At 35.3% G+C, this 72,089-nt stretch overlaps 3 protein-coding genes across 8 annotated transcripts in view; 1 reads left to right on the plus strand and 2 right to left on the minus strand.

Annotated features, from left to right (window-relative positions):
• Window positions 1-903: 903 nt before the first annotated feature.
• Window positions 904-22,381, minus strand: LOC126727656 (helicase SEN1). Of its 5 annotated transcripts, none has more exons than XR_007656360.1 (23): window positions 22,014-22,381; window positions 18,941-19,325; window positions 17,609-17,725; window positions 17,431-17,510; window positions 16,433-16,579; window positions 16,191-16,339; window positions 15,979-16,109; window positions 15,735-15,857; window positions 14,898-14,971; window positions 12,878-13,453; window positions 12,595-12,706; window positions 12,321-12,458; window positions 11,745-12,074; window positions 11,041-11,314; window positions 9,586-10,871; window positions 8,766-9,168; window positions 7,760-8,688; window positions 7,603-7,668; window positions 7,395-7,520; window positions 5,427-5,671; window positions 4,072-5,318; window positions 2,088-2,302; window positions 904-1,698 (listed from the first exon to the last, which is right to left on the minus strand). XR_007656360.1 is itself a non-coding variant. In XM_050433578.1 (22 exons), exons 1-22 carry the CDS (start codon window positions 22,145-22,147, stop codon window positions 2,202-2,204), a joined length of 7,173 nt encoding a protein of 2,390 aa, XP_050289535.1. In that variant the 5' UTR covers window positions 22,148-22,381; the 3' UTR covers window positions 1,855-2,201. The 5 variants fall into 5 exon arrangements, 1 of the variants encoding a protein (XP_050289535.1); XR_007656362.1 differs by having other exon boundaries at window positions 4,081-5,318; window positions 22,014-22,380; XR_007656363.1 differs by lacking the exon at window positions 12,321-12,458.
• A 7,337-nt stretch (window positions 22,382-29,718) lies between these two features.
• Window positions 29,719-35,681, plus strand: LOC126727657 (probable mitochondrial adenine nucleotide transporter BTL1). The gene is made up of 6 exons (XM_050433579.1): window positions 29,719-29,998; window positions 30,268-30,414; window positions 31,861-31,955; window positions 33,484-33,817; window positions 34,084-34,321; window positions 35,014-35,681. The coding sequence occupies exons 1-6, from the start codon at window positions 29,969-29,971 to the stop codon at window positions 35,262-35,264; spliced, it is 1,095 nt and encodes a 364-aa protein (XP_050289536.1). The 5' UTR covers window positions 29,719-29,968; the 3' UTR covers window positions 35,265-35,681.
• A 30,600-nt stretch (window positions 35,682-66,281) lies between these two features.
• The window catches only part of LOC126727658 (receptor-like protein EIX2), a 10,724-nt gene continuing 4,916 nt past the window's right edge, over window positions 66,282-72,089 (minus strand). For both annotated transcript variants that reach the window (XM_050433581.1, XM_050433580.1), the window contains exon 2: window positions 66,282-72,089. This exon is cut by the window's right edge. In XM_050433581.1, coding sequence (XP_050289538.1) covers window positions 68,734-69,774 — 1,041 coding nt within the window. In that variant the 5' untranslated portion in view covers window positions 69,775-72,089 and the 3' untranslated portion in view covers window positions 66,282-68,733.

Genomic DNA, 72,089 nt, shown 5'->3' on the forward strand with positions numbered 1-72,089 from the left:
ATACTAATTAAGAAAGTAACAAAAATTATATATAATAGAATGGTGGAAAAAATATATATATATGTAGCTGACCATAACTAATCTGTTGAGAGTCCATACCCATTTCACAAAAGTTAGATCATGGTAAGAATGGCACATGTTTGTTTTTGTTAGTTGAGGCTTGTTTGCTAAACTTATTTTCATCCTAACAAAAGAATGTTAATAAATAGAAGAGAGTAAGTTCATCCCAACGCAGAACACCCTCCAATCAAGAGCCTTGTTCTCCTTTTATTCTCCTTTATGTCGAAAACTAAGATTTAAATCCATTTTCTCCCTTCACATTTACTGAATTATTAAAAAAAAAATGCAAACCTCCCCCATATATCTAATATTTTCAATTATAAGCTTGGCCATCCCACAATATCCAAATAAAGCATGAGAGAGAGAGAGAGAGAGAGAGATCTTTTTTTTTTTTTCCTAGATGTGCCTTGAGAAGCCAGATTGGACCGAATCATTGATACACAAAACACTATCACTGCCAAACTACTAGGGATATTGCCAGGGTAATATAGAATTACAGAAATAAGTCAGCTTTGCTTTATTTTCCTTTTTATTTTTCGATGAATAAGTGAATTTAATTAATCAGAAGAAACAAAGAGATGAAGTACAAAATTTAAAACTTGAAAAGAAACAACACAGCAAAAGTGCCGCTCTTAACTAACATAGTTCTTACCAACAAAAAAAACTAACATAGTAGAACATAAGCCAGATGAAATGAAACACATTTATATTTTCTTTTTCCTCTCTAAGTTATCATACACAGGTTTCTTCATGTTTCTTAGAAAGATCATAAGCACGTGTATGATCATGTCCTATGACAAAACTTTATTACGTGTGATAATCTTTTAGTGAACAATAATAACATGACATCAAGTCCTGATAGTCAAATATATAAATTCTTCAAAAATAAAATAAAAATATTAAGTTGTATTTCATACATATCTTCTCTATTTTTTTTTTTTTTTTTTTCTGTGAAAGCATCACAGAGAGAGAGAGAGAGGAGAACGAGTCAGAATACAAGTATAGCTACCTCTCATAACAATTACCGTAAGTTGTTACTAATAAAATGAATTTTCTTTGCACTCGAATGTCATTCAAAATATTTCCAGTGAACCTTTTACTTCTTCCTGCTATATGCTTGAGCATATCCTAGGTCCTGTAACGCACAACGCTTCTAAGCATTGGAATTAACCGGCAATTTTCTTCCTCTACTCTCTATTGACTATACAAACTTTGTGTTGTCTTTGCACAGTTTAATGGCCAACAAAAGGCTCAGGAGCGATGATGCTAACAGTAATGGAGATCATAGAATCCACTATGTGACTATCTTCACTTCAAGCATGAATCTGAATGACGTTAATACACTACAGTGAAAGCAGGCATCCGCAATGGACAATATGGTAACGATTATGGGCTCCACCCATTGACAGACTATGTCAAGGAATTTTATATGGACCTCCAGGAAATGGTCAAAAAGGATTCCTGAAATTGGCAGCAGGTTTAGAGGTCAATTATCTGGATAATGCAAGGCACTTCAGGACCCAATTGCAACTTGAGGGCCAAGAGTTCCAAAAATGTTTCTTCAGAATCTTTGCATGCAAAATGTCGAAAAGTAACCTGCTGCCCAGCCATCACTAGCAGAAGCATGCTGCTTTATCCCTGTAGTGAACCACAGTTTAATCAACAATTCCATTCAGCATGTGTGTGTGTGTGGTACCAAGTACACTTTTTCAGACAAATCAATCCTACTTTCAAGACCATCTGAAACTAATTTTTCAGAACAAAAATGATGCTACTGCATTATGCATGACACAATGAAAGAAAATAAGCTTTTGCACTATGAACCAATAATTACATCCTTGCATCAACTTTTTTTTTAACAGTTACATATTTACATCTACTAAAAACATATAACTTTTACAGTACCAGCTGTCAATAAACTGTTTTCAATTTTATGTATCAGAAACCTGATGAGAAATTCATCTGTAACAGTTGGTGGCCCTGATATATGTGATATGTGGATAATGCCAGAGGGTTCCACCAATTACCTTACTGTTGGTGCACCAAGCCAGCCTAAACTCTCCTTTCCAGTTCCTGGAAAGTCAGCAATGATAGCAAAGCTTCACTTTTTGAACCAGATATTTAAATGACTTCAAGCAGAATCAGGCTTCACCCCCGTCGTGGGAGCCCACAGATTTGTCCCTCTTACTGCGATGTTGATGGATCTGATCTCGTGATGCACTAGTTGAAGATGCTGATGGAACTGACAGAAGGGAAAAAAGGACTTGTTAGAGAGGTCAGAATAAAATTTTAACTGGCCAAGTCCAGCAATTTAAGACATCAAAAATTAAGGAATCAAAAGGATAAATGGAGGGCATTGATAGGCTCATGCTTCATTTTGGTTAGATTCTGTGTCCTTATTAAGCTAGTTCCACAAGATTCTTTAACAGCACTAGGGGCTTAATGCAAGGAGACCTCTTATCACCACTTCTTTTTTATATTTATCATGGAGTTCCAAAGTAATATGATAGATAGGGCAGCTGTAGGAGGTCGCCTATCAGGTTTTGTTGAGAGGAGAATCAAATGATGCAGGTAGCGAGAAATCAATTTCGATTTAAATTTATGTTATGACGTTGGACAAAAAAAGGAAACCAAATCAGATTTAGAATTCCTGGAAAGCTAGGATTTGAAGAATTAGGGTTATTGTTTGCTTAGAAAAAAGTTAGGAAAAAAAATAAGCAATATAGGATTTCTTACCCAAAAAAAAAAAAAAAAAAAGAGGAATAGTAGAATTTGGGAATGAAACGAAGGGGAAAATCTGAGGTTTGGGTTGGTCCTGGGCTGTGAATGGAATTAAGTATCCCATGAACAATACTTTGGATTTGTGGGTTATTTGGGGCTATTCGATTGATGGAAGGCTTTGAGTTCCTGAATTTTTGGATTTTACACAATTTTAAAAAAGGTTGTACCCAATACACAAAGCTTCCATTTTTACAGGGTTTGAGAGAAGTTATTGTTAGACAGTATTACTCTTTTTTTGAAGTTGATTCCCAAATTCGAACCCTCGACCTACCGCTTTTGGATTTTAGGGTTTTAAATGCGACAAACCATTGTGTGGTTTGCTAGTTTTCATGTTGCTAGGAATTTAAGGACCAAAAAAAACAATAAGAAAAAGAAGAAGAAGAAGAAACCTTTCTAAGTATCACACCTCAGGAAGGCTTTATCACATAAAGCTCAAACAAAGCTCCATAGCTTCTAAAAGTTTAGAACTTATTTTTCTCCTCTTGAATAGAAGGCATTACATCCATACAAATGGATTACCAGTTGTTATTCCTAATAAAAATTGGACTTATTAAAGTTTTAGATTTTAGGGTTTTAAATGTGAGAATCAATGTGTGGTTGCTAGGTTTCAAGTTGCTGGAATTTCAAAAATGAAAACAAAAAACTCTTATAGGCATCACACCTAGGGAAGGTTGTAACACAAACCTCAAACAAAATTTCATAACTTCTGAAAGTTAAATAAAGAGTAATGTGACACACACAACACCTTCTACTCATGTCAGCCACACAAAACCATGAGCATGCAGGAGAGCATATCACAGCCTCAGCTAGGTGGATGTGATAGGTGGGCAACAGCAGGCTATGTTGCCCCTTTGAAGTGGATGCCTATATGGAAAAGTTGAGTCGGTGGCTTGATGGTGGTCTTATGCTTGTATTGGACCCATGGTTATGGCCTGACACTGCCAGGTTGCAGGCTAATGTGTGTTGTAGACAGCATATGCAGTGTTGTGCAGTGCAACTTTGCATGGAGTTGGCCGAGGCTTATGCGCAATGGGTGTGTTGGGTGTGCGCAATAATTTCATAATAAAAAATTGGAAATGAAAACAACCCTACACTATGCAGAAACCAAAGCTATTGCTAGTGAAACATATACCAAGAGTGAACTTATGAATTCGCTGAAATTCTATTTTCCTATATTAGAATAGATGTATAAATGTATAATACCTAAAATAGAGCAATTCCGGGGAATACCTTCCATACCTTTTATTGTTTTGGATGGCTTTATGCCACCACTTACATTTGATGATGATGAGAAAGGTCTTTTGGCAGGCAAAGGTTTCATTGATGTTTCAGACTTCTTTGAAGATATCAGAGAAGAGTAAAGAATAGCATCAACAGCATCACGTTGTTTTTTCCTTTTTGCAATCAAATCCTCAGCAGTGCCAGTTTGACTGGGCACTTTATCTCCATCATTAGCATACCTCTCCTTAAGGCTGCTTTCAGGTAAGGGAATTGCAACTTCCTGATTTTTCTGGCTTCTATCACCATCAGAAGATTTCTTCAGTCTTTTTGACGCTTGTGATTTCAAAAGGTTCTGGCTATCACCCGATTCGCATTCAGAGGGATCCAAATTACTCCTATAATTTTCAAATTTATCTTTTCTTTTGCTTATATGTGTATTCCCCAAACTGACTTTCTTTTCACTACTCTCTTTGCCCTTTCTTCCACCATCTCTAACTTGTTTCCCTGAGATTGCACACTTGACATCCTCAGTGGTTCTGTTGCTACCATTTGTAACTGAAGAAGAAGAATCAGTCTTCACAGGGAATTTGCATTCATCTCTGGCACTTCTTCCAGTACTTGGGATATTTTCTCTAATAGCTAGAAAATCTTTTTCATCTCCTATACCCCTTTTTTGACTGTGATCAGCACAGCCTACATATTTCATTTTCCTTTCAATGGTTTGCTTTGCAATGCTCTCATTTTGTTTTGCATGCTGGCTAACATCTTTAGCCTTTTCAACATGCTTATGCTGTCTTGAATGCTTGTCCGGAATTCTTGGAGCAGCATTTTTACAAAAGGCTGTTTTAAACATGGACTTGTAAGGTGTTTTAACTGAAATAACCAAATTTCTCTCTTTAGCATTCTTTATAAGAGCAGCCCAGTTATGGTTTGTCTGCAAAGTTCTGGCATTACCCAAGATCCAGAGCGAGAGTTTGGCTCTTGTCAAAGCAACATTCATCCTTCGTACATCAGCAACAAACCCAATACTGCTTGAGTTGATCCCAAGTGCAGAAGTGCTAGGATCCCCTGCTCTAACAGTGGAAAGTATGAGTATATCAACCTCCCGACCTTGAAAACCATCGACAGTATTAAATTCCATGTCATCTATAACAGAAGATCCAAATGCACTTGAAAAACGAGATCGTAAAAGTGATAGTTGAGACTTGTATGGAGTTATGATACCAATTCTTCCACCTACAAATTCAGATGGGTACCTAAGCAATATATTGAAGTAGAAGATTAGTAGCAACAAAAAAAAAGGCTTGTAATGAAGTTTGTGAACCTCTTCTTGAAAAACAATGGATTTAAAACGGTTTCTGTACCTTTTCTTGAAAAACCTAAGTACTTCAACTGCAGCATCAGCCTCATGCTCATTGTAAAGGGACAATGCACCAGAATTCTTACCGCGATGCTCTTGTCCATCAACAATGTCATAGAAGACATATGGTCCAAGGCCCTCAATTTCATGAAATGGAGCTGACTTGCTAGACATTTTATCACCATTTAGCAACTTTCTGTCATAAAAATGCAGAGAAGGAAACCTACATATTTCTGGGTGCATCCTATACTGCAAAAAACAAAAAAAAACAAAAAAAACAAAAAAAAAAAAAAAAAATGGGAAAAACTGTCGGTAAAAGTTTTTAAATTTCCCAAAAGGATAAAAATGTATAAAAATATAAATGACTTCCCACCTCACCCCAAAAAGGGCCTTAAAATTAGTAAATAATATGAGATTAAAAGCATTTGAAAAAAATAAAATAAAATAATAAAAAAAACCTAGATAACATGTATCAGATAGCAATGATATGGGCAATCTTATAGTAAAATATATGAAAGGTAAGAATTAAGCAACAACAACTTAATGAGATAACAATCAATTGACGCAGCCATTTTGTCTGACAGACTCAACTTGGCTAGTCTCAAAAGGACACAAATATTGATTAAAGATTTTTCATGGGAAATTTAGGATCAGGAAATAGGAAAAGAGAAACATCATGAATACACTGTCAAGAAATATATGGATTAGTAAACAAAAGTCATAACATAGTTGGCTGCAAGTCAAAGTTGCAAGACTAGTAGGTGATAAGCTACCACTTCTCCCAAAAACTTAATTTGTTAGGAACGGGTGAATTTAATCATTGAACCATTATTCATACACTTTCTCTCATGTGTGGGCCCAAAGTCCCTCTTAATAAGTGGGCCCAATACATGGTATTTTTTAACTTTTTTAAATGGGAGGTAGAGTGGAGATAGTTTTCAAACTCAAGATCACATATTTTAATATCATGATATATTATCACTTGTCTTAAAACTTGAGCTGTTAGGAAATGATAAATTTAATCATTTAGTCATTATTTGAATGGTGGGGAGTCAGCTTACCACCTTCTGCTGCATTGTTAAATGGCTTGAGATATTTGGTCAATTGTGTTGGCCTTATTCAAACCTAAGACCTCCGGCTCTGATACCAAGATAAATTACCAATTGTCCCACTCCCAAAAGCTTAAAATATTAGGAAATGCTGGTTTGATCATTTAATCTGATAATAACTACGTATTATAACAACATTTTTAATTTTGGATAACTATGTATACAAATTTAAAGGATCTCATAGAAGCACACAGCAACAAGTGCCCTAGTAGTTATTCAAGTCAAGAGTCAAGACTAATAATGAAAAATTAAAATTGATTTACATCAAGAATGATAATGAAAACTAACAGCAATGAAAATAAAGAAACATACATATTCAACCAACAAACTCTATGCATAATTGACACTCGCTATTATTTATGTCCAAATGATCATGTATTTGAACAAGTATTAGAGCCAAAATGTAACTCCAATCAGCTCTCAAGATAAACAACTACAACCCAAAAAAGAAAAAAAGAAAAAAAAAAGAAGAGAGACTTAAGTTCCAAGGGATTCAGATATGTAAGAACATGGCATTCTATTATTCCTTTTTTTTATAAAATAAAGGACAAATTATATATCAGTATACAATAAGTAGTACCCTTGGAATACCTAACAAAAATAAAATAAAAATTAAGTACCCTTGGAATCATTATATGACAAAAGGGGGGAAAACTCTTTTTGATAAATCAATAGTATTTGATATAAACTTCAAAGATATCAAAACATATCCCCCGGTATAGATTGTTGCAAAAGCCAACTTTCATTACTAAAGCACTTTTTTGTGCCAAGGTCCAATTACAGTAACACTCCTAAATATGGCTTATACTCATTCGATCATGTATAAAATACGGATGAAGGTAACATTTTGCAATCTACTTCACCTGTTCGGTCAGCATAATGACAGGATGACCAGCCCTTTGTAATCGCTCAAACATGCTGCATTCATACAGGAATTTACTTGCAACACTAGAAAGAACTGTTGCAGGAAGTTGCTTTGGGTCGCCAACCTTAAACGATAGATTGTGAATTTCAGGACCATTCTTGTCATGACATAAAGGTTTATAAACTAACTAAGTTGATGGTCCTCACCATAATACATTTGGTCCCACTTGACTTTAAAAGCTGAAGAGGAATCAGAGTAGCAGGTTCCAAAGCCTGCAGCGGTAAGAAGCAATGCTTAAGACAGAAAAGAGAGCAGTACAAGTAATAAAAAGACAATAAATTCAGCAGAGCAAAGACATTTTACTTGTGCAGCTTCATCAATCACGATGGCATCAAAAAGTGTACGCTCAGATGGACTGCCAAATTTAATATTTGACATAGATTCAGAACACACTCCATAGAGGTCTCCACCACAACCACTTAATGTAGTGACCACAATTTCAGCTTCCCGTAATATAGACTTCCGAAGCTTATGTCTAAGAGCTCTGGTTTCTTCATTAGCTTTCTTCTCCTGTGACTGAACATTGCTAAGATCTTTATAAATTTGCTTCTTTTGTTCATAAAGTTTTCTTAGCTGTGACTCTATTTCTGCATCAGACATTTCTTTCCCATCATCACCCTTATGAGTACCATCTTCCAAAGAATTCTTAAGATCAACATTTCCATCCCTTAAATTAGCACGCTTAGCTTCATAGAACCTGATACGATCCACTAATTTCTCAAGATTAGAACGTAGTGCCATCGAAGATTCCACACTTAAATCATTCTTTTCATTGCAACCATTCATCCTCTCTTCCACCAAACGTTGGTCAACAAGTGTATCAATAAAGAATGGTAGTGAATTTGGATGGACTGTTTTCACATTCCCTACCCTTACAAGATATGGCTTGTACATCTTTCCATCGCTGCCATAAAGGCCTTGACTAGAAATTCTCGATACCAGCTCATCAACCGCGGCATTTGACTGAGCACAGATAAGTACCCTTCCTCTTGCAGAACTTTCCATGGAGTTAGAATTCCTTTGAACATCCTCATGCAGTTGTCTGGCCAAGGCTGCATCTTGCCATGCCCTTGCTATTGCAGCAGTCTCACTAATCTGTGGTCTTGACCAGAATGGCTTACTATGTGTTTTCAAACTACCACCAAGAGTATTTTTTGCATTACCTGTCCTCTGTAAAGGTGAAGCAAGCAAACCACTGACAATGGCCAAAATAGTACGCGTCTTGCCAGTACCTATAAACAAAGACAATATATAAATCACAAAGACAGAAAATTATGAAATCTGCAACAAACCAAGGTAAATCAGATACCTGGAGGACCCTGAATAAGAGATAATTCAAAATCTTTCTTCAACTTAGGTGATCCAACAGCAACACTGATAGCTTGAAGTTGACTGTCATTGAAGGATGATTTCAGTATTTGCTGCAAGGGTTGGGCCAGCTTACCCAGATTCACTTCCTTAGATACATGATTACCAAGAGAATCATTGACAGGATTTAAAATCACTGGAAATATAGGAATGCCATTAATTGATGATAGTGCCTGAAACTCTCTAAGTTGAGGTGTAATGCTCATTACGCGACATGCATGCCATTTACTACGATCAATGAGGTTCTTTCTAGCTTTATTTGAACGTGAAGAACCATTTTGAAGATAGAACCTGATAACTAATATGGTTAACCTTCTCTTATTGTCTCTTTCACGCCTTTCCACCTGAAAATATACAGGTGCTTTAGCAAAATGATGTAACAGATGGAAAAAAAAAAAGTATATATACAAAATATCATAGCATAAACATTCAAACATGGGCCATTCATGTGTAATAGTTAATTTCAAAATATGCATCTTGAATATGGAACTTAGATCTAACTTCTAACTAAAAAGCTGCTTTAGAAGTATGACCAGTCAGATAGCTTTTGGATCATAAACTGTAATTTCTAGAAACAATTAAATTGTCAATGTTAAGTGGGTTGCGCTCAGTAACCAATTAGGGAATAGAGTTATTGTGGTTGCTTAAAATTTAAGTGATTAACAAATAAATCGGTTAATCCTGGATTATCCCCTGCATTATTGTATGAAACTCTCGCCCAACTCTCCCCAACGATGTTATGAGAAAATGTGATGGCATACCTTTCCAATCATATGAATATCATGGGAAGATTTTTGCAAAGGCTCCTTCGTTAACAAAACAAGGTCATTTTCTGAAAAGGTTCTAGAAGCTGCAGAATCATTGTCATCATAAATAAATCGCACAAGATGAAAATCATCAACTCTCTCAACCGACATCACTGATAGACTGCCAACATACATCTCTTCCCACGAAGACATTTCCAGAAAGGAACTATTTAATTGTGCTTTAAACTCCTCCAAAACCAATGGCCGAAAAATCTCCATATACTGTTCAGGTGATTGAAAACACACAGGAACCTCCTTTAATTTGCTAACAGTTCGAGTCCCATCTTCACTTGCTGATGCTAATCCAACAGTTGCAAAGTAATCAAGTTCCAAAATGGGTCTATACCAGTCATCAAGTCTCGGTGGCTTGAACCTTTTCACTCCGGCCTCTAGTCTATGTAAACGGCCAAATCTACTTTCAAATGGTGATTTAAGTTGAATAACTTGCCGTTTAGGAAGAGAAGTGGACTTTGACAAAACTGACTGCTGAATTCTTGCAGATTTTAGTGCCAACTCAAATGGATCATCTTCACTATCACGTACAATCTCTTTCAAAACAGTATCACTTGTCTTAGAAATAATTCTGTTGCAATTTAGAACCATTTTATTGGAACTGACAGCTTCATCTGAGTTCTTCAAATTAATTCTATTCTGGGACAAAACAGAATTATTTTCATTGTGTTTGGGGTATTCTGTTTTCTTCTTATTGTCTACCCCTTTTGATTTTAGGAGAGAAGCAGGTGTTGGTTTGCCTTTTAATTCGTCAATGTCCTTATTCTTAGAAGCAACCAAACAATCAGTAGCATCTTTTTGCTGAAAAGATTCCAACAAATCCATAGAAGCGCCAGTCCCAGCAACCTTCTCCGTTTTAGGGTCAGAATGTGGTGCGCTCCCAGGAACCAGAGGCTTGCCATCCAAAATGCAGTGACCTGTCTCAGTATCAGATAGAATGGCCTCATTGGGTGATGTTGATTCCTCTGTTTCACTGTCAGAAAGAACAACCAAATTTTCTTTATCCTTTTTGTAAGATCCCGTTAGTGAGTCCAGGATCTCCACATCACTATCATCCACAGAAAGAGGCTGCACATCTGAAACTAAACTCTTTTTCTCAAAAGACAAGGTTTCAGGAAATAAAGATCTTGACCTAAAGGCGGTGTTTTCAATGTTACAAGATGCCTCCTTAGATAATGAAACAGAAAGGCGCGAAACTTGTTCTGTCAATTCATCCGTAGCAAAGTTATCTAAAATCAAGAAGGCATAAAAATATCATGAATAATTATCGATCAAAAATAAAAATAAAAATATCATGATACATTAATGATGACTTTTGATGCTCAACAAATAATAATAAAAAACTACATCATATATTATGCCTGTGTGCAAATGTTGATATATATACTAAAAGCTCACCACGTGATATTAGATTTTCAATGGCCTTGATTGTCATTGTAGCAGTGTCACTATGTGAACCTCTGAGGAAAGTCAGCAAAGTAGTAACTGTCCGTTTCCAATACACGATTATGACCTTAAGTGATGAGTTCCCCCAATCCATCAGGTAATTTAGCCATGAGAAGTCATATAAACTTTCCACCAACATTCTGGAATCCCCAAGCTTCTTACCAAATGATGGGCAAATTATTTCAAAAATAACAGGGAGGATCTCCAGTAAGCGGACACAAGTCATCTGAAAACACAGACCACGAAGTAAGACTGCCTTCCCAATGAAAACAAGCTCTCATGCATCAGACTGACTAATAGCGCAGAGTTGATGTACATTTTTATTAATTTATTAACTTCCAACCAGAAAATGAAACAGCATTTGAAGAAATTTTTAGGTGAAAATAAAAGGACAGCAGTAAGCTCTTTATGAACAAAGTAATATCCATTGTACATTAAACCACAGAAAAGAACTGATCACCGCATAAAAAGTAAGCCTACACACATACAAGTGCACGCATGCACACGGAAGAAACAGATGGCTAAAAATAAAATGCCATTAATGACAACACTGGCTCAATGCATATGCTTTAAAAAATAAATAAACCAGAGTTTGCAAGTATTAGAAACAGAACCTTCTAAGACAACCATTTACAAGTAGAAAGATTGCAGAATACCTGACAAAAACTGTGATCAATAAATGCTTTCCCTTCTAACAAGCACCTCTTAATAGGAGGCCATGCAATTTCTGATAGTAAGTAAATGAACTTTTCCTGTGATTTTGAGTCAACATTTGAAGAATGCTCATTGACACTCACAGGCAATGAATCAAAAACAGGCTGCCTCAAAAATCCACCTTGGGAAGAGAACCTTGCGATATTTGAACGATCAGATGAATTTTCTGGCATATCTAGGGCCGATAAATCCCCTTCTTTGAGCAATTTGCATAGAACGAAGAAAAAATGTTGTAAACTCTGAAACTTTACTAAAACACAATCCAGTAGAACCTAGAATAGTGCAAACAGCAATGTTAGGAACAACATGATAAGGATGATTATTTTGAAAAGTCAAGACTCATCACCCTTAAAAGGGCATTCCTATAACTGTAAAGAAAATATCATCACTTATCTATACATGGGTGTGTACTTAGTTTAACACGTGTGTGTGTGTGTGTGTGTATGACAGAGAGAAAGAGATCTAACTCACACCACCATAACATAATTTCCAAGAGCTTGCTGAAAAGAATTCTTTACCAGTTTACAAGAATGTCTCAAGCCCAAAAAAATGGCAGACAAAGAATAACCATTAGAACAAAGAAACTTCAAGCCGCAAGAAAGACCCCGTGTATTGGAAACTTGTTCCAAGATACACTTCCCAAGCTGCCTCACATTCTGCATCAAACCAAAATATATACATGTATACAACTCTTAACCAAATGCCAACTACAGGAGTTGCAAGGGAGCAAAATTTATCTCTTTAACCATGGATGTAAATGATGGGTGAGATATTAGGGATTAACTGACGTACATCATTAGGATCAATGAGTGAAAGGATCAAGCTTTCACCCATCCTTGGTTCCCAAGTCCACTGCTTCCGTAGTTCTCCTTGCCCCACTTGAACAACAAAGTGTGCAGTTAACCTGTAATACACCTCTCATGAAATTACTCGAGGGACTAGCTCCTTACCAACATATACATTGCTTCATAAGCAATAAACTTAAAATACACAGTTCTTTGATACACCAACTTATATAGAGGGGTCTCTACAACATAAAAAATATATAGAAAAAGAGTAACGAAATGCTAACAACCTATTGAATGTTCTTACTAAAGGAAGACACATTGATGATACTTTTACAGAGTTTTTTGACTCCTTTCCCTCTCCACCATCATCAGAACCAGTTGGAATTTTCCAACCAAATGAATTGGAGATCACTGTAGCAGAGGACGAAAGCCAAGTTCTCACTGGAAGTGCTATTTCTTCACTACTTTCGGGTTCAACCATTGGAAAACGAGATCGGGCCCAGAAAACAGCCTTGGAAAATGATACTGGAAAGACTGAAGGATCAATTTCAACTAGAACATCAATCCATAACATGGGTATGCACATCCACTCCCTAAATTCCCGAGAACTAATTTTACTCAGTGCACCAAATTCACTCCAAGAACTATTGTCCTCCTCTTCAACATCTGGAACAAATGGTTCGGCATCATTCAAATCATTAGACATGCTTCTATCAATACTCCAAGGGGTGCAGCTATTCAACACTGAGGTTATAAGGGCAGCAGCATCAGACACTATAATGGTTTGTATAAGATCAAAAGCAGGTTGCCTTAGAGAACTGTGGAGTGAAGAATCCTTCAGGGATGACACTAGAGAAGGGCCCCTGTCCAATAAAATTGCAGAGAAATGAATCATACAACTTCATCTCTATCCACAACCTCGTCCAATTCCAACAAAGTTATATATACGAATATCATCAAACTAACATATTATTTTAGAAATCATTAGCAGTTATTATCAAAACCTTCAACCTCCAATATAATACACGAGTTTCAGGACAATACCAAACATCATTGTGGAGAAGGGATTGCAACAAACGGGTTGGGAAGCTGACCTTTTATATAATAAATTTTTTAACAAAATTAGTTATCTCAGTAACACTTTAAAGTTAAGAGAAAATTTTAAGATACCTATTCACATTTGAGTTCTTAAGGAATTGTATTCTATAAGCCAAGAACCTTATAGCTCAACTAGCACCTCCTAGTGTTTCCAATGGAGACAGAGAGTTCAAATCCCCCCACCCCCATTGTAACTATCAAATTATCAAAAAAAAAGTTGTTTTCTATAATTAAGTTGCCTCATTTTCATTGTTTGTAATGTTGGTAAGACCAGAATATGCTAAAAAAATTAAGACAAAGAAAAGAACATAATAGACAAAGAAACATGTTAGCATGCCAATAGGAGCTTAGCATTCCAATTGATGGGTAAAATGTTGTTATGACCGCTAATTTGAGATTTTAATAAGCCTGTTCACACATGATGCTTATATCCTTCCTATTGGACCATCTCAGTTTTAAGCTGATTAAATAGGAAACCTGTTGGTTAAACCAGATTTGGCCCATTTTTGACAAGCTGACCATCAAGTCAATATATACTAGTTATTAGTAGTTACCATGTCTATCGATCATTTTTGTGCTTAAATGAATGCAACATTCAGGAAACAGGAAAAACAGTGAAATGATGGCTGCTTTACCCAATGCAAACTTTATTTTCTTCCAAAAACTCTCCACCTTTCTAGAGATATTCTTTTTTATATGAAAGTCTTTCATTTCTACCCTCCTAGTCTTAGCCACCAACATTTCCCCTTGATGCAAAAAAAGGAACGCACAAACTCTATTCCATTTCTTTTCTCTCCAAATCTGTTGTTCATTATTTAATGCTAAAATTGACCAAGCAAGTCTTTGGAAAAAAAAGTTCACATTCCAACAATAAACATTCTTCTGATGAGTAATTACAATTTATTGAAGAAAAAATAAAGGCAGGCACACCCTAGTACATTGAAGGTATACAAGATAAAACAAATTTATAAAATAAAAAAAAAATAAAAATAATTAATTAGTTTTAAATTTTAAATTTAAAAATATATATTAAAAAAACCCAACCAAAGAAACAAACAAAAAAGAATTAAGAACTAAAGTTACAAAGTTCTAAATGCTCCCAAGAGTGAGAGAAAAAAAAGATACTAGAATATGACACACTCATCCAATGACCTTAGAAACACCACAAATTAAAATCATATCAAGTACAAAACAATTAGGATTACATACCACATATGTGCACATTCAAAGGGTGGGCATGGCGGGTTCATCTTATAACCTCTGTGTATAATTAGAAGTGCTATCTGAAAATAGAATCTTGCATTAAATAGCAACATAGGTGAGCCGAAACAACACAAACCATCAATTGATATTGATATTGATATTGATTACACCTTCTTCAAAAGTTGAAAAAAAAAAAGTATAATCAATATATTATACAACAACAATATTGATACTACTTATCCAAAAAAAAAAAAACAACAACAACAACAACAACATAATACTAATAATGGCCACATATGGTAATTATTTGACAATCTAGAGGAAGAAATTTTTTTTTTTTGATAAGTAATAAAGATTTATTGATATCAAAAAAAGAGACACCTCAGTACACAAGGAGTATACAAGGGTGTACATATCAAATACAAAAATTACATAAATCAAGTAAATCCAAAATTGAAGAACAATGTTGGTTTCTCCACACTGAGAACTAGTCCAATAAGGTTCTGAAAAATAGAAGCTTGAGATCAGGCATAGAAAGCTCATTGTCTTCGAAAAACCTACTATTTCTTTCCTTCCAAATACACCACATCAAACAATGAGGAACAAAAATCCATATATCTCCATTACGATGGCGACCAAATCGACCTTGCCAGCAAGCAAGAAGCTCAACAATGGACATTGGCATAACCCAACAAACTCCAAATAAACCAAAAACCATATCCCACAACTCCAAAGCAACCGGACAATGAAGGAATAGATGGTCAACAGTTTCACTATTACACTTGCACATATAACACCAATCTAAAATGCATAACCCAACAATCTGGAGGAAGAAATAAGAACCTGGCAAGCCTTTTTTCTTGTTAGAACACTAAAGTTACCGCTGACTGGCACTTGATGGAGGAGAAAATATAGAAAATGCCTCCGTTGCTTTTCATGTTCCCCATCTTGCAAAGCTTCAAGAGACTGGACGCATACACGTCAGTAATGTCAGGAAACTATATCTAACATGTAAAATAACTCAGAAAACTTGGAAAAATATAATGAATGACTTGAGATGAAGCAACATAATGTTCCACCCACGTGCCTGCAGAAATGGCTGAAAAAGATCAAAAATGTCTTTATGGCTTTTCTCGTTTCGAGTATGAAAACACTGACCCAATAGAGTGTTGCACATCACACTTGCAGACAATGTAGACCTCAACCAAAGCTTACAACCTTAAAAGGAATTCCAAAACATCAAAGGACACATTACACACAATATTAATCTTTGTGATCAGAAAAAGAAGAGGTGCTTACCAAGCATTTCAAACAGCAGTCTCAAGCAGGTAACCGCATGAGAAAATTCAATTGAATCACTGCTGATATGATTGAGCACAAGGTCAAGAAAAATGGGATAGCGCTCCAATATCCCTTCCTCGAAAGCTGGAGGTTCTAAGAACCCAAGCCTTCATAACAACATGCAAAACTAACATTAGCAGGGAGGAGGGGGGGGGAAAAGGAATATTTGTTGAAGATGAAATTTGGCTAACAATTCCTACAATGATTTGATTCCAAGCCATATGGATACACGGTCCAGCTTCACTCTAGACCTTGAAGTCCCGAGAGTCGATGGCAAAACTTCGTTCTCCAAAAAGCATATAAATTTCTTTAGCAAAGGCTGCAAAGGTTCCAATTCTGTTACTCTCCTACGCACAAAGAGAATAACATGAAAAAACTTGATCCAGGATTTGAGGCCACAAAACAATGGAAAACATTTCATAACCCCCCCAGGGGACAGGGTTTTCAGAAAGATTAACTGATGATAGAAATTCCAAAGTACATCCTTCGGAACTAGGCTTAAATTTGTGCATCATTTTTAGCCAGAATTGCTAAGATATGAAACTTGGCTTAAATTTCAGATCTCTCACAAGGTAGGTTATTAATCTCAGTTATTTTTTCTTTTCTTTTTCCCTTTTTTCCCCCAAAAAGGAGGTTTGAGTTGGAAGGGGTGTTTTGAATGAAAACCAAATAACTCACAATTTCTTATGAAAAACACATAAGCATAAGCTGTGATCCCCTCATTACCAGAAACAGCAGTAAAAATTAAATTTACAGCATAAAAATTTTAAAAATTAATAAATTATTTTGGTTGTAAGCATTAAAATCAGTGCTGTTAAAAATAATAATCAGCTGAAGACGCACCTCATAAACAGAGGTCAGTAGCTCGAATCTCCCTTTCCCTCTCACCTTGAGATTATAACTTAAAATTTAGATTTATACATACATACATACATACATACATACATATATATATATATATATATATTAGATTAATTAATTAACTAACCAAAAAGAGAACATAGACCATCAAAACGTGCAATGCCAAAATCCCACCCAAACCAACCCCCAACCCCATTGGGGCCAGCGCCAGACAGAATACAATAGCAAATTTTATCAGCATAATTATAAAATAAAATAATAATAATAAATAAAAAAGATGACAAGAAAAAGGCAAGAGAACCTCAAGGTCCAAATTTTGAAATAAAAAAAACGGTACCTCAGTTTTCCCATAGATCCAGCAAGACGATGACCAACAGAGCGCACTCTTCTCTTGAAAAAAAATAATGCATAAACACCCTGAAAGGAAACAGGTTTACTCAATGAGGCAAAATAAAGTTTAAGAGATAAGTGAAAGCCGTTTGATGAAATATGCAAACACATAGCCCACTAAATACCGGAAACTGTTGCTGTCCATCCAGAGCCAGTTCATGCTTATTATCAATAGCTTCAATAAACGTTTCAAATTCAGTAAACAATGACTGATCATCCAACAGGGCAGGGAACATCAGAACCTGTGATCAGATAGACAACAAATTCAGTCTCCTTCCATCTCAGAATTAAAGGTCTGCAAACAAATCAAAAACATTTCTGAAAATTCAAATATGTAATGGGATAACTAATATATAGATACACATAAGTAGTTTTATGATATATTGGGTCAGAAAAGCCTAACATAACTTTTTAACTGGTGAGTTACACGCACCCAGTGAGTCATGAACTCATATCCTCATCCTCCACTTTGCTCGTACAAGGGAAAGTGGTGCCATTTGAGCTAGAGCTCATTGGCAAAAATCAAACATAATTAAAGCTGGATTTCCACATTACAAGCCTAAGAGATCCAGCACTATTAGTCTATTACAGATATATCAATATATTAGCTGAACATATGGCAGAGTCTTCAAAAAAATACAATCATTTAGGTAAAGTGCCAACAAAAACAGTTGGACATCTATAATCACCTAATATCTTGTGTGGCAACCAGGTAAAGAAATGAGTAGATAAGTACCTCATAATACATTAGGAGGATCAATCGATGAGGCTTGCATTAAAGATTTCAAGATTTAGGTTAAATTAAAAACTGAAACTCAAAGGAAGATTGATACTGAACCAAATTTTAAATCAATCACAGGAGGTAGAGCATCAGGGCAGGTGTGCAAGAGTGAGAGCACTTAGAGGAACAACAAAAATGGAGCTTAAAAAACCTCAAATAATCAAAGAAATAAATGAGAAGGGAAGAATTCCTCAACAACAAAAAAAATCCTTTCACTCAAGGCAAAAATTAGGAGAAGGCAAAGAGAGATGCAGATATTAGATTTTAGCACTATATGTTCTGATATGGAAGGTTTATAAATGGTCATAACTAGGTAGAATACAATTTTAGGAATGAACCTAGAGTTTTTATAAATTTAATTCAAACATTACAGGCATTGTTAGCTGCAAGCAGCAGATCAGATCTGGTTTCAGAGGCTTAAAAATGAGACAAAGACAAAGAAGAAGAATGATAATTTCCTGCCCATTATTAAGCCACTAACGAATACCATATACGGTAAATTTTCAATGTATGATTCCAAAGAGGACCTGGTCGAGTACTTCAACAACAAAAAAAGTACAAAAAATAACACAATTTAGTATCCATATTCAAGCCAAAACAAACAGTCAACATGATGTCAACTACTTTACAGAAACAAGTAAACAAATGGAAACATCAGAAAGAACAACATACATACCTCATACATGACACTAATAACTTCAGCATTATCACGAGCTGGATCATACTCTTCCCGTGCTATTCTTGCAGTGATCTCTCTCAAGTGCTGAGTCACCCTTTCCTCATTAAGACTCCGTAACACATCAAGAAGTGGACCTACTGAACTCAACTCATACTGCTCATTGTACATCTCTAGGGCTTGGTGTTGCTGAGAGACGCACTGGATGCACTGCCGCATTTCTTCGGAGATTCTCTTCCATAAAAGCTTGAGAGGAGAATTAGGACGCTCGTCTTTGAAGTAATTGTAGAATGTCTCCAAAAGTGGACCCATTAAATCCCCAGTGCCACACCAGATATGAGTTTCTTTCGGCAAACAAATTAAGAAATTAAACGCATCTGCAAACCTGACATAATAGAGAGAATAGCAACTTTACCAAGCGCTAAAAAGGCAACCAACCAGAAATAAATCGATATCATACATAAACTATAGCAAAATATGATAAACCAAGAGAGATTGACTTTTTTTTATAAGTAATTATGCTTTATTGACCTCTCCTAGACCCCGCAAAAGCGGGTGCTTTGAGCACTAGGTATAAGCTTTTTAATAAAGCTTTATTGAAGATTAAATGAAAACTACCCCCAGGTACATAGGCAGTGTACTAAGGATACAACAAATCTTCAACTAAAGTTACAAATCCCAAAACTCCGCTTAAGGTAGAAAAAGAGCAACACATGGATCACAAAGGATACAATTTTAGCTCCATAGATGAATGCTTGATCACATCAAAAGTCCAAAAGTTTCTCTCCCTCCAAATGGTCCACATAGCACAAGGCATGGGTCCCCAATATATCAACAGAATGATGGTTACCAAAGCCGGGGCCCATCTAGCACTCCAACAACTCCACCATTTTCTTCACTTCACCCATTGCCCTAAAATGGACAAAACACCGTAGACCACAGATCATGCACAATCGCAATGAAGTAACAAATGGCCTATGGTCTCCCCATGCATACACATGCAACACCAATCAATGAGGCATATACACCACTTTTGAAGATTCTCCATGGTAGACAGTCCACAAGCAGTTGTCCATGTGAAAAAAGCAACCTTAAAAGGAACTTTAACCTTCCAAATGTTTTTCCATGTAATATAAGGCAAAAACCCATAGTAAGAGCCCTAATATAGGACTTAACCTACCACTCCTAGTAGGGATCCAACATATCAGGTCATCCTCAACCTTACTAGTTTTAATGGGGTGAAGGAGACCCCTAAAAGAACAGCAAAATCCCTACCTCCCAATCATTAATAGATCTGGTAAACAAAATATCCCAATGAAGAACCCCATCATTCCAATTCATATTATCTGCTACAAAGCCTCTTTATCTCGAGCTATATGGTACAACATCATAAAAGCATCCTTCAAGATTGTATCCCCACAAAATCTAGCCAAAAACGAACTTGTATCCTCACAAACTGTCTTCCACTTTACTAACTGAATTTTAACAACATCCTTGAATCCCCCCTCAGAAAATCCCATTGTAACTTCTCAAGGCAATGAGCAACACTTACCGGAATGGGAAATTAAGAAAGGAAATAGGTAGCTAAGCTAGATAGGGTGCTCTTGATCAAGGTAACTCTGCCTCCTTTGGATAATTATAGCTTTTTCCAGCCTGCTAACCTTCTCTCCATCTTTCCCATAATTGGATCCCAAATAGCCTTTTTACTCTCTTTTTTATAGGTAGATAATGAGGGATGGGGGAGGGGGGGGGTTCGAACCATAGACATTGGGTACCACAAAGGATGTCATTACTGCTAGGCTATTACTTGAATCCCCCAAATAGCCTTTATGGTCCGTTTGGATTGAGGGGGAGGGTGGGGGATAGAGTAGAGTTGGTCCAAAATTAGCCTATTTTTAGCAAACTCTACTCTACTGCCCTTCACTCCCCCTCAATCCAAACAGACCTTAGAGTTATATGTAGACCCAAAGGTGATGCCAAATATTCCGTAGGAAAACTAGAAACTTTGCAATCCAGAATTTCAACCAAAACTGATATAGTTGCGACCTCTCCTATTGGAACCATCTCAAATTTGCTTAAATTGATTTTTAGGCCAGACACCACTTCAAAAAAGTTTTAGAGTATCAGCTGGTAACAAAAGATGCAAAATCATTTAAGGCTTCATTGCCCGACCTCCCACTGTAAACCCCTAAATATACTGTCCATCTACTGCCTTCGAAAACATTCTACTTAAAGCCTTCACCACCACCCTGTCTCAATCCTCTAGAGCTTTCAAAAAAAATTAACACTAGGAGTTCCCATTCACCAGGATAGAGAATAAACTAGAATAAAAAACCAATAAAACTCAAAAAAGAAGCAGAGAAACAATTAGCGGCCACAAGACAGGAATAAAGTGATGTGTAAAGAGTAATGCTAGGACCACCGAAATTGGCACAACTTTGTGCCACAACTCGCCACATAGCAAGTTGTGATTGGTTAAGGTGTGTCCCCACATGTGGTGAGCTGTGGCATAAAGTTGTGCCAATTTCGGTGGTCCTAGCATTATTCATGTGTAAAAATTGAAACTTCAACCTTTTTCTTTCGATAATCATTTGAAGTTTTATAAAAAAGAAGGTGGAGAAAGAGCAAGAGTGAAAGAAAGGCCTAAAGTCCCCTCTAAACACAACCAATAATTCTTACAAGAGATGGGTTTACAACAATTAAAAAAAAAAAAAAAAAAACTTGATCTAACTAAACTAAACTTACAAACAGTTATCCCAACAGTGAACAGAGTTAAAATAATGGCAATGTGGGAGTGGCTCATCCCACAGGAATAAGTGGAGGGCAATACCCATTTTGAGTTAAACTCTTTTCTTCTATTTTTTTGGTTAATCGGGTCACAAGAACAGAGCTCAAAATATGAAAAAGGTAAAGTTCAATGAACACATATTTGACACTAACAATTTTAACTCTATTCCGACCCAATGAACAAAAAATGATAATAATTGATACATGAAGAGAATTGATACATGAAGAGGCACACAATTGAATCATCAACCAAAAGAAGCAAGAGAGAGAGAGAGAAGTAACGAACCATTGCTCCTTAAGTTGGTGAAGACGGCGAATTTGGGAGGGGTCGTGATCATGATCACGATCGTCGTCTTCGTCTTCCTCAATGCCTCTCCAACGCTCCAACAGCTCCCTTCTCGTCGCCAACTTCTTCGACATTTTTTCTCTACGATTTTCTTTCTTTGTCTCCCCAAACCCAACGCAACGCAAGCACAGACTGAAACTGAAACAGAAACAGAAACACACACTCTGTGTGTCTTTCTAATCTGATATTTGATTACAGAAGCAGAGGGTCATGACTACATGAGACCGGAGGAGCAGCATATAGGGCTTCATTTCCGTCCTCTTCTTCTTTTTCTTTTTCTTTTTTTCACTTTTTCTTTTCTTTTCTTTTTTTACCTAATTTGCTAAATTCAAGTCCAAATTTTAATCTTTAATTATTGTACAAGCCAAGTCCAAACTTTTGTTCATGGACAAACTCCATAATAGAGTTCAGTACATGTTTATACGTGTATTTGTAAAAATTTTAGAAATAAAAAATAAAAAAATAATAATAATTACAACTTACTCTAGTTTGAGTGAAATTTAAGTTGCATACCGGTTAATTTGAAGTTGATATTAAATTATTTAAACTTGTAAATAAATTCTTTAAAAAAATTTATATTATAGTTGCCTTCAAAACAAATTACTATGCTTTATAATTTATTGATAAACATGTCACGTTTGGATGAACTTAATTGGTGGACGACGAGCTAAGGCTATTATTCATATCAACACTTATTGGAAAAGCCCTTTTTTTTTTAATATGGGATAGAAATCCTATTCTAACCTTATCTAGGTGTTTATATGTGTAAAACTCTCTTATAAAGACTTAAATTTCGACACTTGTCCCGCATCCCACAAAAATTTGTACTTGTGAAAAACCTATTTTTGAGTATGTTATATGTATTTCAATAGGTTGACTTAGGTGAGGAAATAAATATGACAATGTGACTATGTTGCTATAAAGGCAAAAGGGAACTTCCAAAATCTCCTTTAAGGGGTTAGTGTTGTATTTAATTGCTATGTTTTTTAGAGCATGGCAACCTTGAGCTATTGTGAAAGACCGCATCCCAAGCCCCTTTTTGGTGTTAGGCCAAATCCACTTGAATGGGTGAAATCATGTTATTACCTTTCAAAAATGAAAGTTTAACTAATTATATTTTCTCCTTTAAATTAAGGGTCCGTTTGATTGGAGGGGTGAAAATGTAAAAGAATAGAAAATGGTGGGAGGATGGAAAAGTGGAATGATAGAAAAGATTTTAATTTTCCTCCATTTTATTTGGTTAGGAGTTAAAAAGTGGAGAGATAGAAAAAATGAGTTTTTATAAATTTACTCATATACCCTTGTTAAAAATGATGCCCAATTAAAACCAAAAAAGTGACAAAAAACCAAAATTAAAATAAAATATGAGCAACATACACTAGATGAAGCCTACCCATTGAATCAAAAGAAAAAAAAAAAGAAGAAGAGGGGATGTCCAAAAAAAAAAAAACGTAAAGAAGAGCAACATACAGACAAAGCCCATGTGCAAGTGCACATGTACATTTTCATCAGTTAAGTAGCATCATTTTCTCTCTTCAGTTTTTTCTTCATTTTGGGGAGAAAACTTTTTGGTGGACTCGGTGAGAAAATACCTGAGCCCCACCATTTATTTTATTTCTTCCCCACCCAACCAAACACACTCCAAAAAAGTTTTCCTTCTCATTTTCTCTCCAAAATTTTTCATTCACTTTATTTCACCTCTAAACAAACACACCCAAAGTATTTTACAATGGAGGCGCCACTTATTTAATTATTGGAAAAATAAGAAAACCATAATTGAAAAATTCCTCATTTTATTAATTTGTAATTGAATGTACATTGATTATAGGAAATTACATAGCTTTGGTCCTAGATACAATCTAAGATAAAGTACATGGTTTTATTTCCTAGTTCCAATATGGAAATTGAAAATTGCATGGATAAATGTTTGATCTACTAACCCTATATCTAAACTTGGAGGCAACATTACAAGATGGTAAGGTATTTGGCACTCACCTTACCCGGTGAAATCGGTCTTTTAGACTATAGTGACTAACATTCATATCACATCATCCAACATGTTATTAATCAATTGCATGTTCATTATTTTTGCTTGAATTTAATGTGTTTGCATGTGATTAACCCTAATTCAATTTATTAGTCCTTGTATTTCGACTGAAAATTAAATTATAGTGAATGTGTGTGGATGGGGATATCCTAGATTCAAGGATTTGAGAGAATTATGAAACAATTATGTTTTTCACATTTTTACGTGGATTTAAGATCAAAGTTAGTGTTATGCATAAATATGTAACGAACAACCAAGAACATGTGAAGAATGCATATGAACATTTAAAACATTCAAACACATTCAAGGAATTTAAAATAAACACTAGCCTACTCTAATCTTAATCACATCAAAGTAATATAAAAAACAAATTAGGAAAGAGATTATACCCACATGCAAGATCCACACGGTGGAAGATGAGACTTTTGATGGAAGTCCTAAGGGTGGAGTAGAAAAAAAGAACTAGGAGAAGGAGAGTGAGTTTGACTCAATACCTTGAGTCTCAAGAAGAACAAGATATGACAAGACTACTCTACTTCACTAGAACTCAAGAGAGGAGAAGAAATGGTGTTTTGTGTGCTTTAGAACGGAGAAGATGGAGGATTTATATAGTAATGATGGAGAAAATATGAATGAACTGTCATTTAATGAAGGTTAACAAAGAATCAAAGAGAATAATGAACCTAAACCCTATTTCAGTATTTAGAGAAAGCGGATGCATTAAATGTGGAGGTTGGTGGGAGTGATGAGCAAACAAAATAACCTAAAATTTGGTTTTTTCCGTAGCTCTTGTAACAGCCCGTAAAGCCAAATTTAGGAAATCATATCTTACTCAATTCTGATCGAAATTGTCTTGCTCTTGTGCTCAAATTGAAGACCCGGATGTCTAGTCTTTGGCAAAATTAATCTCACTCATAGAATCAAAATATTTTGAGAGATATTAACAAAATAGTGAGCAGATGTCATTTGTTGGAAAATAATTTCAGCACAATTAACATTAATATGCCCTAAATTAGTTTTCAATTAATATTTATAGGCTCCAATCACTTCCATTTCAAACTTAATCAGTTTCAAATTTACCCAAATTAAAAAGATAATTACACAAATTACTTATTGAATAACTAATGTTTGATTATCTAATTAATCAAGTGTGTGCAACCTTACCATAAGATGTAGTCCTAGCTAATCAAAATATGACATGTCATTAATTTTATATTTATTATAATTATAACCAATTGAAATCATTTATTCATAATCACATTGTGATAGTACATCTAGGTCATTAAAACTTGATTTGATGATAACTTTCAATCTAATGATCTGATTAAGGCTTATGACTAGTCAATTTGATCGTTACAACATCAAGATCATTTTGATGAAATGAAATTAAGGATCTAGTAGCCACAATTAAGATGCCTATTTCTAAGGTGAAATTACATTTTTACCCTCCATGTGAGGTTAAATGCGGGTTGTAAAATGGGATGTCAATAGTTATGAGTTTCATAATCAAAATAATATAGTATAATGTCATTTTAATAAGGGAAATGTTAACGAATGCCCTAAGGGCATTTTTTAGTAAACCATTTTAAGAAATTTTTATGGATAAAGAAAAAAAAGTAATTAATGTATTGACAGTCTTTTCAATCTCCCATAAAAGTGGTATAAAAATTGTCCTAAAATAGTTTATTAACAATTACCCTAAAAGCACCTATTAACATAACCCTTTAAATAATTTGGACAATTTAACATGTATTCATGGTTTTTAAAACCGGAATGATCAAAGAATCAAAAAAAGGTTAGGTTCTTGATTTTTCCCAATTCTTAACTGGTTTTGACTGATTTTTCTAGTTTTAGGTTCGGTTCTTAGTTCAATCGGTTGAACCGGTTGGTCTGGTCTGGCTTTAAAACAGTGCCTATATTAGCTCACTTTCTTGGGAGGATTGACCTCTTTTAAAGTTGCTAACTTTTGGAATATGTCACTTGGCATTAAATGATAGATTTTATTAATTAAATTTTTAATGAGATTCATCGTGAATATGAGAAAATTAAGCATCACTTTATCATTCTCTAGAAGTATCAAGTACTTTTTCAATTTAAATAAGGTTTGGCTAAACGTGTTTGACTTGCAGCGGTGCGTTACTCATTAGGTGTATTTGTAAGTTGCCTAATTAAGCCAATTTTGTAGTCTTTCCATGAGTGAGCTAGAAAGGAAAACTAATTTTTTGCTCTTTCAAACCAGACTCCAAATTTGTGAATGGGCTTCCCACGTGGACTTGGACTACAACTACACACAGAAAAAAAGAGGAGAGCGGTTGGTATTATTTTGCGGTTGTATTGGGCGGGCCTTGATTTTAAGCGAACTGGTGTTGGTATTGTATCTATCTATAGAGATAGATATTGTTGATAAGTGCAACAAATATCCACAATCCAATATTGTTGATTTAACATCGAACTGATCAGACTTGAAGATGAATTGACATTGAAGTGTCCAAAACGTGCATGAAAATGGCTTGTATTGTATGTATATGCTACGACCAAAGTCAAACATATATACATTGATACAAGTGGCATTTGGAACTTTTGCTTGATGGTTACAGCACCTTCTCTTAGATAACAAGGTAAAAGGAAAAGGAATACTTCCAACTCTTTCAGCTCCTATCCTTTTTTGTGGTGCAAAGAATCTTTTTTAGTGCAGTGGTCCTATTTCTATGTCTCTTCTCTGGAACATATATATATGGTAGTGGAAAGATGGAAGTATCTATCTCATCAAAGGAGAAAAAGGGTGAATCAGTGATCGAGACCCAATGCAAACCCAATGCCCACATTTTTGTTCTGCTTTCCCAATAATTCTTTCACTTTCATCATCCAACTTTTTCGTGGGGGTAAAATAAAAGACACCAAAATAAAATGTTTTTCCTGAAAGCACAAGGCTTATTCTAACTGATTGCAGACTAGTTATATGAACAGTACCGTGTTTTCTTTGACTAGACTTTACCCATAAAACAACAACCAAACAAAAAAAAAGGAGCAAATTCTTTGTCCTTCCACTATATATATATATATATATATATATATATGCGTGCGTTTGGGTAGAAATTACTTCTACTCACGTTTGCATTTCTGGCATTACAGTGGTTTCACGCCCCCCCCCCCCTTTTTTTTTTCTTTTTTTTTTTCACGCGTTTTAGCTTTAGCTAGTGGCGGAGCTAGGAATTTTGGCTTGGGGGGCCAAATTATGATATTCATAAATCGGTTTAGATAAATTCAAAACATATTCATATACAATTAGATTAGCAAGAACTCGTTATTTACCTAATTTTTTCTTCTAATGAACATAATCTTTCTAAACTTTAATGAGTACACACAAATTGTCTACTTTACTCTAAACATGTATGGAAAATAATCCAAAGAGAAAAATAATTAAATTTTTAAATATAATGGTGTCAGGAGCCTTATAACTCAATTGATTGGAGGTATAAATGAAAAGATAAATAAAGGAAAAAAAAAAAAGGATGATCCTTGTGTAACTTTTTTTTTTTTATATAAATTTGTTTTGGAAAGATTAAGCTATTTATTTTTGTTTTTTTCTTGGGGGAAGCCAATTTTTTTTCTAATACTATTGGAGAGCAACTCAAATTTGGGAGGGCCAAATTTCATTTTTCTTTGACCCCACCTTAACCGATTTATAACATATATATATATATATATATAGGATATTAAAATATTTCAAAATTTTGGGTGGCCAACCTATAATGTGGTTCCTTGCTGGCTTTAGGGGACAACTAGTATTGTTCATGCATTGTTGAGCATTATTCATGCACTATTCACGAGACCTACAATCACTTTATTAAAAAAAAATATTAAAAATGAGTCTCACGATACTATTCACATATTTAAAAATTATTTTAGTACAATATTTTCAATTTTTAGCAAAACAAACTGTACCTAAACGGACCCAATATATATATATATATATATATATATATTTCTATTTATTTTCTTGGCTTGAAGAAAAAGAGACTTTGGCTGCTGACTTCGTCAAACTTCATTAATGCCCATCCTTATTAAATTCTGTCAATTTCAAATTATTTTTTTCTTTTTCTGTAAGGTCTTTTATCATTTGAGAAGATGCCTTTATTTAATTTGATGGAAAGCCGCCTATATTTTGAAATTTAAATGAAGGACTTGTTGATGAATGATGATTCTAGCTTCTTCTTTTCTCTTTCTTTTTTTTCTTTTTAATTGATTCCATGGTTGTCTGTCTATTTCAAAATTGACTTTAAAGACTACCTATAACCTATTAAAAGTATTAACCCTTTTGTATCTCACAAGTGATAATTAACCCTTCTCTCATCCAAACATCCTCTTTTTCTTTTTCTTTTTCTTTTTCTTTTTTTAAATGAAGTCCAAACATCCCTTTAATCATTATAAATATCCAACTTTAGATCAAAATAAAAATGAAAAGGCATAACTCTTCCCCCCTGTTGATCTAAATCCCATAGGAGAATTAGATCTAAAAAGGATCATATTCCTAAAAGGTTCACGATTATCTTTTATGTGCCCATTTAAGATTTAAAATTGAGTAAATTTCTAGTTTAGTGTTTGCTAATTTTTAGAAAAATTGTATCAAAGTGTGCTAATTTTAATATAGAGTGTGCTAATTGAGATATATTTTAATACATAGTGTGCTAATTTTTAGGGAAAAAAGCTTATCTGATAGTTTTTTTTTTTGAATTTTGTTAAATTATAATTTTAACCCTATTTTTTACTTTTTAAGAATGTATTATCTAATTAAATTATATACAAAGAAAAATCAATTCTATACAATCTAATGGTATTGGAGAAACCAAAACTAGTAGGAATATACTATCAGTTCCCTTTGATAAATGGATAGAGCTGAATCAATTCAAAGAATGATGCAATTTTGTAATGATTTTATTTATTTTTAATAATTAGAATGTTAGGAAGGATTATAAATGATTTAAGCCCTAGACGTTTTTATTAGAAAAATAAATAGGTATTAGTTAAGCTACAAATTGTTGACATTTTGAAATCAATTCTAAATTTTGAAATTTGTGCAATTCCTTGATACCATTATTTCAATTTATGCTTTATAAAATAAGTATTAAAAAAAGAAAAAGAAAACATGAAAATTAATAGAATATTAAAGTAATTTTCAATTTGAATTTATCTATAGTTAGTAAGGTTACACAAGAAAGAATTTTTAAGAAATTAAAATTTAAAATTTGAAATTGAGTAAATTATGAATATTTTTTATATTTTATGAAAGTATAACTAACTTTTTGAATCTACTAAATATATATATAATAGATAAAAGGAGAGTGACAAGTGTATTTATAAACAAAAATAAGATAAATTTTTTTTTTTTTTTGGGAGGAGCAAAAGAAGGTAACTTATCTGTTTGTGGAACTTGTTACCAACTATGGGTGTACTTTTATATCAAAAATCTTGTAATTTAATTGTTAACCTATTTATGTTTCCGAAGATGAAGTCAAAGATTCCAGTTCCTTCCCAACTCTGAAAGTGAGAATCTATTTTTTTCACTTTTCAATCCTTCACCACCAAAAAATAAAAAGCATTGGTCACAGAGATTGAAGTAGACACAAACACAAACACATACACAAACAAAACAAAAAAAAACAGAGCACCCATACCAAAACACACGGAGACGGGCAACCCTCCAAAGTGCATTTAACTCATTTATGTCGTCAAAAAGCAAAAGACTCATATACCAAATTTCCAAAACCCTCCAAAGTTGAATGGAGAAGTATTGGTAGCAACCATAGGCAAAGAAAAAAAAAAAAATCTCCCATACCCATCTCCCTCAATGACCCAAAAATCCTCGTCTCATTCTCAGGCACGTCATTTCTTTGCAATTACCTTGTTTTTTTTTTTTTGATGGAACACAATTACCTTGTTTGTTTGTTTGTTTGTTTGGTTATTTCTCTCTCTGTTGTTATTTTATATACATACACCATAGTCATAATGTGTATATGAGAATTCATCTACAACATCCCTGCTTCTGCCTCTGCCTCTGCATATTCTTTCTGGGAAATTCCCATACAATTTATTTTATTTTATTTTTGCTAAAAATTTTAAAATAAAAAAATGGCATTTGAATCGCAGTCTCTGAAGAAGAAGAGCTATGCTGATGCTGGGATATCTGGAGACGTGTACAGTATGGTAATGATGCTTCCCAAAGAGCTTGAAATGGAGAAAGACACCAATTTCGACCTCAAATTTCACCTTCCTGACCTTGGTCGTGCCTGTAAGGTCTGTCTCATTCTCACTTCTCTATTTTGCTTATCTGGGATTTTTTTTTTTTTTTTTAATTTCTTTACTTTTCAGTGTTATTGGCCTATTTGCTGGTCTTAAAGATATTCTGGATCGTTTCAAACGGTCAAGAAAACAAAACCCATTACTTCAAATAGAGCAAAATGTGAAAAAGATTGCTACTCTTTTTTTTTTTTTTTTTTTTGGGGGGGGGGGGGGGGGGTTAAATTTATTTCCTTTTGTTAGGGTTGCTGAGAAAAATTACACAAGTCCTGGAAAGAAAGTTTAGATCTTTTTGTTTTTTACCTTACTTCCTTTTTGATTTTTTATATCTTTTGCTAGAATCAAACTTTCTGCACAGATATAAAAAATAGAATTTCTCCTATTTTTGGTTTTGAGGTCTTCAGATTGTTTATTCCTTTTCTATTTATTTGCTGCTATAAATTGCAATTGACCATGTTCATGATCTTTTGAAGATTATGTGATATCTAGACTGTGATCAATTTTTTTGTGGTGACCACCCAAACATGAATTATATTTACAAAAAAAAAGAAAAAGAAAAACGATGCTTACAAGTCTAATTAAAAGTGTCATTATCCAGCATCACTTATAGTACCCTTATAGTAGTTATGGAGGACCTAGTGCATTAAGTATCATTAGAATAACCCAAATTTGATAATGTTACAAAAAATCATACAGCACTAGAGAATAAGTATAGGATTTTAGCATATAGGCTTGTGGGGTTCTTGTACTTCATCTTCCATTTCTTCATGGACTTCCTACTATTAGAGTATCCAACCTAAAAACTTAAGCTTTTCAGTTTAGAGGCCCAACAAGTGTAAATGCCGGGAACTAAGTAGACATTTCACTGATGTGGAATTTCCCAACACTGTATCAGGCTCAACAGAAACCAAAACAAAGACAGACTGCTTGATGACTAAATAAGAGAAACAGGCTTGGCATGTGGACTCCAAGACTATGAAACCGCAATCTGATACTTGTTAATATGTCAAACCCAAAAATCTAAGCTAGTATGTGGAGTGGCTAACTAGCACACATACGCATTTCCAAACACAAACTTACCGATGTGGATTTGCTTAACACCCATGGTCATGGTGAAATAGTCCTAAATACGCCTATCTTTTCCTCTACTGATTATATCCTTGGGTTTTCCTTTAACTTCTTATTTATGAGTTTGACAACTGGATTAAACGGATTGTTTAATCATGTCTGTCTCTGGGTATGGTTTTCTTGTCCCATGGACATTGGAGCTTGTGTTACATGGTTTTTGGTCAACTTTTTTCATAGTATTACACTTCTTTTTTTGACCAACTGATTCCCCCCTTCTCATTAAGGTTGGTTTTGGCATTTCATTTAGGGGCTGAAAGAGAAATAAATTATTATTTAATTGGTTCTATAACATTGACATGCTTTTATGTAATTCAGGTTTTCTTCAGGACTAGAGAAGTTGGTGAGTTTCTTAGTGGGGCTTTAGCAGGGGCTATGACCAAGGCTGTACTTGCTCCTCTTGAGACCATTCGGTTGGCTTTGCTTTCTACTTACATGCATTTCTTATTTCATGAAGTAAATGAATTTGTCATCACATTTAATATTTCTTGTTTACTTGCTCAAATATCTACAAGCATTGCCCTTTACCTTCCAGTTTAAATCAGTAATAGAAAATGTGCTTAATTGGAAAAGGACACAACTTCCCAGGCGTACTCAACAGTTAGACTTATTAATTAAATAAGAATATTGGCTGTACATATCTTTTGTTCTTGTTGTGTAATCTCTCTACTGCTTCTTGAAAATCTTGTAAAACAATGCATCCTATGTTGAACAGTTGAAGGTGACTTGGGTTCATAGGATAAACAGAGTGCCCCTCTCCCAACACACCATCCCTTATGAAGCTGATTTGATCTGAGGTGGAGGCCGAAAGACTTAAAAACAAAGTAGAAATTGCATTTTACCACCCTAAACTAGACTCCCCGATTACATTTTGCATCATAAACTTTGGATTTCCGTCCAAGTTAACAACAAACTTGAAACTGGGGAACAATATGTAACAAGGGTCATAATTTAGGGTGCAGAACGTGCATTCTAAAAGTTGAGGGTGCAAAGTGTAATTTGGGGTATAGTTTACGGTTGCAGAATGTAATTTCCTCCTATAATTTTTATATGATGTTTGTTCAAGTGATGGCCTAGTGGTGATGATACCCTCTGTGGTGCTTGATGTTGGTGGTTTGAGAGTTGAAACACCCCCCCCCCCCCCCCCCAAAACTATCTCCCGCCCTAACTATCTATCTATGAAAAAGAAAAAGAAAAGAAGAAGATGATTGTAGACCATATATACATATATGCAATGTCATTATACTAGGATATGTTCCGGTAAACTTTATGATTAAGGAATTAGCTGTGTTTAGAATGGTCTATTATTTTAACATTTTACATTCCTGTTTCTTTTTGGCATTGGGCATCAGGTCTTTCTAAATACATGTCTCATCAGTTCTTTATTTGCTACCTCAGTCATGTTCCCTTTTGGCCTTACCCTTACAGCACCTTAATCTTCTATCCACTTTCGATGTCAAGTAATAAATTCTTACATGGAAGTGTGCATATATCTGAAATCTTTTATGGCTGATTACTTTTAAATTCTATGACCAATCTGAAGTGTTTATATGGATGTATAATTTCATGATGAGCTGTATGGAGTATGCTACACGCCTACACACCCACATCCACATCCACACATTTCTGTATGTTAAATATGTACTATGGTGTATACAATACTAAACCAGAACACACAGTTGCAATAGTCAATGACTTACGTCATCAATGACCAACTTACGTGCTGCATAAATCGGTGACTATTGCAACCCATGATACCCATCCATTTCAAGCTTGGTGGTTAGAGGATGTTTTAAATCTTCCTTCTCCACACTCAACTTCTTAAGTTACATGAACCTTAATTAAATTATACATTTTGAAATGTTTGTAATTGTTACCAATTTTATAATAACTATATATTAAAGCGTTAAAATATTCTGATTTGTAACGTGTAATATTCAGGACGAGAATGGTGGTTGGTGTTGGATCCAAAAACATTGCGGGTAGTTTCTTGGAGGTGATTGAGAAGCAGGGTTGGCAAGGATTATGGGCTGGCAATGCAATCAATATGCTCCGTATAATCCCTACCCAGGCAATTGAGCTTGGAACATTTGAGTGTGTAAAACGATCAATGACATCAGCACAGGAGAAATGGAATCAGGAAGAATGCCCAAGATTGCAAATTGGTCGTTTCAATTTGAAGTTTTCTCTCTCTTGGATTTCTCCAATAGCTGTGGCTGGTGCAGCTGCTGGAATTTTTAGCACACTTGCTTGCCATCCCCTTGAAGTTTTGAAGGTATTTGCACTATGGGATCCAGTCATGAAAATAGAAAATTGAGTCTAGTCAGACACATCTTTTATGTTGTTCGCTTTTGATAAGTTCTTTTATATTGTTTTTAGACGTTAAAAATTTCATCTTCCATCTGTTATTTCTCATAACATAGTTCTTTGCTGGTCTATTTACTTTGTAGTTAATGATGATGTCATATATCCGTTAGGTTCTTTTATTTATATTTTACAACTACATCTTTTTCGGTTGTATTTATAGTTATCTTTTTACAGGATCGCTTGACTGTCAGTCCTGAGGCATACCCTAGTTTAAGCGTTGCAATTAGCAAAATTTATAAGGATGGTGGGATTGGCGCCTTTTATGCTGGTATCTCACCTACTTTGATTGGAATGCTGCCATACAGTACTTGCTACTATTTCATGTATGAGACATTGAAGACATCTTACTGCCAATCAAAAAATAAAAAGTCTTTGAACCGTCCTGAGATGCTCCTGCTTGGAGCTTTTGCAGGTGAGAAATATGGCTTCAATTATGTCTTTTATTTTATTTTATTATTTTAAAAAAAGAATATGACTTCATGTATAAAAGCTTAAAACAAGCTCATTCAATTATTTTGGATAAAGGTAATGAGAATCTGACACCCTCACTCCCCAGTCCCTAATTCTCTCTATTCCCATCCAGTTGGTAATGAACAGTTTCTTTGAAAATGTTATGGATCCTAATTTTGGATCAGAACTGATCTTTCCCCATGTCAGCTTTATATAACATTTCAATTGGTATTTTGGTCTAATTAACTTGTTCATTGGAATGCTTGCACATGCATCTTGGAGATGATATCTCAAAAAGGTCTATTGAAACCATTATTCTCCTTATTTATTTTACAATGCATTCTCTCTCTCTCCAAGAAAAAGCCCTAACAATCTGTAAATAGTGTGTGATTGATGTAGTACCTCCTATTTTGAGAGTGGTAAGATCTATTCTTGATAAGTATAAGAGACTGTTGGGCCAACTGCACCATTCGAGAGCATATTATACTTTGTCACTGTTTTACTTTTATATGTTATTCTTGAAACTTTACGATCTACTCAAACAATGTCGCTTGTCAAAGGAACCAAAATGATAAAGATGAGCTTGTGTTTTGACCATTGATTATAATTATATCATCACTCTTAAAATAATTGGACTTTCATACACTTTTCCAGGTTTTACTGCTAGCACAATTAGCTTTCCATTGGAGGTGGCCAGGAAACGATTAATGGTGGGAGCTCTACAGGGTAAGTGCCCACCCCACATGGCAGCAGCACTTTCAGAAGTCATCCGTGAACGAGGTCTGTTGGGACTCTACAGGGGGTGGGGTGCTAGTTGTTTAAAGGTCATGCCATCGTCCGGCATCACCTGGATGTTTTATGAAGCTTGGAAAGACATATTGCTTGTTGGAAGAGGTCATCTATGACATACATCTAGCAATACCCCACATAAGTTCATGGTTATGTTGGGATCATTTATTTAAGAATTACAAGGTGGAAGGAGTAGACTAGCATGCTAAAAGTCGCTTCATGGTTTTGACAGTCCTGAGATATAACTTTTGCCTTCCTAAGGCTGGGGAAGTTCATGGTTTTCGGGAAGGGCTTCCCCGTGTTTCTACACCATTGTTACTTCTGACAGGTAAAAAAAAAAAAAAAAAAAAAAAAAAAAGAGAGAGAAAAGAAAAGGTGAGCTTCAATTTTGGTGCCCATGGGATCAAAAGTACTAATAGGTTTTTTTGTATGAGTATAAAAGGATGATTTACCATATTTGTTGGATTTTTCTCTTCCTAGTTTGCATTTTCTTGATGCTTGGCGATGTGGCTTAGACCACCCAACTTCTACTAGACTTCGTATGCCAAAGACAAAAAGGTAAGGCATCAGCGCATGGAATAGAACTCGATCATTGCAAGCGATTACTATAAAAGAGTTGAGGGAGGACTCCGAAGAATATTAATAATAATTAGTTAGAATAAAAAGAAGACTGATCATTAGGATATGATTATGCTCATCCACTTGTTGTTAACAACAAAAACAAGACAACACCTCTCTCCTCGCCCCTTCTTTTCTTCCCCCATTTATTTTAAATAATTTTGTTTATAAACCTTAAGGAATAATAATGTGGATCCAAATATAAAATGTGATTGAAGAGGTGTGCGTGAGTTAAGTTGCAGTTATCTTTGAATTCAACTTAACCTCCTTTGGGTTAAGAAATCTCTAACCAAAATTAAACCCAAAGACAACTCTATCAATCAACCCAACTTGCAGGGACTTCCTACTTAGGGTGTCACGTGTGTGTGTGTATGTGAATTGCAGGTAAAAAAAATAATTAAAATATATATTTTAAAACTATTAATGGCGTTGGTTGAGTTAGGTTACTCGGGTTGAAAATCTTATCTAATCAAATTTGATATAATGGAACTCAACTCATCAACTCACGAAAAACCAACAAATGCCAAAGATTTGAAATACAAAATCTACCCTTAAGATTTGAACAAATGCCAAAGGTTACATTTTTTATTTTATTTTTGGCTAATAACTTGTTAGTTGGGAGATGGGAGATTTAAACCCTAACTATCTCAATTGACACCACTAATAAGTTAACCAATTGAGTTACAAAGCTCTTGGCAATATAAAAACTTTTCTAAAGGTAGCCACTTTGCTTCCTGAGCACAAACATCACTTAATATTGTTTGAAAATTTCTTATTCCTCTTGCTTATTTCTTCATTTTTGGCTGCTATTTACCTACCATTGGCTACCCAAACATTCTCTCACAGATATAATTGCCATAATGCAATCACTATAAGGCTTGCCTAGTCAAGATAGGCTGTTGGAAGGAAATAGGAAAACTATCAAACGGTGTTTAGTGTCATTTGTGCTTAGAGAGCAATTTGAATATTTTTTAAAAGTCTTGATAGTATATGGTATTATTAGCCCAAACCTCATAGGAATTTTTTGTATTTTATATCTTGTATGATTTTATATGTTTTACAAACCCAAAACCATAAACAAAAGCATAAGTAAATGAGGCCAGGATTAATTTATTATGTACATGTTCAAAACAATTGTTATGTTTTTGTCAAAGTAATGCAACTTGCCTAATACGGTAAACAAAATATTCATATTACAAACAACACGTGGCTCTAAGCATTATAATCAAGATTGAGATCCTACACGGGATTGATGGGAATGTTTTGTGGATCGGATGGTAAGAATGACTTGAGAATTAGATTCTACTTTCTTTATTAAAAAAAAGAAAAAGAAAAAGAAAAAGAAAAAGGAAAAGGAAAAGAAACATTAATCTCACCAGGTGATAGTTTGCAAATTATGTTCTTTAGCAACTATTTCCCTTGTCTCAAAACAACTTCTCTCTTTCTCCTACCTGTTTTGTTGAGACTTTGTTTTTGGCTAGATTCGGTCAGTTTTGGGTTGGGATATCTAGCATACAGTAGATCCAATTTTCTAAAGAGCCTTTCAAATGTTTTCAAGTTATTAAATATTTGACATTATGATCACTTGTTGATATAGAATTTATTGATGAAAAAAGAAAAAAATTATTACCAATTTGGATGCAAAAAATTATATATTAATGTGAAAGTGAATGTGATTAGAACCAAATTGATTCATAACATAATTAATAAATTTATTAATTACTTTTACTTTAAAATCTTTGCATATTATGATGCATCACCAATAACATTTTTCTTACTTTTTTTTTTTTTTTTTAATGAATTCAATAGTTACAATAAGGGATGAATAATTTGAAAGACTCCGTTAAAAACACCAAGAAGTACTAGTGATAATAAAACCTCAATTTGTTGGATTATTCTGATTTTTATATATATTATTTGAGTGGTATTTTTTTGTTTAGCAAGCCTATAATATATATATATATATATATTGCTATAATGTATAAATCATTAATATTTTTATATATTTAAAATACAAGTTTATGTTTATGTTTACTTATATGTTTATTTTTTATAAAAAAGTGTTTGTTAAATCCGACAAATGTTTAGAAATAATAAAAAAAAAATCGAGGAAAAAAATATTAAGAGTGTAAGTTGTAATTGTAAGGTTGAATTTATTCAACCATCTAATTGGCTTTATTCTGTACCAAATTTGCTTGTAATTCAGCATTTAGTAACCCTGTATTTAGGTGGGTTTGATGTAAGGGTAGTGAGTGAGATAGAGTGAAGATTGCTCAAGAGTGTGCAAGAAAACAGAGACTCGCGGCTGGGCCTCGCGGGTGACTCGCGGCTTCAAGCCGCCAGACGTAACACACGTGCCAAGCATGCTGGAAGGTGAACAGTCATGCAAGCTGGAGCACTACAGGACAAAACAGGACAACTGGCCATACGGTTATCTCGCGACTGGATCTCGCGACTTAGTCAAGCCGCGAGCCACCCCTGTTTTGTTAAACCTGACGTTTCACATTCCTCTCCCACTCCAGTATAAATACCCCTTTTACCCACGATTGTGAGAGAGTTTTTAGAGAGAATTTTGAGAGAGAAACCCTAAAGAAAAACAAGATTGATTCACCCACAATCTATACATTAGAGTCTCTTCAAATTCCTTAACTCTCTTCCTCTCCATTGTCAAATCCTTGAGAGGCATTATACCAAACCTGATTCTCACCATTATCATTACTGTGAGAGAGCTGTTTGGATTTCTGGGAAGCAGTTAGGAAGGAACCAATCTTCATTGGTTGATGCTACGGTCTAGTAGCGGAATTCGGGAAGTTAGAAAAGAAAAAGGTTCGGCGCAACCTCGTTGGAGCAAGAAGCTTGGAGGGCTTAGGTGCACTGGGTAGATTAGGCTTGGAGGGTCTATTGTTGTCCATGTATCCCAACTGTATTTTCTAGTGGATTGTTTACCGCTTGGAGGGCGGCGGAGAGGTTTTACGCCGAGGGCTTCGGTTTCCTCTTCGATAACACATCGCGTGTTGTCTTTGTGTTTGCATCTTCCTTCCTCTCTATCTTTGCCTTTTTATTATCTGCTGTGGATTGTGTTTTGTTTTGGCTTAGATAGTTTTTACCAATTTCATATTATAGCATATGTTAAGTTTCCGCACACTAGTTGTTTGACATATTGCTTGAATTGGTTAAGTTGTAATTTGGGGGTCTAAACGTTCAAAGGTGTTTATACACGTTATTGAACTTTCAATTGGTATCAGAGCCGGTACACTGCTATTGGTTTCATTACCATTGTGTGATCTTTGACTTCCTTTTGAGATGGATCGGTCTCAATCCCTAAATGCACCTCCATATTTTGATGGTAGTAATTATGCTTTTTGGAAGGTTCGCATGAGAGCTTTTCTGTGTTCTATTGATGAATCTGTTTGGGATGCTGTTGAGATTGGTTGGACCAGACCTGAGGCAGCCAAATCCACTTGGGATAAGGCAGCACTTGCTGCATCTAATGCTAACAGCAAAGCACTCAATGCTATTTTCTGTGGTGTGTCTCCAGATGAATTTCACAGGATTTCTCATATTACCGTTGCCAAAGAAGCCTGGGAGATTTTGGAAACCACCTATCAAGGCACTAAGAAAGTGAAAGACACCAAGTTGCAAATGCTAACCTCTCGGTTTGAGGAGCTCAAAATGAGTGAGGATGAGTCTTTTGACTCTTTCTATGGGAAGCTAAATGAGGTGGTTGTCAGCAAGTTCAACTTGGGGGAGAAAACGGAGGATTCAAAAATTGTAAGGAAGATCCTTCGATCATTGCCGGAAAGTTTTTGTGCTAAAGTGACAGCGATTGAAGAGAGCAAGGACCTTGATGACATCAAAGTATAGGAGCTGGTTGGTTCTCTGCAGACTTATGAGATGTCGCTGCCCAATCAACGGAAGAGTAAATCTCTTGCTCTTAAGACCATTAATGAGAAGGTGGAAGATCAAGACTCATCGGGAGAAGATGTAGTTGACAAAGATGTTGCATACCTTGTCAAAAATTTCAGAAAGTTCTTGAAATTCAAAAATAATGGCAAATTTGATGATAAAAGAAAATTCCAAAGTTCTGGAAGGGAGAAAAGGGAATTCAAAAAGAAAGATGGAAAAGAATCCCAACCTACACAAGGTGTAACTTGCTTTGAATGTAACGGGCATGGACACTTTAAGAAGGAATGTCCGAATTATTTGAAATCGAAAGGCAAAGTGTATGCCACAACATTGAGTGACTCGGATTCATCTGACTCAGAATCAGAAGAAAGCTGTGATGGAGAGGGGAACTATTCGGCTTTTATGACTATTACTCATATTGAGTCTTCAGATGAGTTGAATCTGCTTGTACGAGACCTTGGAGAACATAGTGATGATGAATCACTAGGAATTGTTGAAGAATCAGATGCTGAAGAGGATGAAAGCACAGCAAATCTTCAAGAGAATTATAACTCACTCTTGGAGAAGTCGGGTGAGTACACAAGGGTGGCAAAGGCAGCTGTGAGAAAAATGAAGAAGGCAGAGGAGGATTACAAAAGTCTCCTAATCCGATATAGGGAGGCCAAATGTGAGATAGAAACATTGAATGGTGAGCTGTCCGAAGCTTACACAAAAGTGAGATTTCTTGAGAATGAGGTTGTGCAAGCAAATGCTAAAATAGAGAGGGTCACCACCAAGAAGCTAGATGATGTTATCTCATCTCAAAAGAGCTTTTCAAACAAATCCGGATTGGGATATACCGGAGGAAGTAGTTCATCTGGAAATGTCACTAAAGAAGTGAAGTTTGTAAAGGCCAAAGATCCAGTTGTAGATGACCTTACTGATGAGAAGCTCAAGGTGGAGGAGAAGAAGAATGTGGTGAACCAACGGATGTTGAATCCTTGTAATCAATCTGTGGGCAGGTCTGAATCTCGTGCCAAGTCACGCCCACGACTACAAAGAGGTCCTAGAGCAACTTATGTGTGTCATTATTGCGGACTTCAAAGGCATACTTGACCAAATTGCCAAAAGCTGAGAGCAAAGAATAGTGCAACTCCTCAAAGGTCAGGAGGACCTAGAAATGATAGAAGAAATTGGGCAGGTGATCAATCTAGAGATCAGAATGGTGATCCCAGAATGATGAACGTGATGAAGATGATTGGTGCATTCACTAACTGCTTGGAAAGCTTCTCACGAAAATTTGAAAGCCCTAACTCCCGTACCCAATCCTATAAGGAAATCACCCCAAACGCAAGTGATGTGTGGGTGAAAAAGGGTACTCATGCATAAGCATTACAACATGTCCATGCATTAATACTTCCTATGCTTTGTGACAATGTTTGTTTGTTTGATTGCTGTTTTTGCTGTTGGTTGTTTACTTGTCTTGTGCATATTTTTAATTTTGTTTTATCAATCTTTTTGCTTTTAGTGTCAAAAATCCAAAAATCACATAAAAATTAGAAAATCAAAAAGCTTGATTGACGTTGTTGAAATTTTGTCTCAAAGCTTATTTTGTCTTGTACCTTTGTGCTAATGGTTTTGTGCATTTTCGAGCATTGCTTGTTTTCATGCACTCATATCTCTGTGGGAGAAATCTTGAAATCTATGTGATTGTTGTAAATAGATCTTCAAACTTGTCATGAATGATTAGTGAATGGTTTTGTTGATCTTGAGACATGCATAGACTTGTGTCTATATATCTTCTCACTCTTTATTTTTTTTTTGCTAAAAAGAGCTCACCAAATGTAAATCTCCAAATGAAAAGAGATATTGAGCTGCAAAAGCCTGTCGCACATTCTAGTATTCGACTAGGAAAAAGGGTAAGCGACTTTATATTGAAGAAAATGTTTATTCAAAAAGTCAAAGGCTTGTTCATTAAAGTGAAATGTCAAATATCACTCTCACAATGAGAGATGATTGCCTCAAAAGATCAAAAAGATCAAATGTTATGATTAAAAGTGGAGTCAAATGTAAAGCTCTAAGTTATGTTGTCAAGTTTTGTGGGAGGTCATATATACATATTTCTATAATTGAGATGGGTCACATGATCTAGTGCTAATTGTGTATGTCTTGGTTGAATTGATCATTGAAACTTCACATTAGACTAAGGACTATCTCATTGTTGATATCCACACACAACACACAAGTTTATTTTCAATAAATGCCATATTCATTTGTGTGATTGTACTTGATGAAATATGTTTTCACATGCTCAATCTTTGTTAATTCAAGCACAAAAAAATTTTTGAGTGTTTTAGGTGTTTTTGGAAAGTATTTTGTTTGAAAAATCTGAAAATTTCAAAAATCCAGTTTTGCCTTGTTTTGGCGGCTCAGTCGCGGGTATGTCAAGTCGCGAGCCTCAGTCGCGTCTTCGCGGGTCATTTTTGGCGACTTGTTCGCGAGTGGAAGGTCCAGTCGCGAGGGTTACTCAGAGATTTTCGCGGCTAAGCTCGCGACTCACTCGCGAGTAGACCTTCCAGTCGCGAAAAACACCTAGAAAAATTTTTCAAATTTTTGTCCTTGAGTGTTTTGGCGGCTTGAACTGGCGACTGTGTGGCGACTTAATCAAGTCACGAAAAACGCGTGTTTGGCAGAAATAGGAGCAGTTTTTAAATCTTTTTCAGTTTTCCCTCGAACATTTGTGACTGTTCATCTTCTCTCTAAACTATCTCCCTCCCAAACACTCCGTGCTCCCATTTCCAATTTCCATTGTTGCATATTTTCTGCTCAAATTCTTCAAGTCACAGGTATGAGTTTTCAGTTTTGAACTCATTTCTATTTGATTTTGTGTTTTTCCCTTTGATTTTTCGCATATGTTTATGATTTAGAAATGGGTTTGTGTTTCAGCTATTGCTCTTTGTTCATGCTTAGCTTACGGATGCTGTTGCTAAAGTTTGTTTTGATGTTGGTTGTTTCCTTTTTGGTCTTCATCTTGTGCTTAGCTAAGTGTGTCTTTTATTTTATCTGATCTTGAGCTGTTGAGTTGTTTCAAAATGTTTCGTTTGATGATGTGTGTTTTACTGTGCTGAATGAGCATTTTCTATTGTGTTAATCTGTTGGGAGCATCTGTTAGTTTCAAATTGCTGATTGTGAGTCATGTCATTTTTCCATTATATGTCTCAATGACATATATCTGCCTTTAGGATAATTTCTATATCTACTGATTTTATTCTCCCCTGCATTCTCCATGTTGTTCTTGTGTTTCTTATTTTACGCTTGTTTGTCCATGTGGTTGATCTAAGTAGCTTATTGTTTAAGTGTTCAAGTTCATCTGTGTGGCTGTAATCTCTTTGTTAATTACATGGTACTGACTAGGTCTACACATATATTGTTCTTTGCTGTTGTGGCCTCTTCTGATTGTTCACAGATGGCTCCCTCACCTCCAAAGAAGAAAACTCCCGCAAAGAAGGCTGACAAAAGATTGAAAATGGATTCTAAACTGTTTAGGTCAGTTCAACACTTTGAGAGATACAGGGATAACTTCTTAAAAGCTGGAATTATTCAAGAAAGATTTGTAGATTTGGAGGACTTAAGACAAACCTTTATCCCCAGCTGTTTTGAAGGAAGAGGATGGGAAAAGCTTCTGAGTGATTTCCCTGCAGTGTGTGAACCCCTGATTAGGGAATTTTATTCAAATGCAGTGATAAAAGAGAATGAGTTAAGTTGCTGGGTTTTAGGTAAAGAATTCATTTTGGATGCACATGTCATTGATGATGTGCTAGGGCTTGAAGGATTAGAAGATCAGAAATTTATCAATTACAAGGATAGGAGTGTTTCTATTGAAACAGTTCAACAAAGGATAGGTGGGCAGAGAGAAGGAAAATGTTTGAATACCACTGCCTTTCCAGTGGACATGAGGTGTCTAACAATAATCATGATGTTTAACCTCTATCCCATTAAGAAGTTGACTACAATCAACTGTGCTAGAGCAATTTTTTTGATGGATCTCAAAGAAAAGAATTTCATAGACATAAGTTCCCACATATATGACACCATTGTGGATGAGACAAGAACAACCTCTAGGCCAAAAGTGATCTTTCCCAGTTTGCTAATGAGGATTTTTAGAAGGAAGGGTGTTCCAATCCCTCAAGACATCAGTCCCATGTCCACACCCTCTGCAATTAACAGGCTTACCTGCAAAAGGATAAGTGTTAGGCTTCTAGGAGAAGAAGATGAAGGTGATGAAGGAGAGGGTGTCCCAATGGAGACTGAAGCAGAGGCAGCAGGGCATGCATCAACCTCAACACCCAGGAGGAGTGGCAAAAGGTCTAGGGCATCAACTTCTTCAGATACACCTCCAGATGCTTTCCAAATCATTCTGGAACGACTTGATGGGATCAGAGAAGTCCAGACTGAGCACTCAGAGAGGATGAGAGCCATGCAGGACCAGATTGATGTTTTGTCTGCAAAACTTGACAGCTTCACCACCCAGCCTGAATAGTGACCCTTTGGCCATTCCGGTCAAAAAGGGGGAGATGTTTCTTTCTGGTTGATAATGACATTGATGATTGAGAAGCAGAAAAGCAGCTCTTAAGGGGGAGTAATGTGTTGAGGGGGAGTTGTCAAAGTTGTCAAGATCAGAAACTTTGTTTATATATGCTTATGTTTTGGGTATTTTGTGTTTTTATGGGTTTAATGTATAGTTGTTTCTAACTCTTAACCTATACTCTTGGTTTAAACTTTAATATATTTTGATGATGTTTTTCAAGATGTTTTATGTTTGTGCTTTTGTAAGCTTTTAGGGTTAATGTTTTATACATAGTTTGTAGGCTTTATGGTATGTATCTTGCTTATTGCAGCCTTTATGCTATGTTGAAATCAGTACTTTAATGATAAATGTCTTGCATTTTGATTTATGTACTGTCACTCTTGTGCCCTTGTAGGATTGTTCCTAGATGCATATACCTTATGTATTATGCATTGGTTGAGTGTTGAGCATACAAGTATCTTGCCTTGTGCTTGTTAACTTGTATGTCCTTGTGTTCATTCCAAGTGTGAATGAGCATTGTGATCACTACCTTGTGGTGTTCACTTGGTTGATCAAGCCATGGTTCGTTTGTTAACTCCATCTTTGCTTGATCACTTATTACCTGTTTCATATGCATTTTACGATTTTCTGCTTAACAATGATCAATGTATATTGTTGTGTTTCAGGAGTCTTATGTTCATATGATTCAAGTGCTTCACAGCTTCTAGAGTTAGGTGTGAGTGAATTTTGTTCAACTGTTCCCAACTCACATGTTAAGTCTAGAGTCTGTTTTAGGGTTTTGTCACGGAATAGCCAAAGGGGGAGATTGTAAGGTTGAATTTATTCAACCATCTAATTGGCTTTATTCCGTGCCAAATTTGCTTGTAATTCAGCATTTAGTAACCCTGTATTTAGGTGGGTTTGATGTAAGAGTAGTGAGTGAGATAGAGTGAAGATTGCTCAAGAGTGTGCAAGAAAACAGAGACTCGCGGCTGGGCCTCGCGGGTGACTCGCGGCTTCAAGCCGCCAGACGCAGCACACGTGCCAAGCATGCTGGAAGGTGAACAGTCATGCAAGCTGGAGCACTACAGGACAAAACAGGACAATTGGCCATACGGTTATCTCGCGACTGGATCTCACGACTTAGTCAAGCCGCGAGATCAAGCCGCGAGCCACCCCTGTTTTGTTAAACCTGACGTTTCACATTCCTCTCCCATTCCAGTATAAATACCCCTTTTACCCACGATTGTGAGAGAGCTTCCAGAGAGAATTTTGAGAGAGAAACCCTAAAGAAAAACAAGATTGATTCACCCACAATCTATACATTAGAGTCTCTTCAAATTCCTTAACTCTCTTCCTCTCCATTGTCAAATCCTTGAGAGGCATTATACCAAACCTGATTCTCACCATTATCATTACTGTGAGAGAGATGTTTGGATTTCTGGGAAGCAGTTAGGAAGGAACCAATCTTCATTGGTTGATGCTACGGTCTGGTAGCGGAATCCGGGAAGCTAGAAAAGAAAAAGGTTCGGCGCAATCTCGTTGGAGCAAGAAGCTTGGAGGGCTTAGGTGCACTGGGTAGATTAGGCTTGGAGGGTCTATTGTTGTCCATGTATCCCAACTGTATTTTCTAGTGGATTGTTTACCGCTTGGAGGGCTTCGGTTTCCTCTTCGATAACACATCGCGTGTTGTCTTTGTGTTTGTATCTTCCTTCCTCTCTATCTTTGCCTTTTTATTATCTGCTGTGGATTGTGTTTTGTTTCGGCTTAGATAGTTTTTACCAATTTCATATTATAGCATATGTTAAGTTTCCGCACACTAGTTGTTTGACATATTGCTTGAATTGGTTAAGTTGTAATTTGGGGGTCTAAACGTTCAAAGGTGTTTATACACGTTATTGAACTTTCAGTAATTGCATGTTATCCATAAAAGTTTAAATTTTCTTAAATTTAAATTGAATCTCAATTTGAAATATTTAAGATTCTATATTAAAAGAAGTGCTTAAATTGCTCCATATAAAAAAGACCATTATAACCATTCTTATTGATTTTTAAAAAAAAAAAAAAAATTTATTGGGACTTATTGCAGAATGCAACTCATTATTTACACCTGACTTTTGGCTTCTTTGAAATATTTAATTTTTACATTTAAGGTATAATTGTTTCCTCAAATCCCTCTTTTTAATTATGCCAGAAATGTGCAATAAGTGGTGCTTAATTACTCTATTTGTTAGATTCTACTTTCATTAAAAAAAAAAAAAAAAAAAAAAAAAAAAAAAGAAGAAAAGGAAATTTTAATCTCAATATACAATAAATCCAATTTTCTAAACAACCTTTCAAATGATTTCAAGTTATTGAATATTTGGCATTATGATCACTAGTTGATATAGAATTTATTGATGAAAAAAGAAAAAAATTATTACTAATTTGGTTGCAAAAAAATTATGTATTAATGTGAAAGTGAATGTGATTAGAACCAAATTAATTAATAAATTTATTAATTTCTTTTACTTTTACAAATTATGATGCATCACCAATAACATTTTTCTTATGTTTTCTTCTTTTGTTTTATTTTAATGAATTCAATAGTTACAATAAGGGATGAATAATTTGAATGACCTCGTTAAAAACAACAAGAAGTACTAGGGATGAATAATTTTTTTTTTCTTTTTTGGTTTAACAAGCCAATAAAATATATATATTGCTATGGTGTATAAATCATTAATATTTTAATATATTTAAAATACAAGTTTATGTTTAAGTATATGTTTATATTTTACAAAAAAAAAAAAAGTTTGTTAAATCCAACAAATGTTAAAAAATAAAAATAAACAATTTTTGAAAAAAATAATAATTAAGAGCATAAGTTGTAATTGCATGTTATCCATAAAAGTTTAAATTCTTTGCAATTTAAATTGAACCTCAATTTGAAATATTTAAGATTCTATATTGAAAGAAGTGCTTAAATTTCTCCTTATAAAAAAGACCACTGTAACCATTCTTATTGATTTTTTTTTTTTTTTTATAAATTTTATTAGGGCTTATTGCATAATGCAATTCATTGTTTACACCCGACTTTTGGCTTCTTTGAAATATTCGATTTTTACATTTAAGGTATAATTGTCTCCTCAAATCCCTCTTTGTAATTATGCTAGAAATGTGCAATAAGTGGTGTTTAATTACTCTATTTGTTAGATTTTACTTTCATTTATTAAAAAAAAAAAAAGAAAAAAAAAGGAAATTTTAATCTCAATAGGTGATAGTTTGCTAATTACTTTTTTAAGCTATCTACATTCCCTGGAGGCTTATATTGATTACTCCTTTGTGCATTGGACTCGTAACGAATTCTCTTATACATTGAGTGTTGAAATGCTAAAATACATCCAACTGCCTTCCATATGTTTTTCAATTTATGAAACATCAGACATTATGATCGATTGTTAATATATAATTTACTGAAGAAAAATGCTAAAATTATTACCAATTTTATTGTAAAAAAGTATTGACTTGACAAAGAATGTGATTAGAATCATATTTATTAATATACATATTTATAAATTTCTTAATTACTTTTACTTTATAATATTTTCAAAGTATGATTCGTTGCCAATAGAATTTTCCTTATTACTATTATTATCTCTAGATATTAAGAGGATTTAGAAAATTTGTTGTGGCTTCAAAAAATGTCAAAAATACCCATAATCTAATTAGATAATCTTTATTCTTAAAAAATAAAAAATAAGGTTAAAATTGTAATTCAAAAAAAAAAAAACTACCAAATAAACATTTTTCCTAAAAATTAGCACTCTTTATCAAAACATATCTCACGAACGTTTGATAAATTTTTCCCCTAAAAACTAGCACACACTAAACCCAGCAAATTACTTCATTTCAAATCCTAAATTTTAATTTTATAAAAATCACTTCTTGTTTAATCTCACTAACAATAGATAAATTTGAGTTGATAAATTATATTAAACTTAAAAAAAAAAAAAAAAAGAGCCTCATCGCACATGCGGAGCATGTGAGATGAGGCTAATTATTATAATTGTTATTCTAAATTTACTAGTTACAATAAAAGATGGAGGATATGAATGACTACATTGAAAACACCAAGAAGTAGTAGTGATAATAAAAACTTAATTTGTTGATTTATTCAAATTTACATATTATCTAAGTGGTTTTTTGTTACGAATCTATACATAATTTTTCGCTAAGTGTATAAATTATTAAAATTTTCATATGTTTAAATACAAGTTTATGTTTATGTACATGTTTATATTTTATAAAATTGTTAGTTGAATTCAAAAAATATTTAAGATAAGGGTCTAATAGTTATATTATCATAAAATCATTCCATTATTTTCCCTCACTTTTGCTCCTACATAAAGCTTGTCGGGGGCGGAAAAGTCTTCCTTTCGACAAATGAGATTTGTGTTGGGTTGGGGGCCTAAACCGAAACTTGACAATGGGCTTGAAGTACGGCCCAAGGGCTATCGGTGAAGTTTTTGAAGAATTCGTCTTATTTTATGCCTTGGGCCTTGGATGAGATTGACAAGGATTATGGGATGGCCCAAAAAACACTTCCTACAACAGACACGTCGGCACAATAAAAAGCATACTGCAATATAGAAATAGTCCAGCAGTAAATATTCCAACGGTAAAATGAAACAGAGCAGAATGAACTTCCAGCCGTTAATTATTTTACAGATTAAGAAAAGTATCTGCATCTTCAAAATCATCATCCATTGGTTCTGGAGAAGAGTCATCTAATACAATAACATGAGGGAAAAATTCTATAGAAATAATTACATCATAACCTTCAATAGTAAATGAATAAACAAACACCATGGGCTCCATTATAACAAATAATGAAGAAACTTAGTGTGAGATAAAGGGAGAGAGAGAGAGATTCCAGCTAGCGCAGCAAGATCATTATGATGCCAGGGTATGCTTGTGGATATAGTATATGTAGTGAGCAGCGGGAGTCATTTTGGGTAGTATGAGTAGTGAGAGAGAGTGTTTAGTAAAGCTGCTGGGGCTTTCTGCTAGGGATGGATAAGAGCTTATAAGTAGAGGTGTGAGGGGTATTTGTGAGCTAGGGGTTGAAGAACTTACTTTCTAAGTTTGAAACTAAGAGCTCAGAGACTCAGAACCTCACTAAGAGCTTAAAGAAGATTAGAGATGGAGATAATAGAGAAGTTTATTACCCTATTGGTGTATCTCTTGGTCTATATAGGTCTGCTGAGAAAGAATTTGACGAACAAGTTGTATGTGAAGAAGCAACTATATAGTTTGTATATGAAGGAGGGTTCAGATCTGTTGGAGCATCTCAACACGTTTAACATGTTGAACACCCAGCTGTCAAGTTTTTGGGTGAATTATGAGGACGAAGATAAAGCATTACTCTTATTTGCATCGCTTTCTACTTCTTTTGATCATCTAGTGACTACGTTGATGTACGGGAAAGAGACTATGGTACTCGAGGAGGTGACTAGTGCTCTCTTGTCACACATGAAGATGAAGCAAGATGGTAATGGTTCTCAGGATGATGGACTTATTGTAAAGTTTGAGTCAAGTAATAGGAGTAGAAGCAGATCAAGAGGACGGAATTCCAGCAGGAACAGATCACAGTCTAAATCACGTGCAAAGAAAGATGTAGAGTGCTTTTATTGTCATAAGAAAGGGCATTACAAGAATCAGTGTAAAGAGTTGAAAGAGCATTTAGAGGAGAAGACGAATGGAAAGAAGCCCCTAGAATTAGCTAGTGTTGCTGAAGAAACATCAGATGACAGTGAAGTTGGTGCAGATTTACTTTCAATTTCATCAAGTAACAATGTTCTATTATAAAGACCTTCTAGTTTTTCCCAAACCTCCTTTGCGGTCTTTGCTTCTAGGATGTTGTGAATGACCTCATCATCTAGGTTAAGATGAATAGCACTAGCTGCTTTCTTATCCATCTCTACCCATTCTACATCCTTCATTGTTTCCGGTTTCTTCTCCTTCCCAAGCAAGGCCTTATGAACTCCTTGTTGAATTAGGAGATTCTTCATCCACCTTTGCCAAAGAGAAAAATTTCCCTTACCACAAAAATTCTCTACATCATACTTTATGCTTGACATCTTTACTGTATTCAAAGGATTGAATCCTAACCTGGCTCTGATACCACTTGTTGTGTAGATAGCACCTCAGGACTTAAATCAATAACGGTAAATAAGCGGAAATTAAATAACAAGCACACACACAAAAAACACAAGAATTTACGTGGTTCGGCAAACTGTCTACCTTCACGGTGATTACGGAGAAATTTCATTATAAAAATAGGGAGATACAATAGTGCACAAGAACACTCTCAAGAAACCCAAATCCAAAACACCCTAACTCTCTCTCACCCACAAGATAAGAAAACACTATTCTTCTTCTTATGCGGCTGCTGTTAGGTTTTTTTTTTTAGAATTCACCTATTGCCGTAACTAATAACATATATATAGGGATATATGTTAGGTCAGCTACCTTGGACTCCTAATACAACAAGTATTTGGTAAACTTGTGTTGACTTGGGCTTGGCAATACAAGCCACAAGGCCCACATCAACACATGTTTAGTACAAAATCCCATGGATTCCTGGTGTGTGGATTCAGGTTGTACTAATCATATCCGCAATTCTTTGTAGGGGTTCTAGGAGACCAGAAAGCTGAATGAAGGAGAACTGTTTCTTACTTTGGCTGATGGGAGCAAAATTCCAGTTGTAACTGTTGGAGTGTTTAATTTATACTTTGATTCTAGAGTTTTAATATTGGAAGAATGTTTATATGTACCTAATGTTTGTAGGAATTTAATTTCTACAACTTATTTAGGTTAACATAGATATTGTGTTATCTTGAAAGACAATGTTGTAATAAAGAAGGATAAAGTGTTTATCTATTTTGGCAATATTGTTAATGGTCTCTATATTATAACTCCTAATAAGCATGAATTATACAATTCTGAATTAGATAATAATTCACATGTCAAATCATTAAAGAGAAAGTTTCCTTCTACTAGTGATGCATATCTTTGGCATTTATGTTTGGGTCATATTAATTCAAACAGGATCCAAAGATTGGTTAAAGATGGGCTTTTAGAACCATTAGATTTTAATGAATTTCCAGTCTGCGAATCCTGCTTGGAAGGTAAAATGACTAAAATGCCTTTTAATGCAAAAGAAAATAGAGCCAAAGATTTGCTAGAACTAGTACATTCAGATGTAGGTGGTCCAATGTCTATCTAAGCAAGAGGTGGCTATGAGTATTCCATTACTTTCACTGATGATTACTCTAGATTTGGTTATGTGTACCTAATGAAATCAATTTCCTTGTTGACCTGTGTTGGGTAAGTTCCTGCGATCACAATTAGAGTGATGATTCCCCTAGGGATGATTCTATCCCCTATGAAGCTTACTAGAGGCAAGGTGAAAGGCTTGATCCTTTTCTTGTACAACTTCATCTACTGAAACGCGGGCAAGTAGATGATATTTGCTGAGCTTCCGTTGTCAATGAGCACTTAGTGGATGTTGAATTCTTCCATTCTGAGCATGATTACTAGTGGATTGTCATGGGGTTACCTAATGCTGCGACTTTCTCTCTCTGAGAAGATAATATCAGGCTCGTTATTCTTTTGGCATCTTCATAGGACACTGTTTATTTCCCTTCCTTGTGCCTTTTTTAGGGACTTCAACGTTCCACCTACTGTTAGTCCTCCCGAGATCGTCTTTATTTCTCTTGCAGGGGTTTGGTATCCCCTATCTCCAGAGTTCTGTCTTGGTCATCCTTTCATTGGTAAGCTTTTGAAAAGTTCAAAGAGTTTAGGGCTGAAGTTGAGAATCAATTAGGTAAACGCATAAAGGTCATTTGATTTGATTGTGGTGGCGAATACCTTCTTGGGGATTTCAAGGATTACTTTACTAAAAATGGGATTATATCCCAATTGACTGCACTTGGAACACCACAACAAAATGGTGTAGCAGAAAGGAGGAATAAGACTCTTTTAGATATGGTTAGATCCATGTTGAGTTATTCAACTCTACCAATTTCCTTTTGGGGATATGCCTTAAATACTGCAATGTATCTTCTAAATTTAGTACCTTCGAAGTTTTTTCCTAAAACACCTGTAGAGTTGTGGATTGGGCGTAAGCCTAGTATGAGACATCTTCATATTTGGGGTTGTCCAGCACATGTATTGAAAGGAAAGTCTGACAAGTTACAATCTAAAACAGAAGTGGTTTTCTTTATAGGGTATCCAAAAGGAACTGTTGGAGGTTTATTCTATAGTTATAAAGATAATAAAGTGTTTGTTAATACAAATGCCAAATTTTGGAAAATGACTATATGAATGATTATACTCCTAGAAGTAGAGTTGTTTTGGTTGAAATGAATGAACCTGTAATTGAACAACCAATGGATGAAACTAGGGATGATGTGACTGTATTAGATACATCACAAGATTCTACTCATGAGATGACTAGTATACAAGTGCCTCGTCGTAGTAGGAGAATTGTTCGACCACCTATAAGATTTATAGGTCTAGAGAAACTTGTGAAGCTATCCTAGAAGAGGCTGAATCTGATCCTTACACTTATAAAGAGGCAATGAAAGATATAGATGCACATCATTGGGTCATAGCTATGAAATTTTAATTGGATTCTATGTATTCCGATCAAGTTAGGGATCTCATAAAGGTGCCTAAGGGCATTAAACCTGTTGGTTGCAAATGGGTTTACAAGAGGAAGAGAGGGATAGATGGAAAGGTTGAAACCTTTGAAGCAAGGCTAGTGGCGAAAGGATATACACAAAAAGAAGGTATTGACTATGAGGAAACTTTTTCACTAGTAGCCATGCTTAAATCTATTGAAATTCTCTTATCCATTACTACTCATTATGATTATGAGATTTGTCAAATGGATGTCAAGACTGCATTTCTTAATGGCAATCTTGAAGAAGAAATCTATATGATGTAACCGAAAGGTTTCATAGCGAAGAACCAAGAGCATATGGTATGCAAGTTGAAAAAATCCATTTATGGACTTAAACAAGCATCTAGATCATGGAACATCAGATTTGATCAAGCAATCAAGTCATTTGGTTTTGAACAAAATCTAGATGAACCATGTGTGTACAAAAAACATCGAGATAAAGTAGTAATGCTCTTAGTGCTTTATATTGATTATATTCTACTCATTGGAAATGATATAGGGGTAATGTCATCAGTAAAGATTTGGTTGTCAAACCAATTTGATATGAAGGAGTTAGACGAAGCTAACTTTATTCTAGGGGTTAAGCTTTGGCAAGATCGAAAGAATAGAATGTTAGGCTTGTCATAAGCTGGATGTATAGATAAGGTTCTAGAACGGTTTAGCATGCAAAACTCCAAGAAATGATTACTTCCTTTCAGACATAGAGTTCTTCTGTCTGATGACCAAAGGCCTAAGACTCTTGAGGAAGAAAATATGATGAGACAAATTCCCTATGCTTCTGCAGTGAGAAGTCTCATGTATGCCATGCTATGTACTAGGCCAGATATCTGTTATTCAGTTGGCATGGTCAGCCGATATCAATCAAATCCAGGACTTAAACATTGGCAAGCTGTAAAACAGATTCTCAAGTATCTAAGGGGAATAAGAGATTATATGGTTGTTTATCAGTGTGAGGATTTGATACCTATTGGTTATACAGATTCATATTTTCAATCAGATCTTGATTTCAGAAAGACCACTTCAGGTTGTGTGTTCACCTTAGGAGGTGGAGCCATAAGTTGGAATAGTGTTAAGCATTCTTGTATTGCCGACTCCACTATGGAAGCTGAATATGTTGCTACTTGTGAAGCGGCAAAGGAAGATGTTTGGCTCAAGAAATTCCTTTATGATCTTGGTGTTATGAGAACGGAACAAGTTCCTATCACATTGTTCTGCGACAATAGTGGAGCGGTTGCACAATCCAAGGATCCAAGAAATCACAAGAAAAGAAAGCATATTGAAAGAAAGTACCATCATTCGAGACATAGTTGTTCGAGGAGATGTAGTAGTAGCAAAGATTGATAGTGCAAATAATCTAGCAGATCCATTTACCAAAACCTTGCCCCAAAGGACTTTTGAGTCACATTTGGAGGGAATGAGAGTTAAATTAGTGCACAATAGTCTTTAGGGCAAGTGGGAGATTGTTAGGATATGTGCCCTTTAAATCCTATTGTATGATGCTATGTATGATATTATTTTCTATGTAATAAACTTGTTTTATTATTATCTAAAATAATGGTAACATGAATATTTGGACATTATCATATAGTCCATGAGATGCATAGCATGTGATTTATGTGATTTAGTCACAGAAAATATAAATCACAAGTTCTTTGTAAACTCAGAATTTTAGTTCACAGTCGATGATATGTTGATATGTTTTAAGTGTTAAAACATATTGAAATAGACTGCTGTGAGATTTATTATTCTACCAACGATTGTTAAATGAATAATAAATCTCACGACTTCTATTTACATGAATTCTCAATCCTGAGAGAATAATGACCCTGATTATGAAGTGTAGGTTGCTTTGATATATAAGGAAAGATCTAAAGTCACGATCAAAATCTCAGTACGTTGAGCAGCCACATTTAATATTGAAGGAACATATATTCTCAAGATGGAATTTATAATTTCTTAACGAAGATATAAAATATTCTCTTGAGATAAGTTTAATAGGTTTGGTTATTCAGAATGTTAGGCCTAACTACTTTAATAAGAAGTTATTAAAGTATATATTTATAAAATTGGATTTCATAAATATATGATGAATAACTTAAAAGATTGAACCGGGTACTCAAAGATTAACATGTAATAATCTTCAAAGTGGCAGTCAACATTCATGACTTTGTATTACTATGAATATTTTCATGAAGGGGTTGCATATATAATAAAGTCTTGGGATATAATTTATTAACAATGCCTAGAGTGCAATTATATTTATATAGTGGTATTAAATATAATTAATGGTAATTTTGGGCTTGTCAAGAGTTGACAGGAAGGCCCAAAAAACCTATTGAAGCTAGTGTCTTATTTGTCCATTTTGGTTTTACTCTAAACCACATGCTAAATCCCAATTGGAATGGCCCAAATGGCTAGCCCAATTAGATAATCAGTTATATATAAGGAGAGAAACATACAGGTTTTATGGATGGATGAAATGGTGTGTATGTGAGTGTAAGCCACTCTCTTATTCTCCCTTGAACACAAATGTGAAAATTGATTGAGAGACCACACTTCTTGGGCATAAGTGGAATTGGAGTGAAGATTAAAAGTATTCCCAAGTACTTCTAATCTTTGGTTTTGAATTTCACCGCACCAAAGTACGCTCTCTTGTTCTTAAATTCTGAAATTTACATGGTACATGTTATCAATTGCGAATGAAGTAGATCCGTTAATTTTCCGTTGCGTATGTTTTGTATGCGATAGAAACTATATTTTTACAACAATATTTTGTTTACTATTGATTGTACTGGTTAAGGAATAAATTAAACATAACTCAAATTGGAATGATTAAACTCACTCCGTATCTCATATTAAGAAATTAACACAAAGCATAAATATTATTTTAAAATATAAAAATACATAAATAATTATATTATAAAGATGAAACTCTAAAAAATAAAAATTTATTAGTAATTTTTTATTAAAATTATTTACTTATTTTATAATTTATTATTACTATTTACTTAACAATTTAGTTTTAGTTATTTTAAATTTTTTTAGCTTAAATATGAATCTTCATTAAGAAGTCATGATTTCTCCAAGTGGTTACTCTTACTAATTAATAAATTAATTATATATTCTTTTTTAGGATATATTTCATCAAATTAAGGGATTATATTTAACAATTGTTTCATTTAGGTAAAACTTTATCATTTAAACTTCAACAAATTTAAATTCTATTCAAACAAAAAATATATTATAAAAAATTCTAAACTTTAATCGAAAACAACAACCCAAGTTTTCTTTCTAGAAAATACCTCATTTGACTTATACTCCCTCTAAAAATCTATGATCAATATTTTAAAAACAAATAATTAATAAATTAATTTATTATTATTTTTTATTACATAATTCCTCAAATTAAAGGATAATATTTAGCAATTGCTTAATTTAGATGAAACATATCATTTAAACTTCAAAAATTTTAAATATATAAACAACCTTTTGACTTCTACTCTAACTAAAAGTCTATTATCAACATCTTAAGAACAACTAATTAGTTGATTTATATTATTTGTTATGATATATTTCCTCAAATTAATGGATAACATTTAATAAATATTTAATTTAAATAAAACTAAAAGTCTATCATAATTTTTTTTTTTTGAACTTAAATACCACATAACTCATGAATCATTTCATATTATATCATATCTTATACTATAAGTATAATAATAAAAGTTGAACTTAGAAACCGTAGTTGTGTCAGATGACTACTTTCACTAATTAGTAAATTAATTTTATATTATTTATTAGGATACATTTTCTCAAATTAAGGGATAATATTTAAAAGCTATTTAATTTAGGTAAAATTTTATCATTTGAATTTCAACAAATTTAAATTCTATTCAACCTAAAAGTCTGTGGGAGGACTTTCGTCTCGGACCCAATCAGGTATTGTCCTCTCTGGAAATGGCTTTGAGCCTATTCTCAAGGGTTTGCTCAATCCCACATCGGAGAGAGACGCCTCTCACCCATGCCTTATAAGCCTTTGGCCTAAGGATGAGTGTACCACTACTACACATGTGTGTAGGGAAGAAAACTCACCTCATGCTGTGGTAGTGCACTCCTTCACGTAAGCCCTCATTGGCAGTTAGAAGGGGGAAGGTGGGGGTTTCTCCTTAAATCCCAAAAGGCGCCTTTTTGTGGGAGGACTTTCGTTTTGGCCCCCAATCAGGTATTGTTCGCTTTGGGATGGGTGAGTTTTTCTTCCCCTCCCACCCGCACAAATTTGCTCAATCTCATGTCGGGGAGAGACACCTCTCACCCATGCCTTATAAGCCTTTGGCCTAAGGATGAGTGTACCACTACTACACGTGTGTAGGGAAGAAAACTCACCTCATGTTGTGGTAGTGCACTCCTTCACGTAAGCCCTCATTGGCAGTTAGAAAGGGGAAGGTAGGGGTTTCTCCTTAAACCCCAAAAGGCGTCTTTTTGTGGGAGGACTTTCGTCTCGGCCCCCAATCAGGTATTGTTCGCTTTGGGATGGGTGAGTTTTTCTTCCCTTCCCACCCGTACGAATTTGCTCAATCTCATATCGGGGAGAGACACCTCCCACCCATGCCTTATTAGCCTTTGGCCTAAGGATGAGTGTGCCACTACTACACATCCTTAGGCCAAAGGCTTATAAGGGAAGAAAAACTCACCCATCCTAAAGTGAACAATATCTGATTGGGAGCCGAGACGAAAGTCCTCCTACAAAGTCTTTTATAAAAAAATTTATAAACTTAAATCCCACACAAAAACCCACGTTTTCTTTCTTATTAAAAAAAAAAAAAAAAAAAAAAAAACCCTCAGGTTTTGACTAAGGATAAGATTTAACAATAATCACTTATTTTTACACAAATTGCATGATTTAACAATAACTTATAACAAATTTAAATTTTATTTTCCATTTTAACATCTCTCAAGTCAATTTCGAATCTAATTAGGCCTTAAACCAAACTTGGGCCTTGGAATTTCAGTGTCATTGGGGAACAGGGGCTCGAGTTGTAAGGGGTACAAGATGCAGTGTTTACAGTTATAACCTTTCAATAGGCACCTTTTGGCATATATATTATAACTTATCTTATATATACCTCTATATACAACACAAACTAAATTAGAAATAAAACATGCTGTCTCTTATTCCTTCCCACAAAAAACTAATAAATAAAACAACATTACTTTCTTTTTATAAACTAATAAAACTTTGAGTTATTTTTTTCAATATCATTTTTTAAAAATTTCATGAATTTTTACTTATTACTCCAACTCAAAAATAATGACTTTTTTTTTTTTTTTCCTAAAACTCATTCAATAACTATTCACATGCATTGCACGGGTTAGCAGCTCGTTCAACTAATACTTGTGAAAAGTATCAATTAAAATAAAAATATATTTTAAAGTTGGGACAAGAGACTACACATATCTAAAAAATAGTTAGATACTCAAAGAGTTTTGAATGCCTTTGTTAGCAAAAGAAAAAAAGAAGTGAAAATTAAGCTAGCCCTTTATATATAGTTTGGAACACATGAATTATATCTCAAGGGACTGAGGGATATTTTGTCATTTTAAAATATAGTTTCCATGTGTGCTATTCATTGTGAGCCACGTGTCTATTGTTAGTTAACGTAAACTAGTTTAGTCAAATTGAATGCCACGTGAACACTCCGTTAAGGCCCATAGGATATAAACTAACTGATATAGATGGAAAGACAAAAAGTAAAACGTTTTCCAAAGTTCAAGGACCAAAAACAAAAACTTTTGAAAGTTTAGGGACAAAAAACAAACTTTTGTGAAAGTTTAAAGAAGAATTGATATTTTACCCTATTTGAAAAAATGTTACACAATAAAACTTATCATCTTAATATATTGTGAAAAAACTTAGTGTTGCTAACAAATCCTGTCATATTTATGAATAAAATGCACAAAAAAAAAAAAAAAAATCCTTTAACCTATCAGATTTTATCTCTTGCAAGTTGCACCAATCTTTGTTTAATCACCGATGTTTCCCTCTAAAGTCCAAACCACTGGTTTTGTTCTGCCTGGTTTATGGTTTTGGATTCCAACCCTTGCCGTTGCTTTCCCCATTGTTAACGGAATCACGACTGTTAAAAGTCAATCTAGACGGGGAGTATACATGTGTTTCACAACACATTGTATCTCTTTTGTACTAGATCTTAAAACTTTTCTTTACTATAGTCGATTGTATCTTGGAAGGTTTCCCCTCAGGTTTTTTTTACTGTGAAACTAGTTTGTTTCATTGGTTTTCCTAAGTCATTATATCTTATCTTATTTACTATTCTGTTGTGCATGACTTTGACTTGATATTAATGTTTGATTTTTTGAACAAGGTTTATTTATAATAGATCCAATTATCAGCTTGGATTTAAAACTTGTTAATTTTATCAACTAGAGTCTAAATTTCCCAACATATATATATATATATATATATCTGTGTGTGTATGTTAGGGTTTTAGGCCTCGATAGTCACAATATTAACCAATTCTTAGCCAAGTAATTAATTAGATTAATTATGCCTTAAATCTTAATTGAATAACATCACATAAGCATGAATCATATAAGATACCAAACTGATGACCTAGGAAAACCAATGCAACAAAATGTTTCACAATAAAAACCTGGGGGGATTTAATCATCAATCCTCAAGGAAAAAAATCCACTAGAATAGAGTAAAATTTTATACAGAATATTTAACCTTATATCTAATGCTATCTCAAGTAGTACTAATTGATGGGACCACACATAACTACGAGATCCACGAACTCGTTTACTCTGACTTGTTGCACACGAACTCCCAGTTCGCAACTCCAAGATCCACTCTCAATGATTTGTCTAGTAACTTTGGTTGAAATCTGGTTGCAGCAACTTCACCTAATCACCAGATCTTCAACATGCACGTAGTTCTCCCGTTGATGCTTCAAGAAAGCTTGAAAAATTTCAAATCTGTGTTAAAAAACAATACCCTCTTATGTATGTAAAAATGTGCTTTATAGCTTGTATATATAGTGAACTTCAGTAGCACATAACCCTAGATCCAATGGCTAACAAAAACTGCTAGGAATCTAATATGTCCGATTCTTGTTCGATCGAGATGTGCAGTTTGACTGGTCGAGTTAATTGACTCTCAACTTGTCGAGTTGCAATCAAGAATCTGTGTAGTAGTAGTTCGGTTTTTGCAATCTTGAGTCTTTCACTATTTGTAACTGATTTATCTTGATCAAATATATAACCTGATAACAAATAACTAGACAAAATATGTTCTAAACATTACAATTGTGATAAGAACCCAAGATGATCTAACTGAATTCGAGGACAGTTAACCTCCAAGAACAATAGAGAGAGAGAGAGATAGAAAGGAATAGAAGAACAGGTACTCAAGGAAACAATGGACTGAGCTAATTCATTCATAGTCCTAACAATACAATTCAATCTCTGTTTTATACTCCCTTTCATGTAACTAACTAATTCCCTAATCTAGCATTACAACGCACTAATCATTGATTAATCAGTAAATGGCATAACTAACTTCTAACCACCCACAATGGCTTCCTTGTAACTACCTAACTGAATAACTGCCTCTTGAGGTCCCACATCAACAGCCTTGACTTGCCCCTCTCAGTAGTAACCCACGCACCATGCCTCAGCAAATCACGCACCACTCTGCAGCAACTCTCACACTACTAGTGCACCTCACGTGCCCCCCACATATCAGCATTGTATCAATACTTTCCCCCTCAAAGCACCTTGCCCACAAGGTGAGGGAATTTCAGTTGAAGCTGATATAAGTCTTCCCAACTAGCATCGTCACTGGTACAGCCTTGCCATTGGATCAAGACCTGAGTGATGGTCCTGCTTCGCAGCTTGATTGACCTGCTCTTCAAAATGGCCTCAGGTTCAAGCGTAAGAATGCCTTTAGGTGAGACAGATGGCAATTGAGAAATAGGAGTGACCTGCTGTCCTAACTTGGCTTTAAGACATGAGACATGAAAAACAAGATGGATTATGGAGTCAGCTGGTAAAGCCAATTTGTAAGCCACTTCCCCAACCTTATGCAGCACCTGGAAGGGTCCATAAAATTTTGGAGAGAGTTTACCAAGAGCATTAGGCTTTAAGGACCGCTGCCTATAAGGTTGTAACTTCACACACCCACTCACCATATGCAAAACTCCTCTCTACCCTATGCCTATCTGCTTGAACTTTCATTCTCTCTTGAGCCAACAACAAATTCTATTTAAGCAAGGACATAATCTGCTGCCTTTTTTGCAAATGATCATCAACAGCTTCTACTAAAGTAGTGCCAGGAATGTAATCCAACAGCCTAGGAGGGGGATAGCCATACAATGCTTCAAAGGGAGTTACCTTGGTTGAGGAATGAAAATTGGTATTAAACCAAAACTCAACCAAAGGTAACCAATCCACCCAAGCAATGGGTTTAGCTGCTGCAAAAGCCCTTAAGTATTGTTCTAAACTTCTGTTGACCACCTCAGTTTGCCCATCTGTTTGAGGATGATAAGCTGATGACATGGCTAAATCTACTCCTTGAAGCTTCATTAACTCCTTCCAAAAACGAGAAGTAAAGATTGGGTCCCTGTCACTCACCACAGAAGCAGGCATTCCATGAAGTTTGAACACAAACTGCATATAAATAGAAGCAACTTTGGATGCATTGTAAGGATGTGCTAATGCAATTAAGTGAACATACTTAATCAACCTATCCACAACCACCAATATGACAGACTTTAATTGAGCTTTAGGCAGTCCTTCAATGAAATCCATACTCACAGCTAACCATGGCTTGGAAGGAATGGGTAAGGGTTGGAGTAAACCAGCTGGCCTACAATTCTCATGCTTCACCCGTTGACACACATCACACTTTTTGATGTATTGCATCAAGTCCTTCTTCATACCCGGCCAATAGAAATCTTGTTTAACCCTGTGTAAGGTCTTCACATAGCCTGAGTGTCCACCCAAAGGTCCATTGTGAACATGGTGCAAAATAGAAGACTTAAGAGAACTATTAGCCCCCAAATAGATTCTGCCCTTGAAAAACAGCAGGCCATCCACTAAAGAGAAGTCTTTTGGTGGGTTGCCACCCTTCTGAAATGCAGATAAAATAGTTTGAATGGCAGAATCTGCTTCATAACTAGCTTTGAGCTCCGCTACCTAAGTTGGAGTAGGAAATGAGATGATATACAAAGCACTTGATGCAGGAGATAATGCAGCCATTTCCCAATCCCTTTCCTCATCATTTTGATCAACCCTCAACATATTCAAAGCAGCAGTACCTTCAAGCTCCTCCTGGCCGTTATGAACTTCAGTTACAATTACCTCACCTCTCCTAGACAAGGCATCCGCTACTACATTCTCAGAACCCTTCTTATACTCAACCAAAAATGCATATCCCAGCAACTTAGACAACCATTTCTGTTGAAGTAGGGTGCCAATCCTCTGATACAGCAAATATTTGAGACTTTGCTGATCTGTTTTGATGATAAAAGGTCTCCCCACCAAATAGGGTCTCCATTTCTTCACTGCAGAGATTAAGGCCAGAAATTCTTTTTCATAAGTTGAAAGTGCCAAAGCAGTACCCTTCAGAACTTGACTGTAAAATGCAATAGGTTGATGCTCCTGCATCAAAACAGCCCCAATGCCACTACCCGAAGCATCACATTCCACAATAAAGGTCTTAGTGAAATCAGGTAATGCCAAAACAAGTGGACTGGATATGGCTAACTTCAGTTGATGGAAGGCTGCTTCAGCTTCAACACCCCAAGAAAAGGAATTTTTCCTCAAAAGTGTAGTTAATGGGGTTGCAATGTGACCAGAACCCCTTACAAATTTCCTGTAGTAACCGGTAAGGCCTAAAAACCCTCTCAAGGACTTGACATCCTTAGGCACAGGCCACTCTTGCATAGCCAAAATCTTCTTTGGGTCAGTCTTAACACCTACTCCGGATATGATATGGCCTAAGTATTCTACTTCCAAGCAAGCAAACATGCATTTAGACATCTTAGCATACAATTGGTTCTTAGCTAACACTCCCAAAACAATTCTTAGATGCTCAATATGGTCAGGCATGTTTTTACTATAAACCAGAATATCATCAAAGAAAACAAGAATAAACCTCCGAAGGAATGGCTTAAAGACTTGATTCATTAAGGATTGGAAGGTAGAGAGGGCATTTGTCAACCTAAAGGGCATGACAAGGAATTCATAGTGTCCTTCATGTGTCCTAAAGGCTGTTTTTGGAATATCCTCCTTCCTCATCCTAATTTGGTGGTAGCCCGACCTCAAATCAAGCTTAGAAAAAATGCAAGCTCCATGTAATTCATCTAATAATTCATCAATAACAGGGATAGGGTACTTATCTTTAATAGTGGCTTGGTTTAATGCTCTATAATCTGTACACATACGCCAAGAACTATCAAATTTTCTAACCAAAAGAATAGGTGAGGCAAAGGGACTTTGACTGTTTTGAATAAAGCCTACTTCTAATAAATCCTTCACAATTTTTTCAATTTCATTTTTCTGGTAATAGGGATACCTGTATGGCCTTTGACAAATGGGTTGCTTGCCCTCCTTAAGGTTGATTTGGTGTTCATGACCCTTCACTGGTGGCAGATCCACTGGGGTAGAGAATACACCATGAAATTCCTACAACAAGGATGTGATCTCAGGTGGCAGGGCAGACTGCTTTTCAGTTGTGCTCTCAACTATAATCTGTAGGATCAGCCCCTTTGTAGGTTCTATGAAGAATTGAACCTCATCTTGCACTTCAAAACCCTTTGGGGTGTTAAGACCATGTAACAGCACATGTTGACCTCCATATTTAAACCCTATTGACAATTTCATGAAATCCTAATTGATAACTCCTAAGGTGCTAAGCCACTGTGTGCCGAAAACCATATCACAACCTCCCAAAGGCAGCACGTGTAACTAAACCAGAAAAATCTGCCCTTGTAAACATACATGAATATCTTTGCACGATCCTTGAGTCTTGATGATATCACCATTAGCAACCTTAACCTCAAGAATTTGTGATTCATCCACAAGCACATGGAGAACTGAAACTACAGCTGCATCAATGAAGTTATGTGTACTTCCAGAATCTACCAAGATAACCAATGAGACAGAATTAACCTTACCCTTAACCCTCATTGTCCCTGGAGTAGGGTTGCCCACCAAGGCATACAAGGTAATCTCTAGTTCTGCCTTTTCATCTTGTCTTCTTCCCATGCAAACTCCATTGTCAACCTCAACATACTGATCATTGCAACTAGAATCTGAGGTTACTTCCACTCCTTCTATCAAGAACAAAGTGGCCTGTTTGCACTTATGCCCAGGTGCCCACTTATCATCACAATTATAGCAAAGTCCTTTCTTTTTCCTTTCCTCCATTTGAGCAGCACTAATCTTCTTAACAGGAATCCTGGTGGACCTATTTTCCATTGGAGGAGCCCCCAACAATGAAGGTTTAGGTACACCAAGCAATGGAGGTTTAGTTTGCTTATGTGTCCCCTTATAACTCCTCCTACAACTCAATAAGTACTCTTCTTGGATTTTGGCCAATCCAAATGCTACAATGAGAGTAGGAGGATTCAACATTCTCACAGGCAACCTCACTTCATCCTTCAAGCCACTCAAGAAGTAGCTCAGCCTATGTTGAGGAGATAAGCCTCTAATCCGATTAGCCAACCCTTCGAATTCACCTTTGTATAAAGCCACAGTGGAAGTTTGCCTCAATCTAGTTAGAGCTTCCATTGGATCATCATAGGCCGTAAATCCAAATCTGATCAACATTGCTTGAATCAAGGCCTCCCAATTGCCAAACACCCCAGCTTCTTCTCCTTCTTAAAACCAAACCAGTGCTTCACCTTCCATATGAAAAGATGCCATCATCAACTTCTCTGATTCTAGAATCTTGTAGTATTTGAAATACTGGTTCGCTTTGTAGATCCAAGAGGTTGGTTCCTCACCACTGAATCTGGGAAAATCCAATCTCACTGGCCTGGAAAATCCTGAGACAGATTGGTGGCAGTTACGATCCTCTGGTCTGTGTGGATTCTCAAGATTGTAATCAGCAATCTCAGATGCATTCAACTTCTGTAAAATGGTGGCCAATTGTTGACTCATCTCATTCAAGGTGCGAGTATGGATGTTGGTGATTTTGTGAATTTCTTGGATATCTTTGTTGTGGTGATCGGTGGTGGATTTTAGTGAAGTTATGGTTTCATTGAAAATTGCAGTTGATCGAGTTTTAGCCATGGTGGAACTTGTAATCACAGGACAAGCCGGCTCTGATACCAATTGATAAGAACCCAAGATGATCTAACTGAATTCGAGGACAGTTAACCTCCAAGAACAATAGAGAGAAAGAGAGATAGAAAGGAATAGAAGAACAGGTACTTAAGGAAACAATGGATTCATTCATAGTCCTAACAATACAATTCAATCTCTGTTTTATACTCCCTTTCATGTAACTAACTAATTCCCTAATCTAGCATTACAACGCACTAATCATTGATTAATCAGTACATGGCATAACTAACTTCTAACCACCCACAACGACTTCCTTATAACTACCTAACTGAATAATTGCCTCTTGAGGTCCCACATCAGCAGCCTTCACTTGCCCCACTCAGTAGTAACCCACGCACCATGCCTCAGCAAATCACGCACCACTCTGCAGCAACTCTCACACTACTAGTGCACCTCACGTGCCCCCCACATATCAGCATTGTATCAAATTGTTCATGATTTATCAACCTAAAAATATGGACCTAACAATATATATGTATATATATATATATATATATATATATATAGAGAGAGAGAGAGAGAGAGAGAGAGAGAGAGCATAAACTTAAATTAGGCTGGCAATGCGATAATGCTGTGAAACAAGGCAATCAATATATTAAGCAAAGTTGGCTTGAATTTTCGAGATACCATTAAATGGAAGACTTGGCTTAAGTCCAGTGCTCTTATATAGTAGACCCGTTAAAAATAAAAATTATAACTTTCTAAACACAACCATTTATAATTTTGATTTTTAATAGGTCTACTATGTAAGAGCACCGAACCCAAGTCAAATCCTCCATTTAATGTTGGCTCAAAAATTCAAGCCAACCTTCTGACAACCACTTTGTAATCATTATGATAAGCGAGACCCACGAGCTCCAATCGTTCCAATCAAGCACCGATCGTTCCGATAAGCACCGATCTCTCTTTGTTGTTTGTACGTTTGGGTTTGTTTGTGTGTGGGTGTGTTTGTGTATGTCTGTGTTTTTATTTTTTATTTTTGAGCAAGTGTATCTCTGTGTAGATTTGTCTGTGTAGATGTGTTTGGGTTAATTTTCAGTTGATTTTGGGTAAATTTTCAGTTGATACTGGGTTAATTTTCAGTAGATGTGTTTGGGTTAATTTTTAATTGATTCTGGCGCGCTGGGTTGTTGTAATGGTTGGGGAAGAGAAGTAGTTTGATAGAGGAGAGAAAAAATAAAATAAAAAAATCGTTTACACGGTGAATAGTAACCGTGTATATATACACGGTTATTGTTCATTTACACAGCTGGGTGTATATTTTGCACAATTTTACACCCACTGATGTGGGTGTTTTTTTGGCCAAAATGTGTAAAAATGGCTACTTTATGTATTTTGCAAGACTATCCATGGATTGATATGGATGCTCTTAGACTCAGAAGGTAGAACTCAGTCATCTGCTACCTACATTTCTCTTCCAAACCCTAATCCCGCCGAACAAAAATTAGTTTTTCCCTCTCAATCTTAGAATTTCAGGCACTCACCTAACCATTTTTCTTTTCTTTTTTGCTCTCAGCCATGTAATGTTTCTTCCAAACCCTAATCCCGCCGAACAATAAGTAGTGTTTCTCTCTTAATCTTTGATTTTCAGGCTCCCACCAACTATTTTTCTCTTCTCTTTTGCACTCGGCCACATAATTTTTTTTCCATACCCTAATCCCGCCGAACAAACAGTAGTTTTTACCTCTCAAATTCTGAATCTTAGGCTCCGACCTAACCTCCCATTATTTAAGAACACAAGCTCTCAGTCTCACTCTCAACTCTAAAGCCCATATAACCGAAAAACCTAATCATGGGTGGAAGTTCCCTCCAACTTCTCCTCACTTTTGTTCTTTTTTTGCTGTGCACGAAGCCAACTCTTGGAAATTATTTGGGTGTGGGAGATACTAACCTCAGCTGCATAGAGCAGGAGAGACAAGCACTTCTTAAGATTAAAGAGGGCCTTATTGATGACTTTGGTCATCTTTCTTCTTGGAGTTTTGAAGAGGGGAAAAGAGATTGTTGCAAATGGAGTGGGGTCAGCTGTAGCAACCAAACAGGCCACGTAGTCATGCTTAATCTTAATTTCTCAGTCTTGGAACCTTTGAGAGGTAAACTTAGTCCATTCTTGACTGACTTACAATATTTGAATTATTTGGATATGAGTTTCAATGATTTTAATCAAAGCCCAATTCCAGAGTCCATTGGTTCTCTCTCCTCCTTAAGTCACCTTGATGATAATGCTAATTTCAGAAGAAACATTCTTTTTCAACTTGGAAACCTTTCGAGGTTGCAGTACCTTGATCTAAACTACAATCATTTTAATAATCCCAAAAACCTAGAGTGGCTTAGTCAACTTTCTTCTTTAAAATACCTTGGCATGGGTGGGGTTAACCCTTGGCTCCAGATCAATTATTAAACTACCTTAACACAATGGAAACAAAGAGGACCTACACAGTGAAATCTAGCCATATTCACTTCTATTGCAACATAAAACCTATCTTTAAAATTGTTCAAGAATCTGAAATAGGCGACTCACAGAGACATATTCAGTAGTAATGTGCCAACAACTCCCCAGAAACCTACGATATATCCAAGTGCCAAACTAACATAAAATCCTAGGGATATAAACCCTTCTTTCTTGTCTTGCATGCCAGCATGTTCTCTTCTCTTGTTCATGGCTGGATTTTGAGCTATCCTTCTCCCAAACATTTCTTTGGGAGTGGGGCTCCACAAAGATTTGGATTCCCCTCATATGAGGATGCATTAAAGGTATCAAGTTCAGGGCTTGTAGGAATTTTTTCGGACAAATTGTTGTTTGACAAGTCCAAGACACTTAGACGATCAATATGAGAAAGGCTAAAAGGAATTCTACCGGAAAGCTGGTTCTTAGATAGATCCAAGAAATCTAAAGATTGTAATGCACCGATATTTGAAACAATTTGTCCAAATAAATGGTTTCTTGAGAGATTCAAAGATATCAATTCAACAAGTTCTGTAATTTCTTAAGGAATTGTGTCAATTAATTTATTGCTCGAGAGATCAATGCTCTTTAATAGTCCAAGGATATTCTTGTACTCATGCTCGCTTCCTTTCCACGTCCAAAGCGCTTGGTCATCATATACAATTGAATATAGTGTCATGCTCAGAATTTCAATATACTCATGGGTGATGGTGGTGCTTGAGCTCAATTTTTGAGTTAAAGCAGTTATATTGTTGAGACATTTTGGTATACTTTTAGAGATTTGGTTTAAAGTGAGGTCTAAAAGTTGAAGATGAGCAAGATGGCATAGATGTGAAGGCATGATTCCGTGTAAGTGATTAGATCGAAGGATGAGGACAGCCAAATTTGGAATGCTGGTCCCTAACCACATCGGTATTTGTCCCGACAAGTTATTGTGTCCAAGATTAATATATTTCAATTTTGTACAATTCTTCAGGATGAAGGAATTTCCCCACTAAAACTATTGTTTCTTAAATCAATTGTTTCAATCCCGAGTAGCAAGCCCATCGATCTTGGGATTTTCCCAAAAAAATGATTGTTTTTCAAATTAAGAATTTTCAATCCTGCAAGATGCATCCAACAATCAGGAAGCTCTCCTGATAATCGATTATTGGAGAGATCTAAAAAGATCAAAAATTCATTTTTGATTGCACATAGAGATTGGATTGGCTCTGAAAACATATTCTGGGAAAGATTCAAATGTGCTACTTTAAATAAAAACGATGGTATTTCACCTTCTAGATTATTTGAACTCAGGTCTATAAAGGGGAAATTGGAGATTTCCAATGAAAATTTTGGAATATGGCCACTGATTTGATTATTAGACAAATCCAAGAATTGTAGTTGTGGAGAAAAGCCCCAACAAAAATGGGAAATGTTATCAGAAATTCCAGAATTAGAAATATCAAGCCAATAGCAATTTTTCTGAGTTTGAAGCCATTTTGGGAATTGAGGAGGGCCTAGTTGGCAAGGCCTTAAAAATATCCTTTCTAATTGGAAAGGTGGAACCCAATTAGAGTTGAAGTTGAGAATCAATGGGGTATGCGATAAGTCCAAATTCTTCAATTTTTTTAGTTTTGAGAAGTAGGTTTCGGAAATAACACCTTCGAATGAATTATCACGAAGCCTCAAAGTCTCTAGGTTGGATTGTTTTCCCAAACTTTCAGGTATTATCCCATTCAAATGATTGTTAAAAAGTGATAACACTCTTAATGATGGAAATATTGAGAGATCAGGTAATTTTCCTGTGATTTGATTCGAATCTAAATACAAGTTCTTTATTGAGTGTTGTGCACACCCAGTCAAGTTATGAATAATTCCTAGGAATTTTCCTTTGAGATTGGCCCATATGAGAGACAATGTTTTTAAATTACACATACTGTCAAAGGATTTTGGTATTCCACCATCAAACTCATTATCATTAAGATAGAGATGTGCAAGAGACTTTATTTTGCTAAAAGCATCAGGAATCATATCTTGCAATTGGTTATTAGAGAGATCAAGTTCAACAACACTAGTGTTGTAGTTGAACTACCACTCTAGTATTGACAAAGAGGAAGTCAGACCGTTATAAGGGAGATAGAGAACATCAAGAGAAGTAGAAGAATTAGCAAGGGAAACAGAGAAAATATTAGGAAGATTACAATTCTCCAAGAACCAGGATGTCAAGTAAGGAAGTTTATTCATTATTTGGAGCCAATTGTTGAATTTAAAATAGAGACATATTGCCAATGGTTAACCCCATTAAACATTGATAGCACAACATGGTTACTAGTAGGTTTAATACTCGTACACACAATCCCAAATCAATTATTGGGTGTACATTTTGCATTGTAGTATTCTTCTTTTTTTGGTAGTATGTGTAATTTAAAAACATTGTCTCTCATACGGGCCAATCTCAATGGAAAATTCCTAGGAATTATTCACAACTTGACAGGGTGTGCACAACACTCAATAGAGAACTTGTTTTTAGATTCGAATCAAATCATTGGAAAATTACCTGATCTCTCAACATTTCCATCATTGAGAGTGTTATCACTTTCTAACAATCATTTGAATGGGACAATACCTGAAAGTTTGGGAAAACAATCCAACCTAGGAACTTTCAGGCTTCATGATAATTCATTCGAAGGTGTAATTTCTGAAACCCACTTCTCAAAACTAAAAAAATTTGAAGAATTTGGACTTATCACATACCCCATTGATTCTCAACTTCAGCTCTAATTGGGTTTCACCTTTCCAATTAGAAAGGATATTTTTAAGGCCTTGCCAACTAGGCCTTCCTCAATTCCCAAAATAGCTTCAAACTCAGAAAAATTGCTACTGGCTTGATATTTCTAATTCTGGAATTTCTGATAACATTTCCCATTTCTGTTGGGACTTTTCTCCACAACTACAATTTTTGGATTTGTCTAATAACCAAATCAGTGGCCATATTCCAAATTTTTCATTGGAAATCTCCAATTTCCCCTTTATAGACCCGAGTTCAAATAATCTAGAAGGTGAAATACCATCGTTTTTATTTAAAGCAGCACATTTGAATCTTTCCCAGAATATGTTTTCAGAGCCAATCCAATCTCTATGTGCAATCAGAAATGAATTTTTGATCTTTTTAGATCTCTCCAATAATCAATTATCAGGAGAGCTTCCTGATTGTTGGATGCATCTTGAAGGATTGAAAATTCTTAATTTGAGAAACAATCATTTTTTTGGGAAAATCCTAAGATCGATGGGCTTGCTACTTGGGATTGAAACAATTGATTTAAGAAACAATAGTTTTAGTGGGGAAATTCCTTCATCCTTGAAGAATTGTACAAAATTGAAATATATTAATCTTGGACACAATAACTTGTCGGGACAAATACCGATGTGGTTAGGGACCAGCATTCCAAATTTGGCTATCATCATCCTTCGATCTAATCACTTACACGGAATCATGCCTTCACATCTATGCCATCTTGCTCATCTTCAACTTTTAAACCTCGCATTAAACCAAATCTCTGGAAGTATACCAAAATTTCTCAACAATATAACTGCTTTGACTCAAAAATTGAGCTCAAGCACCACCATCACCCATGAGTATATTGAAATTCTAGGCATGACACTATATTCAATTATATATGATGACCAAGCGCTTTGGACGTGGAAAGGAAGCGAGCATGAGTACAAGAATATCCTTTGACTATTAAAGAGCATTAATCTCTCGAGCAATAAATTAACTAGCACAATTCCTCAAGAAATTACAGAACTTGTTGAATTGATATCTTTGAATCTCTCAAGAAACCATTTATTTGGACAAATTGTTTCAAATATTGGTGCATTACAATCTTTAGATTTCTTGGATCTATCTAAGAACCAGCTTTCCGGTAGAATTCTTTTCAGCCTTTCTCATATTGATTGTCTAAGTGTCTTGGACTTGTCAAACAACAATTTGTCCGGAAAAATTCCTACAAGCCCTCAACTTGATACCGTTAATGCATCCTCATATGAGGGGAATCCAAATCTTTGTGGAGCCCCACTCCCAAAGAAATGTTCGGGAGAAGGAATAGCTCAAAATCCAGCCATGAACAGGAGAAGAGAACATGCTGGCATGCAAGACAAGAAAGAAGGGTTTATATCACTAGGATTTTATGTTAGTTTGGCACTTGGATTTATCGTAGGTTTCTGGGGAGTTGTTGGCACATTACTATTGAATATGTCTCTACGAGTCGCCTATTTCAGATTCTTGAACAATTTTAAAGATAGGTTTTATGTTGCAATAGAAGTGAATATGGACAAATTTCACTGTG

Source organism: Quercus robur, chromosome 5 (genome assembly GCF_932294415.1).
Source record: "Quercus robur chromosome 5, dhQueRobu3.1, whole genome shotgun sequence".
NCBI classification, from domain to species: Eukaryota; Viridiplantae; Streptophyta; class Magnoliopsida; order Fagales; family Fagaceae; genus Quercus; species Quercus robur.

Bases quoted from the DNA above. Each gene is read 5' to 3' on its own strand.
- LOC126727657 (XM_050433579.1), top strand. From the start codon at position 29,969: ATGACCCAAAAATCCTCGTCTCATTCTCAG. The intron at 30,415-31,860 runs GTCTGTCTCATT...TATGTAATTCAG, and splicing joins ACCTTGGTCGTGCCTGTAAG to GTTTTCTTCAGGACTAGAGA. The intron at 33,818-34,083 runs GTATTTGCACTA...ATCTTTTTACAG, and splicing joins ATCCCCTTGAAGTTTTGAAG to GATCGCTTGACTGTCAGTCC.
- LOC126727656 (XM_050433578.1), bottom strand. From the start codon at position 22,147: ATGTCGAAGAAGTTGGCGACGAGAAGGGAGCTGTTGGAGCGTTGGAGA. The intron at 9,169-9,585 runs GTATGCCATCAC...GTATATTTTCAG, and splicing joins ATATTCATATGATTGGAAAG to GTGGAAAGGCGTGAAAGAGA. The intron at 2,303-4,071 runs GTATTCCCCGGA...CCCTTCTGTCAG, and splicing joins AACAATAAAAGGTATGGAAG to TTCCATCAGCATCTTCAACT.